The 72089-nt window shown below is 46.6% G+C and overlaps 3 protein-coding genes across 3 annotated transcripts in view; 2 read left to right on the top strand and 1 right to left on the bottom strand.

The window, feature by feature from the left end:
* The window catches only part of LOC104653652 (cystatin 9 like), a 3617-nt gene extending 3402 nt beyond the window's left edge, over positions 1–215 (top strand). Inside the window, exon 3 of the mRNA XM_010352699.2 lies at positions 126–215. Coding sequence (XP_010351001.2) covers positions 126–215 — 90 coding nt within the window. The remainder of the gene's footprint in view (positions 1–125) is intronic.
* Positions 216–22519: 22304 nt separating this feature from the next.
* LOC104672932 (putative cystatin-9-like protein CST9LP1) lies at positions 22520–25493 on the top strand. Its single transcript, XM_010376796.2, has 3 exons — positions 22520–22759; positions 24349–24462; positions 25404–25493. Exons 1-3 carry the CDS (start codon positions 22520–22522, stop codon positions 25491–25493), a joined length of 444 nt encoding a protein of 147 aa, XP_010375098.2.
* An 18703-nt stretch (positions 25494–44196) lies between these two features.
* Positions 44197–48547, bottom strand: CST5 (cystatin D). The gene is made up of 4 exons (XM_030915633.1): positions 48487–48547; positions 47899–48168; positions 45780–45893; positions 44197–44528 (listed from the first exon to the last, which is right to left on the bottom strand). The coding sequence occupies exons 2-4, from the start codon at positions 48130–48132 to the stop codon at positions 44445–44447; spliced, it is 432 nt and encodes a 143-aa protein (XP_030771493.1). The 5' UTR covers positions 48133–48168; positions 48487–48547; the 3' UTR covers positions 44197–44444.
* Between the last annotated feature and the right edge of the window lie 23542 nt (positions 48548–72089).

The following is a 72089-nucleotide window of genomic DNA, read 5'->3' as shown; positions in this document are numbered from 1 at the left end:
GCCCGTCTTCCCACTGCTTGACCTGGGAAAGGGCAATGTGGAGAGGAAGCCATTGTTCAGAGCTTGAGCCAGGAGCTTCCTGAGCCTCCCTGATCCATTGTCCCTTCCTGTGCTTGTTCTCTCAGACTTTCACCTGCTTCTTCACCATCAGCACCAGGCCATGGAGGACATACTTCAGCCTCCTGAACAAGACCTGCTTGGAGGGATTCCACTAAGTGAAACCTACTCACAGTTCTGGCCATGTGCTACTCCCACATGCCGTGGACATCAGCATTTCTCTCCTGACGACTCTTCAGTGGCTGAGCAGCTTTGTACTTGTTTGCTTTCCTATTTTGCACTTGCTTGAGATCTTAGACCAGCGTTTTAGAAAATCCACACATCTTGAGCCTAATCATGTAGTATAGATCATTAAACATCAGCATGCTAAGAAACTTTGTGTGCTATAGTTCTTGATAAAAGGGGCTGCATGTTTGATGGAGTTACTCTCAGCAGGGCAAACAAGTATGATCTGGGTAGATGGACTCCTGAGCCAGCTCCAGGTGGCACAAGTGATACATGTGAGCTGCTGTCTCAGGGCTCACAGCCAATAACCCATGTGGCCAGAGGTGCAATGACTCTCTCCTCTCAGGCACCTCATGTGCTTGGATGAGCTCAGACGTGGCCTTGGGCTCCCCTGGTCTTGTGGCCTCTGCTCTTGAAGTGTGGCTCACATGCCTTTCCTGATCCATGGCAGGTTGGTGGGTGGAAGAAAGACTTCCAGGCTCACCCTCGTAAAGTGGTCCTGATGTGTGAGGCAGCAGCAGCATCTTTGGAAAATCTCTTAGAAGTGTTGAACCTCAGGGCCTACCCGCCTTTGGAAAATAAGTCTGCATTCTCACAAATCCACAGGGGTTCATGAACCTAGATAATAACCTAAGAAACATGAAAGAGCAGCATCAAGTAGAATGGAAGATACATAAGACATAAAGGTATAGGATTTGTTCAAGAAAGAAATCAAGACCAAGCTACTTTCCCCCAGAGGGGAGGGATTTTCCAGTACGGGATGTGTAGATGCATGGGAGAGGTAGGAAGGGAGTGAGAGGACTTTGTACTTAGCAAAGGATTAACTAACTGCTTAACTTCTGAACCAGCCTAGGTAGACAGAAAACTTTCAGGAATACAGGAATTAAATTGCCTGCTTTTCAAGTTCAATTACTTGGGACATTTTCACAATGTTTATTATAACAAAAATCCATGGAGTGATGTCAACAAGATGGCAGAATAGAAATTTTCCACATTCATCCCTTCATGAATACCTCAATTTGAACCTACCTATAAATAAAATACCCTCACAGGAGCTCATCAAACCAAGCAATAGATCGTAACACTTGGATAGCACAGAAATAAGAATAAAATATTGAAGTGAGCAGTAAGGAGAGTTTTATACAACCCACATAACCCTTCTTCTTACTCCAGGCTATACACTGTGAACAGAAACATACTCTATGTGAAGGAAGCTGAGGGAGTATTGAACTTTGCCTCAGACTTCAACACTGCACCTACCACAGTAAAACCAGTGCTAGGAAGTCCCACAGGACCCCAATCTTCAGGTAGGCACCATGATCCAAGGCTACAGCCCCACCCCAACACCAAGACAGCTATTGTGGTCCCAGGTTTCAGGCCAATCCCAGCATTAGGCTAGCTCCTATGGATACAGGCTCCAGGCTGGCTCCTCAGAGTTAGTCTTCAGGTCTAACTCAGCACCTTTCCATTTACTAAAACCCTTGACTTCAGGTCAGCACCAGAAGACTGAGCATACAAGCCTTCATATACTCAAGACTATCCCCTGTGATCCTGTGCTCCAGTAAACCCAAAGATCAGGACTATCTCAAAAGTTGCCACTGCCAGTCCAACCTCTGCAAACCCAGGTTCTAGGATTTCCTTGCACACCCAGTTTCCAGGCCTGCCCACACAGCCCTAGGACCCAGGCCTGTACCCACACATTTAGCCTTCAGGATGACCCCAGATCCGAACCCGGTCCTGTGCCCCAGGCTCCAAGCCAGTCCTCACGAATCTAACCTCCAGGCCAGCATGCACACATCCAGCCTCCAGTCTGGCTTCTGTAGCCCTATGCTCCAGACCAGACCTTGCAGACCCAGGTTCTAGGACTCAAATGCATTACACTGCCCCAGGACCCAGGCTGGTTCCCAGAATGCCAGGCTCCAGTCCCAAGATCAAGACATGTTTCAGTGTACCTGGGTCCAGAACCACACCAGTAGACTCCTGCACAAGCTTTCCCTGTGGACCAAGGCTCAAGAACCACTCCTGTGCACTCAGTCTCCAGGACAGCCTCTGAAAACTGAGGACCCAGGCCTACAGCCATGGATGCTGGCTCTTGGATTTCTCCAGGGCTAGCTAGAATCTATACATTCAGGCTCCAGTTCCATCACAGACACCACGCCCATCCCAGTACCTGGCTGGACACTCCAGACACAGACTCAGGACTTCCTCTGTGCCAAGTCAGCCTCTGTGGACCCAGGATTCAGGCTTGCCCACTTAATTCAGGCTTCCTGCCCAACCACATGGAGAAAAGCTATAGAACCATCATTGTAGACCCAATCAACAGGTCAATCCTGGTGAACCCAGGCTGCAGGCCCAACCCTATAGAACCAAGCCCCAGGCAAGCCTGCCCGAGAACTCCAGCAACAAGCTTACCATGGACCATGCCAGATGCCTGTCCAGAATTCTGGACAAGATGATTGGTGACGGGTTTTTCCTGTCAAAGTCAGTCTATATTTATTGGAACAAGTGCCTACTTGAAATGCACAGTCACCAACACATGGCCATAGGGATTACAAACAATCAGGGAAACATGACACTACCATAAAAATAAAGCACCAGTAAGTTACCCTAAAAAACGGAGATTTACAAATGTCTGACAAAAAATTCAAAGTAATTATATTTCAATGTTCAGTGAGCTACAAGATAATATCAAAATACACATAAAAAATCAGTAAAAATGTACACAGACAAAATTATAAGATCAAAAAAGAGAGAAACCATAGAAAAGAACCACACAAATTCTGGAGCTAAAGACACAATTAACTAAACTGAAAAATTTCTTCAAATAACTTCAACAGTAGACTTGATTAACCAGAAGAAAGGATCAGTGATATTAAGACCAGGTTATTTGAAATTACCCTGTGAGAGAAAACCAAAAAGCACAAAAACAGTAAATAAATCCTACAGGAGTTATAGAAAACTATCAAGAAAACCAATGAATGCAATACAAGTGTCCCAGAGGAACACAGAAAAGGAAGAGGCAGGAATCATCTTTAAGTAAATAATGGCAGAAAATTTTTCAAATCCGGAGCTAGAAATTAACATAGAGATTCAGGAAGCCCAAATAACCCTAAATAAATTAAATACAAAGTGATTTTTAGCAATGCATTATAATACAATTTTCAATTGCCAAAGGCAAAGAGAATTTTGAAAGCATCAAGAAAAAATCAACTTGTCACATACAAGAGCATCTTCATAAAATTATCCTTTGATTTCTCAGCAGAGACCTTAAAAGTCAGGACAAAGCTGAGTTATACATTAAATAAACTGAAATAATTTTTTAATTGGCAACCAATAATACTATAACTAACAAATCTGTCCTTCAGAAATGAAGAACAAATAAGAATTTTCCCAGGCAAATTAAACTGTGGAAGTTCATCACCAACAGACCTACTTTAAAAGAAATGCTGGCCCGGTGTGGTGGCTCACACCTGTAATCCCAGCATTTTGGGAGAGCTAGGTGGGTGGATAATGAGGTCAGGAGCTTGAGACTGGCCTGGCCAAGATGGTACTGAAATACAAAAATTAGCCTGGCATGTTAGTGGGTGCCTGTAATCCCATCTACTCTGGAGGCTGAGGCAGGAGAATTGCTTGAACCCAGGAGGCAGAAGTGGAGGTTGCAGTGAGCCAGGATCGCTCAAGAGTAAGACTCCGTCCAAAAAAAAAAAAAAAAAAAGCTAAAGAACAGTCTTTTAGCTGAAAGAAAACAAAACAATACTCATTGGTAGCATATTAATATATGAAAATAAAAATCTCCCTAGTGAAACTAAGTACATACTGAAATTCAGAATACTCTAATACTATAATGGTAATTTGCAAATCTCTTATACCTTTAGTATGAAGATTTTAGGACAAAACTCTTTTAAATAATAGTAGCTACAATGATTTGTTAAGGCAGTGGTCCCCAAACTTTTTGGCACCAGGGACCAGTTTCATAGGAGACAATTCCTCCATGGACTGCGGGGGTAGGGAGCAGGGGATGGTTTTGGTATGAAATTGTTCCATTCCAGCTGGGCACGGTGGCTCAAGCCTGTAATCCCAGCACTTTGGGAGGCTGAGACAGGTGGATCACGAGGTCAGGAGATCGAGACCATCCTGGCTAACACTGTGAAACCCTGTCTCTACTAAAAATATACAAAAAACTAGGCGGGTGAGGTGGTGGGTGCCTGTAGTCCCAGCTACTCAGGAGGCTGAGGCAGGAGAATGGTGTAAACCCAGGAGGCGGAGCTTGCAGTGAGCTGAGATCCAGCCATTGTACTTCAGCCCGGGTGACAGAGTGAGACTCCGTCTCAAAAAAAAAAGAAATTGTTCCACTCCAGGTCACCAGGCATTAGTTAGATTCTCATAAGGAGCATACAACCTAGATCCCTCTTATGTGCAGTTCACACTCCTGTGAGAATCTAATGCCACTGCTGACCTGACAGAAGGCAAAGCTCAGGTGGTGATGCTTGCTCAGCCACTGCTCACCTCCTGCTGTGTAACCTGGTTCCTGAAAGGCCACAGACCGGTACCGGTCTGCAGCCCAGGGGTTGGGGACCCCTGTGTTAAGGTATATACACATTAAAGGTTGTAAACTGTGACATCAAAATCATAAAATGCTAGGAGAAGAGTGTAGAGTTTTTCAACATAATTGAAGTTAAGTTATTATTGGCTCAACATAGCCTGTTATAACTAAAATATATTTTGTGTAAGCCTCATGGTAACCAAAACCAAAAACCTATAGTAAATAAAGAAAATATTCATACAGCCAACAGACACATGAAAAAATGTTCATCATCACTCGCCATCAGAGAAATGCAAATCAAAACTACAATGAGATACCATCTCACACCAGTTAGAATGGCAATCATTAAAAAGTCAGGAAACAACAGGTGTTGGAGAGGATGTGGAGAAATAGGAACACTTTTACACTGTTGGTGGGATTGTAAACTAGTTCAACCATTATGGAAAACAGTATGGCAATTCCTCAAGGATCTAAAACTAGATGTACCATATGACCCAGCCATCCCACTACTGGGTATATACCCAAAGGATTATAAATCATGCTGCTATAAAGACACATGCACATGTATGTTTATTGCGGCACTATTCATAATAGCAAAGACTTGGAATCAACCCAAATGTCCATCTGTGACAGACTGGATTAAGAAAATGTGGCACATATACACCATGGAATACTATGCAGCCATAAAAACGGATGAGTTTGCGTCCTTTGTAGGGACATGGATGCAGCTGGAAACTATCATTCTTAGCAAAGTATCACAAGAACAGAAAACCAAACACCGCATGTTCTCACTCATAGGTGGGAACTGAACAATAACATCACTTGGACTCGGGAAGGGGAACATCACACATCGGTGCCTATCATGGGGAGGTGGGAGGGGGGAGGAATTGCATTGGGAGTTATACCTGATATAAATGATGAATTGATGGGTGCTGACGAGTTGATGGGTGCAGCACACCAACATGGCACAAGTATACATATGTAACAAACCTGCACATTATGCACATGTACCCTAGAGCTTAAAGTATAATAAAAAAAAAAGAAAATATCGGAAGTAAATATTCAGGCTGAGTGCGGTGGCTCACGCCTGTAATCCCAGCATTTTGGGAGGCCGAGGCAGGCGGATGATGAGGTCAGGAGATCGAGATCATCCTGGCTAACATGGTGAAACCCCATCTCTATTAAAAACACAAAAAATTAGCTGGGCATGGTGGTGTGCACCTGTAGTCCCAGCTACTTGGCAGGCTGAGGCAGGAGAATGGCATGAACCCAGGAGGCGGAGTTTGCAGTGAGCCGAGATCATACCACTGCACTCCAGCCTGGGCAACAGAGTGAGACTACATCTCAAAAAAAAAAAAAAAATCAAAGCATACTACTACATAAAATCATCTAATCATAAAGGAAGAAAACAAGAGAGGAAGAAAGAAAAAAATCTACATAACAGCCAGAAAACAATTATCAAAAAGGCAGTAGTAAGTCCTTACATATCAATAGTTACCTTGAATGTGAATAGTTTATAATCTTTAATCAAAAGACATGGAATGGCTGAATGGATAAACAAATAAGATCCATGCCTATGCTGCCTACAAGAGATCCATTTTACCTTAAATGTATGAATAGGTGGAAAGAGATGAAAAAAGATATTCTATGCAAACAAATCAAAAGAGAACAGAGATACCTATACTGATAGCAGTTCAAATAAACTTTAAGTCAAAAATACTTAAATAACACAAGAAGATACTTATAATAAATTAACTGATTCATTAAGAGTATATAAGAATTATAAATGCAATACACCAGGCATCTATCTGAGCACCTAAACATGTAATTCAATAGTTAATAGAATTAAAGGGAGATGTAGATTGCAACACAATAAGAGTAGGGAACTTCAATATTTCTACTTCCCACAATGAGTAGATTATCCAGACAGACAACGATAAGGAAACATTATAATTGAACTATTCCCTGGACCAAATGACCTCACAGGTATGTCCAGAACATTCCAGCCACCAGAAGTGGAATATGCATTACTTTCAAATGCACAAACAACAATCTCCAGATACATTTTACATTAGGCAAAAAAATTTTCAAATTTAAGAAGAGTGAAATCATTATCAAGTATCCTTTCTGAGCACAATGGTATGAATCTACAAATCATATGAGAAAGATTTTTTAAAATTTCCAAATAATGTGAAAATTTAAAGAAGTGCTTCTGAATAATCAATGGGTAAATTAATAAATTAAAAGAGAAATTTGAAATTATCTTGAGACAAACAAAAATAAAAACACAACATACCAAAACTTATAGAATGCAGCAAAAAGTGGTTCTAAGATGGAAATTTATAGCAACAAATGTCTATATCAAATAAGAAAAAAACCTCAAATAAACATCCTAATATTGCACCTCAAGATGCCAGAAAAAGAAAAACAAACTAAGCCCAGACTTAATAGCAGGAAGAAAATTATAAGATCAGAGAAGAAAGAAAAAAAATAGAGACTAGGAAAACAATGAAAAGTATCAACAAAGCAAAAATTGTTTTTTTAAAAAGATAAACAAAGTTGACAAACCTTTAGCTAGACTGGGAAAAAAAGAGAAGAGTCAAATAAATATAATCAGAAAGGAAAAGTAAGATAATACAACTGATACCACAGAAATACAAAGGATCTTGAATGACCTCTATGAACAATTATATGCCAGCAAATTGTGTACAGTAAAAAAAAAATGGAAAAATTTCTGGAAACATACAAGCTACCAAGCCTGATTCATGAAGAAATAAAAAATTGGAAGAGACCAAGAATGAGTAAAAGAACTGAATTAGTAATAAAACATCTCCTGTCATAAAAAGGCCAGAAATTGGTGGCTTCATTGCTGAATTCTATCAAACATTTAAAGAAGTAATACCAATTCCTCTCAAAGTATTTCCCAAAATTGAAGAGAACAGACTATTTACAACTTTATTTTATAAGGCTACCATTACTCTTCTATGAAAGCCAGAGAATGACAATATAAGAAAAGAGAATTACAGGCCAATAACCCCAATGAGCATAGATGCAAAATTCCCCAATAAAATATCATAATGTCAGTTCAGCAGCATGGTAAAAGGATGATTTACCATAATCAATTGGGATTTATCCCTGAAATTCAAGGATGGTTTAGCATATGAAAATCTATAAATGTGACACACCACATTAACAGAATGGAAAACAAAAAACAAATGATGGATTCTCATATCTCAATATGATTCAGTATATGCTCAATAGATTCAGTATATGCATTTCACAAAATTCAACATCCTTTCATGAATAAAAACCCTCAAAAATTAGGTATAAAAAACTCTCAATAGAACATATGTCCAAACCACAGCTAACATTATACTCAATGGTGAAATTTGATTTTTTTTTTCTCTAAGATCAAGCAAAAGACAAGAATGTTCACTCTTGCCACTTCTATTTAATATAGTACCTGGAAGTCACACCATAGCAATAAGGCAAGATAAAGAAAAGTCACCCATATCAGAAAGGAAGAAGTTTAATAGTATCTGTTTAGAGATGACATTATCTTTCATATGGAAAATCCTAAAGACTCCACACAAAAAAACTGTTACAACTAATAAAAGAATTCAGTAAAGCTTCAGGATATAAAATCAACATACACAAATCAATAGCTTTTCTATATGATAACAACAACCTATTTTACACAAAATGTCTACTACTTAGAAGTAAATTTAACCAATAAAATGAATGATCTGTAAACCAAAAACTATAAAACATTGATAAAAGAAACTGAAGAAAACACAAATAAATAAAAAGATATTCCATGTCCATGGATTGGGAGAATAAATATTGTTAAAATGACCATATTACCCAAGTGTTCTATGGATTCAATGCAATAGCTACTAAAATTCTAATGATGCTTTTTACGTAATCAGAAAAAGCCATCCTAAATTTGTATGAGAACCAGAAAAGATGCTGAATAACCAAATAAATCTTAAGAGAAAGAACAAAACTGGAAGCATCACTCTACCTGATTTCAAAATCTACTGCAAAGGTGGAGTAATCAAAACAACATGAAACTGGCATAAAAACAGACTCATAGGCTGAAGGAAATATTAGACAGCCCAGGCATAAATTTAAGCACCTACGGTCAATTGGTTTATGACAAAAATGCCAAGAACACACAGGCAGAAAAGGACAGTCCCTTCAGGAAATGATGTTGGGAAAACTGGCTATCCTTATGCAGAAAAATAAAAATAGACACTTATCTAACACTACCTACAAAAATCAATTCAAAATGATCTTATAGTTAAGTATAAGACTCAAAACTGCAAAATTATTACAAGAAAACACAGAGGAAAGGCTTTATAACATTTTTTCTGGGCAACAATTTTTAGGATTGGACCATAAAAGTACATGCAACAATAGGAAAAGTAGAATTACATCAAATGAAAAAGCTTGTGCACAGGCAAGGAAACAATTAACAGGGTGAAGAGACAACCTATGGAATGAAGGGAGAATGTTTACAAATGATTCGTCTTATAAGAAATGAATATTCAAAATACATAAGAAACTCAAAAAACTCAATAGCAAGAAAACAACCCAATTGAAGAATGGACAAAGAATATAAATACACGTTTATCAAAAGTGGACACAAAAATGACCAACAAATATATGAAGAAATGCTCAGCATCACTCACCATCAGGGAAATGTATTAATAAATCAAACCATGAGATGTCACTTCAAATATATTAGAATGAATATTATCAAAAAGATGAGAGATAAATGTTGGTAAAGGTTTGGAGAAAAAGGAATTGCTGCACATTGTTGCTGGAAATGCAAATTAATACAGCCATTTCAGATAAAAGTACAGCTATTACTCAAAAAATCAAATATAGAACTACTATATAATCCAGCAATCCCAATACTGGGTATATATCCAAAGGAAATAAAATCAGTCTGCCAAAGAGATATCTGCACTTCCATGTTCACTGCAGCATTATTCACAATAACCTACACATAGAATCAACCTAAGTGTCCATCAATGGATATATAGATAAAGAAAATGTGGTGCATATACAAGATAGAATATTATTGATCCTTTAAGAAAAAGACATTCTCTCATTTGTGAAAACATACATGAACCTGGAGGCCATTATTTTAAGTAAAATAACTAGGCACAGGGAGACAAAAGCCACATTATCTTACTTACATATGGACTCTTAAAAAGTAAGAATCACAGAAGCAGAGAGTAGAATGGTGGTTATCAGAGGCTGTAGGGAAGGGAGAAGCTGAGATTAGAGAGATGCTCATCAAAGAAAACAAAATTTCAGTTAGAATATATAAATTTGAGAAAACTATTCTAGAAAATGATAACTATAATTAATAGCAATTTATTTTACACTAAAAAATTGTTAATAGATTAGATTTATTCTCACCACACACAAAAAATGATGAGTATGTGAGGTAATGCATATGTTAGTTATCTTGGTATAGTCATTCCACAAGGCATATATATTTTAAAACATTACATTCTATATTATATTTATGTGTTTCTGTGTGTATATGTTCATGTGTATATACATATATATATATATATATACACAATTTTGATTGGACAATTAAAATAACTAATTAAATTTAAAAATAAAAATCAAGAAGTTAAGAAAATTGAGTAATTCAACTTCTGAGAACTCTGTCTCCAAGGAAGAAACAATCAGTCATACGTGCGAATACATATAAATGACATGTCAGCACAACAGTCTTCATAATAGCTAAAATCAGAAAACTTTAAACAGTCAATTCTGGGCATTGACTAAAATGTAAACGTGAGTCTCACAATTGTAGCTACTGGGAAGCCTCAGCTCTGAGGGGCCACTGTGGAGAGGGTCAGCTCACAGCTTTAAAGCAGACTCTTTCCTTTCCAGAGGTATCATCCTGGTGACTAACATCTGGGTCTAGAAATCCTTTATCTTTATCACCAGCCATGGTGTTCTGAACCCTTCCCTGATTCTATTTGTCTCCCCAAAGCCACTGGCACTCCCATCCTCCACCTCCATGTCCTTCAAGGTGAATTACTTGTCACTTCTAGTTTGGTCTGTATCCACATCTCAAAGAAGGATTTTGGAACTGGACTACCCAAAGTATAGTTTAGGGACCAGAAACATGTCCATCCTCTGGGTGCTGGTAGGAAATGAATATTCCTTGGCCTTGCCCAGACTTAGTGGGTCAGATTCCTAGGGGAATTGGAAGTGAAGGGGTAGATATTTGGTTTTTAACATGTCTTCAGAGAATTCCTATCCTCTCTGAAATATACATGTAGCTGCAGATAAATGCTGGAGGCATGTTTCACAGGGACAAAGCTTAAGTTTGTCTGGAAAGAGTACATTATTCAGTCTTTTCAGAGCCCCATTTATTACTAGATTTGGAGGCTGTGAAAATCTCCTTCTAGAACCCAGCATCTCCACACAGAAACTGTGGCCACTGAACTGCGAAGACTATGGCCACTAAAAGGCACTGATGACCACCTAATGGATGCAGCTTGGCTATCCTTGGGATCTCATTCTGTCTATGTCTCTCCATCTCATTTGCTATTTCTCCCTAACTCCACTCCCCTCCTCTACTGGCAAATTCCTACAAAAAGGAAACTCAAAAGCCCAGTGTGGCAAAGATCGTGGATGGACACTTCCCAAAAGAAGACATACAAACAGCCAACAAACATAAAAACAAGTTCAACATTACTAGTCATCAGAGTAATCAAAACCACAATGAAGAGAGGAGCCAAGATGGCTGACTAGATGCAGCCAGAAGGAACATCTTCCACCAAGAGATTGGGACATTGGGAAGACTGGCAATCTTTGAGCAGATCTTCAGAAGGAAGGTATTGACAGTAGATGGAGGGAGGATGCAGATGCTGGGCTGAATGTTAAGGAAACTGTGAATGCTGAAAAAGACTGCCAATCACCCAGACTCCTTCCTGGCCCCCAGTGACTCATAGGGAAGGGATGAGTTGAACAGGTAAGGAGTGGCCCACTCCCACCTTGGGAGACCAGAATCCTAGCAGTGGGAAACCCCAAGACCCCCACGGACACTTGAGATGGCAGGGACTTGGCAGAGAGAGTAGCTACTTAGACATGTGGCAGGGGCAGAAATCCAGCCTATGTGGATCTGAGAGAGCTTGGTATGGGAACATCTGTAGTGGAACACAGCCAGGGGTGCTCATCCTCCAAGGCTAGTCATTCTCCTCTAGCAGACATTAGTCTTAAGGTGACTGTTAGACCTGGACAGAGCTGGATGGTCTTGTCCATGAGATGGGGCCAGTCCGGCCATGCCTGCTTGCAGCTCGGATGCCCAACCAGAGTGCTTCCCTGGTGCTCTCATCATAGCTCCTTCACTGGTAGGCTGCACCTGACCATTGGAGAGCTTCAGTAGACTGGTCCCCACCCACCTGCAATCTCCTTCTGCTACAGCATTCCTCCATCACTTTGATGGCTTCTGCTCACTTTGATCTTTTCACTGCTTTGCCAACACTCATGGGCAGATTTTCCCTCCAATCTCCTGCCTATGCATTGATGTGCACACACCCTTCCACCCCACTGCTGCCATGTATATACACCCCAATGGCTCACCACTGCTGATTCATGGGTACCCTGTCAAACTGCCACCAATGGCACCAACAAGCACATGGATGTTGGCAGCCCTGCCCTTGCCATGCCGCTACCACCACTGGTGCAAGTGTGTGCACAGAAGCCAGCAATCCTACTTTCACCAGCTCCCTAGCCTTACCATGCCTCTGAAAGCATGCAGGAATCCTGCCACCCTGATCTCCCCCAGTGCTGTATTCCAGCTGATACACATGCTCCCTGCCACGCTGCCGCAGTTGCTGGCACACACAGGTGAGCATGGATCCTGTGTCATCCACCTCAACAAAGAGCTTTGGCCAGGGCAATTCACTGGACCATTTTGCCAACAGACTGGGAACACCTCAGCCCCTCCAGCACAGCAGTTTTCTAACCTCAAGGGGTTAGAAAGGTGTATGCAGCCCAGGAAAAGAAACCAGTGACTGAACTCACCTTATAACACAATCAAAACCCCAAGGGCATCAAAAAAGATAAGAGAAAAGCACCGCATCTAAAGGACAGCAACTTCAAAGACTGAAGGAACATCAGCCCACAGAGAAGATAAAGAACCAGTGCAAGAACTCTGGCCACTCAAAAGGCCAGAATGTCTTATTAATTCCAAAGGACTGTGCTTGTTCCCCAGTGATGGTTCTTAACCAGCCTGAAATGGCTGAAATGACACACTTGGAATTCAGAATATGGATAGGAATGAAAACCATCAAGATTCAGGAGAAAGTGGAAACCTAATCAAGCAATCTAAGGAATACAATAAAATGATCCAGAAGCTGAAAGGCCAAATGGCCAGTTTAAGAAAGAACAAAACTGATCTAATAGAGCTGAAAAACTCACTTCAAGAACTTCATAATACAATCACAGCTATTAACAGCAGAATAGACCAAACTGATGAAAGAATATTGGAACTTGAAGACTGATTCTCCAAATTAAATCAAGTACACAAAAATAAAGAAAGGAGAATAAAAAAGAATGAGTAAAACCTCTGAGGAATATGGGATTATATAGAGACCAAATTTAAGACTCATTGGCATCCACGAAAGAGAGGAAGAGAAAAGAAGCAAATTAAAACACATATTTCAGGATGTCATTCATGAAAAATTTTCCAACTTCACAAGAGAGACCAACATTCAAATCCAGGAAATGCAGAGAACCCTTGCAAGATACTAGACAAGATGACCATACCCAAGACACATAGTCATCAGATTCTCCAAGGTCAAAGTGAAAGAAAAAAGTGTTAAAAGCAACCCTTGGAGATACTATACAAGACAATTCAACAAGAAGACATAGCTATCCTAAAAATGTATGCACCCAACACAGGAGCACCCAAATTCATAAAACAAGAGAGAAGGGGCAGGTCACCTACAAAGAACACTTCATCAGGCTAACAGTGGACCATTCAGCAGAAACTCTACCAGCCAGAAGAGATGGGGGCCTACATTCAGCACTTTTAAAAAAAAGACTTCAACCAATAATTTCATATTCAGCCAAACAAAGCTTCATAAATGAAAGAGAAACAAGATCCTTTTTAGAAGAGCATATGCTAAGGGAATTCATTACCACTAGATGTGCCTTACAAGAGTTCCTTAAGATAGTGCTAAATATGGAAAGGAAAGACCATAACCAGACAGCACAAAAACACACCTAAGTACATAGGTCATTGACACTATAAAGCAAATACACAATCATGTCTGCATGATAAATAGCTAACAACATAATTACAGGATCACATCCACACATATAAATATTAACCTTGAATGTCAATGGGCTAAATGTCCCAATTAAAAGGTACAGAGTAGCAAATTGGATAAAAAAGCAATACCCAATGTCATGCTGTCTTCTAGAGACCTATCTCACATGTAACAACACCAATAGGCTGAAAGTGAAGTGTTGGAGAAAAATCTATCAAGCAAACAGAAATCAGAAGAAAGGAGGGGTTACTAGTCTAATTTCAGACAAAACAGACTTTAAAGCAGCAACATTCAGGAAAAAGAAGGGCATTACATAATGTTAAAGGGTTAAATTCAACAAGAGGACCTCACTGTCCTAAATATATATGCGCCCAACACAGGAGCACACAAATTTATAAGACAAGTTATTGGAGACATACAAAAAGACTTACATAACCACACAATGATAGTGGGAGACTTCAAAACCCATTTGACAGTATGATACAGATCATTAAGGCAGAAAACTAATAAAGATATTTGGGACCTGAACTCAACTGTCAACCAAATAGACCTAACAGGTATCTACAGAACTCTCCATCCCAAAAAACCAGAACATAAATTTTTCTCATCTGCACATGGATATACTCTAAAATTGGCCACACAATCAGTCATAAAACAATTCACAACATATTGAAAAAACCGAAACCATGCCAACAACACTCTCAGACCACAGTGCAGTAAAAATAGAAATCAGTACTAAGAACATCACTCAAAACCATACAATTAGACAAAAATTAAACAACCTAGTCCTGAATGACTTTTGGGTAAACAATGAAATTAAGGCAGAAATCAAGAAATTCTTTGAAACTAGTGAGAACAAAGATACAACATACTAGCATCTCTGGGACACAGTTAAAGCAGTGTTAAGAGGAAAGTTTATAGCACTAAATATCCCAGTCAAAAAGTTAGAAAAATTTCAAATTCACAAGTTAGCATCACCCCTAGAGGAACTAGAAAAACAAGAGCAAACCAGTCCCAAAGCTCGCAGAAAACAAAAAATAACCAAAATCAGAGCTAAACTGAATAAAATTGAGATGTGAATTACACAATCAGAAATGACAAAGAGGACATTACCTATAACTCCATAAGAATACAAAAAGCCCTCAGAGACTACTACAAGCACATCTATGTACACAAACTAGAAAACCTAGAGGAATTGAATAAATTTCTGGAAACCTACAACCTCCCAATATCAAACCAGGAAGAAATTGAATTCCTGAACAGATCAATAACAAGCTCCAAACTTGAGACAGTAATAAAAAGCCTACCAATGAGGAAAAGCCTAGTACCAAACAGATTCACTGCTGAATTCTACCAGATATATAAAGAACAGCTGGTACCATTTCCACTGAAACTATTCCAAAACATTGAAGAAGAGAGCCTCCTCCTTAACTCATTCTATGAGTCCAGCATCATTCTGATACTAAAACCTGGCAGAAACGCAACAACCAAAAAAGAAAACTTCAGGCCAATATCTTTGATGAAAATAGATGCAGAAATCCTCAACAAAATACTAGTAAACCAAATCTGGCAGTACATCAAAAAGCTTGTCCATCACAGTTAAGTAGACTTTATCCCTGAGATGCAAGTTTGATTCAACATACACAAATTGGTGAATGTAGTTCATCACATAAGCAGAACAAAAAATAAATAAACCCAAATGATTATCTCAATATATGCAAAAGAGGCTTTCAATAGAACTCCACATCCATTCATATTAAAAACTCTCAATAAAACAGGTGTTGAAGGAACATAACTTAAAATAATAAAAGCAATATATGACAAACCCACAGCCAACATCATACTAAATGGGCAAAAGCTGGAAGTATTCCCCTTGAAAACCAGTGTAAGACAAGGATGCTCTCTCCCTCACTCCTATTCAACATAGTATGGGAAGTTCTGACCAGAGCAATCAGGCAAGAGAAGAAATAAAGGGCATCCAAATAGGAAGAGAGGAAGGTAAACCATCTCTGTTTGCAGATGACATTCTTTTATATCTAGACAACCCCATAGTCCAAAAGCTCCTTCAGCTAATAAACAACTTTAGCAAAGTTTCAGGATATAAGATCAATGCACAAAAATCACTAGCATTTCTATACACCAACAAGAGCTAAGCCAAGAGTCAAATCAGGAACACAATCCCATTCACAATTGCCACAAAAAGAATAAAACACCTCAGAATACAGCAAAGATCTACACTGTAGATCTCTACAATGAGAACTACAAAAAAATTTTCAAAGAAATCAGAGATAACCCAAACAAATGAAAAAATATTCCATGCTCATGAATAGGAAGAATCAATATTAATAAAAAGGCTGTACTGCCCTAAGTAATGTACAGATTCAATGCTATTCCCAACAAACTACCAAAGACATACTTCTCAGAACTAGAAAAACTATTTTAATATTAATATGAAACCAAAAAAGAGCCTGAATAGCCAAGACAATTTTAAGCAAAAAGAACAAAGCTGGAGGCATCATGTTACCCAATGTCAAACCATGCTACAGGGCTACAATAACCAAAACAACATAGTACTGGTACAAGAACAGACACATAGTCCATTGGAACAGAATAGAGAGCCCAGAAATAGGGTCACACACCTCCAATCATCTGATCTTCAGCAAAGCTGAAAAAAACAAGTAATGGAAAAAGAACCCCCATTCAATAAAAGGTGTTGTGATAAGTAGTTAGCCATATGCAGAAGATTGAGGCTGGACCCCTTCCTTACACCATATACAAAAATCAACTCAAGATGGATTAAAGACTTACATGTAAAACTCAAAACTATAAAAACCCTGAAAGACAACCTCTGCAATACCATTCTGGACATAGGAACTGGCAAAGATTTCATGATGAAGACACCAAAAGCATAGGTAACAAAAGCAAAAATTGACAAATAGGATCCAATTAAACTGAAGAGCTTCTGCGCAGCAAAAGAAACTATCACCAGAGTAAACACACAGCCTACAGAATGCGAGAAAAATTTTGCAAACTATGCTTTGGACAAGGGTCTAATAGCCAGCATCTACAAGGAACTTAAACAAAAAAACACATAACCCCATTAAAAAGTGGGCAAAGGCCATGAACAGACACTTTTCTAAAGAAGATATACATGTAGCCAACAAGCATATGAAAAAATGCTCAACGTCACTAATCATTAGAGAAATGCAAATCAAAACTGCAATGAGATACCATCTCACACCAGTCAGAATGGCTATTACCAAAAAGTAAAAAAAAAAAAAAAAAAAAAAACAGATGCCGGTAAGGTTGTAGAAAAAAGAGAGCACTTATACACTGCTGGTAGGGATGCAAATTAGTTCAGCCATTGTGGAAAACAATTTGGTGAGTTCTCAAAGAACTCAAAGCAGAATTACCATTCAACCCAGAAACCTTATTATCGGGTATGTAGACAAAGGAATATAAATCACACTACCATAAAGACATATGCACGTGTATGTTCATCACAACACTATTCACAATAGCAAAGACAGGGAATCAACCTAAATATCCATGAGCAGCAGACTGGATAAAGATAATATGGTACATACACAGTAAATAATACTAACCAGTCATAAAGAAAGAATAAGATCATGTCCTTGGTAGCAACATGGATGGAGCTGGAGGCCATTATCCTAAGCGAACTAACACAGAACAGAAAACCAAATCCTACATGTTCTCGCCTATAAGTGAGAACTGAGTACACATCAACACAAAGAAAGGAATAAGGGCCTACTTGAGGGTGGATGGTGGAAGGCCAGGGGAGAGTGAGGATAAAAAATACCTGTCAGGTACTGTGCTTATTACTTGAGTGATGAAACAGTCTGTACACCAAACTCCTTAACAGGCAAATTACATAGAAAACAAATCTGTCCATGTACCTCTGAACCTAAAATGAAAGTTAAAAAAGAAAACAAAATGAGATACCATCTCACACCGGTCAGAGTGGCTTTGATTAATATTCAAAAGTCAAAAAACAACAGATGTTGGTGAGGCTGCAGAGAAAAGGGAACACTTACACACTGTTGGTGGGAATGTAAATTAGTTCAGCCACTGTGGAGAGCAATTGGCAATTTCTCAAAGAACTAAAAGTAGAATGACCATTTGACCCAGCAATCTCATTACTGGGTATATACCCAAAGGAAAATAAATCATTCTACCAAGAAGACACATACAGTCTTTGTTCATAGCAGCACTATTTACCATAGCAAAGACATGGAATCAACCAAATTGCCCATCAACAGTGTATTTGATAAAGAAAAAGTGGTACATATACACCATGGAATATTACACAGCCATAAAAAAGGACCAAAATTATATCCCTTGCAGGAACATGGATGAAGCTAGTGGCCATTATGCTAAGTGAATTAATACAGAAACAGAAATCCAAATATGGTATATTCTCACTTATAGGTGGAAGCTAAAGATAAATACTACAAATTAGTAGGATGGGGTGGGAGGGGGGCAAGGGTTGAAAAATTAACTATTGGGTACTATGCTCACTACCTGGGTGACAGGATCAATCATACTTCAAACCTCATCATCACACGGTATACCCATATAACAAACCTGCACATGTACCCTCCTGAATCTAAAATACAATATTAAATTACAAAAAAATGGTGGTGGGGCGGGGGAGGGCAATGTGTATTAGTAACCACTCATCTTTTTTTTTTCTTTTTTTTTCTTTTTTCAGACAGGGTCTCACTCTGTTGCCCAGGCTGGGGTGCACTGGTGTGATGATCATGGCTCACTGCAGCCTCCATCTCCATTTCTTGGGGTCTGGAGATCCTCCCACCTCAGCCTCCCAAATAGCTGGGACTACAGGCACACACCAGCATGCCAGCTAATTTTTGTCTATTTTGTAGAAATGGGTTTTTTGATGTTGTCCATACTGGTCTCGAGCTCCTGAGCTCAAGCGACCCTCCCTGGTCCTAAAGTGCTGGAATTACAGGCGTGAGCCACTGCATCCAACCACCACTCATCTTCCAAACACCTTTGTGGGGGTCATTTTCATAACCAGCTCAGACCCCAGGCCAGTAGATGGTGGCACATCTCTGGGCTGTGAGGCTGCCCTAAGGGAGGTACAGATTGCTTGGCTGAGGGCTCCTGGCTCCAGATTCCCTCAAGTGCCCATCCTGGCACTATCCTCCACAGAACTTGTTCTGTTCCAGAACTCCATGGGATGGGGCTGCCCTGCTAATGCTAGCCCTCTCACTGTCAGTGTTCAGCACAGAGACAGCACAGAGGCCCAGGATGAAGACTCAAAGCTCCTGCCATCAAAGAATCAGGTTTCTTGTGAAGAAAGAGCCTGGTGTCCCATGAGACCCAGGCAGTGGGACAGAGCTTCAGGGGATGTTGGGGTGAGAGCTTACACATTAGGGAGCAGCCAATTACATCATCCTCAGTAAGTGCAGTATGCATCCAGGGTTGTTTTGCCAATATCCCTGTAATACAATTACATTTTAATTTCATAATTATCAGATCATTCCTTTAAAAAGTTATATTCAATGCACAGCAATGTGAATATATTTAGACAATAGTGAACTGTATACTTAAAATTGTTAAGATTATAAATGTTATGTTTATTTTACCACAATTTAAACATACTTCACACTTTACATTAGGTAAAGAAATTTCCGGCCGGGCGCGGTGGCTCAAGCCTGTAATCCCAGCACTTTGGGAGGCTGAGGCGGGCGGATCACGAGGTCAGGAGATCGAGACCATCCTGGCTAACACGGTGAAACCCCGTCTCTACTAAAAAAATACAAAAAACTAGCCGGGCGAGGTGGCGGGCGCCTGTAGTCCCAGCTACTCGGGAGGCTGAGGCAGGAGAATGGCGTAAACCCGGGAGGCGGAGTTTGCAGTGAGCTGAGATCTGGCCACTGCACTCCAGCCTGGGTGACAGAGCGAGACTCCTTCTCAAAAAAAAAAAAAAAAATTTCCAGGCAACTATTGAAGCAGACTAGTTAACTGTATCTGTCAACCCTGCTGTATCCTTTATAACCCATAGGCTTCCGTAAGCCAGCTTCCGGGAGACATATGAAACCCTCCCAACATCATTGTGGAAATGCCATATTCCCTGTAACACTGTCATTTGTTCTGTTGTATACTCCAAGCCCACAGTGGTATTTGTATGCAGGTTCATCATTACCACGGCTTCTTGATGGATTTTTTTCTTTTATGATCATATAACCTGCATTTGCATTGCTGTGCATGCTCTCAGCCTGAGATAAAATCATGTACCAAGTCACTACTGCAATAAGAAGATTCTTTTCCTTGCTCTTTGACTAGTGATATATGTGAGAGAATTGGACAAAGTCCTTTAAATGTGAACTACAGATTCCTATACTTGGCCATGATACTCTTGTTGGGGAGCGGGGGTAAGTTTGTTCACTGTTCCCACAATGGGGAGAAATCTGACTTGGACAAATGATGATTCTGTGACTCAGAAAGAAAAATAGACTCAATATGAAGATCAAGGAGATTCAGAGTACATGGTGCAGATGGGTAGGGTGCTCCAGGTGGGTGAGGAGAGTGCAAGGGAGGACCCAGGTGAGGCTCTGGAGAGAGCATGGGAAGGAAGTCAGACTGTGCCTGTCTCCAGGGCCCCTGCCTGCCCTCCCTCTGAGCCCCTTTCTGCAGGAATTTCCTGTTCCTTGGCCTCCTTCATCTGTGCTCCCCTCTGGAGAGATACGCAGGTGCATTGAGTCATCACAGTGGTGAGAATATCTCCCAGAGTCTGCACTTTGCTGTCAGCCTCGGTGGCAGTGCTGAGCCCTGCCTTCATTCCTTCCCCAAGCTGTGATCCAGGCCTGCACACTGGGGAGAAATGTCAAATGTGCAAGGTCCAGATGTACCCTCAGCAGAGATAAGGAAAGGGACTGCCAGTGCAGAACAATTGCCAATCTAAGCATACAGCTTTGCAATTATCACAGCACTTTGACTCCATGAGGACAATTTGTCCAGTAAGTAATAAGCCTCTGGCAGCTGGATGGATGATGCTATACCCATCTGAGGAGTGGACAAGTGAGGCCCAGAAAGCTCAGGGAAGGGTGAAGGTGCAGAATCAGCTCCTGGTACAGCTGGACTGGGTCTCAGGTCTCCAAGTCTAGGACCACCCCTCCACCCCTACCCCCAACTCCCTGCATCTCTCGAAGAACCTAGGTGAATTCATTAAGTTCTGCCAGCTGCTGAAAGGGACAACAAGGATCTCAGGGGGTGGAAGCGTGAAATGTCATTTGTCACCCATGACTCAGGTCTGAGAGGGTCAGCCAGAGGGTGAGGACTGTGTTGCAGGCAACTCTGCTGAGACCCACTCCTGTGAGTACCATCCATAGACTCTGAGTCCCACCTGGATGCTCCCTCCATCCTGCAGGCCTGGGAAGGAAGGGTATGCACCAACTCCTGGGAGTATCCTCGGCTTGGGCACGTCATCCTTCACGGCCACGACATCCAAGGTCAGAGCTCAGCACAGGTCATATCTATGTCCAGCTATGCTCAGGAGAAAGTGACCTGGTACTGAATGCATGGCATTGTTTCTGTCCCCAGCCCCCTCCTCTATTGCTGACTTCCAGCAGTGTGGGGTTCCTGGGACCATCCCCCAACTTTGCCAAACTTGTATCTCCAGTGGCTGAATCCAACTGTAAGTACCTGTACTAACTGTTTCCAAGTTCTTTGTCAGCAGGTTGCTCTGCCAGTGCAGCAGGTCCTAAGTTTTAAAGCAGCCATGAAGGATGCCCAAGAGTAGTCTTCACTGTCAGCTCCAGAGTCCTAGAGCATCAGGTTGCTGATACTCAGGCAGGTGCTGGGGAGCCTTCCTTTGAGTCCCCGTGAAGCCGTGCCTTCTGTTCACTCAGCGCTTTTGCTTCCGGCAGCTCCTCCTTTTAGTCCTTGACGCATCTGGTTTTGCTTCCCCACCCCACTGGCATGTCTAGGGATCACCTTCCACTCATACCGCTTGCCCTTCTGTTCTTATTTCAGGGTCTGACCCTGGGACACCCAAGGAAGTGGGTGCTCTCCTCTAGCCCACTGAGGCACTAGGGTGCAGTGGTGGCTGGACCTCATGCCCTGATCTTGCTCCCTGGGGTCCCTGATCTTTCTAACCCACCCCCGCGGTTGCTGTTACTTCTCCCTGGACAAGAAATGATTGAAACAGCTTCATCTGGAGGAGGTGAAGCCACATTTGGGAGGGACAGATTGTAATGCCGGAGATGAGGCCTGGAGGGAGGAGTTTCTGCCTGAGCTCAAGAGTTTAAGGGCCAGAACTGGGTGCAGTAGGTTCCTGCGGGAGTCCAGGCTGGGAAGACTGGAGGCAGGGGTGCTTGCTGTGCCCTGCGCCATGTCGAGTCTGCTGCAGAGCAGGGCTTTGTCCTGGGCACCACTGCTGCTTCTCTTCAGCTTCCAGCTCCTGGTTACCTATGCTTGGCATTTCCAAGAGGAAGAGGAGTGGAATGACCAAAAAGAAATTGCTGTGTATCTCCCTCCCATCCTGGAGTTTGCCGTGTACACATTCAACCAGCAGAGCAAGGACTGGTATGCCTACAAGCTGGTGCGTGTCCTGGATTCCTGGAAGGAGCAGGTTGGTGACCACATCGTCTTCTTCCCTAGTGTCCAGCACAGGCTGCTGAGTGATGGGCAGGGGTGGGAGCGTGTGGGGCAGGGCTTAACCAGGACTCTTGGTTCACCATTTGTAGTCTAAACTTGTGTAAAATACAACCTCAGAAATTTGCTTTTTGTATTTATGAAAGATATACATTATAACTTTTTGAGTCCAGATCTACTCAATACTAGATATATTATTCATCCTCCATGATTTTTATGGCATCACTTAACTGAAGAATGACCTCAAAATAAGGAAAACTGAGCAAATGATGCATCAGGTGAGGAAATGGGTCACACAAAAAAATGTCCATAGACAGAAACTGAGAAACATTTCAAAGAAATTTAAAAAGAGATAGTTAGGAAAAGAGATAATCAGAATAAAACAAAGGGAAGAGAGAGACAGAGACAGATAGGCAGAAAGAAACAGAAAGAGAGACAGAGAGACAAAGACAGCTGATAATTCAGAAGTAAAAAAGAAGCACCATCAGCCCCGGAAGGCCAGGGTGAGGTCAGTTCTCTGATTTCCACCTGCTCTGGGCTCCTTGCTACGTCCACAGTTAATGAGTTGAATGTTGTGTTACACTCTTCCTCAGTCCATGGTCCTTAATCCTAAAATGTTCTCCTTTTAATGGAATCACTAAATGATTCAGGAATGTGTAGTTCATCCGGGCTGCAGGCATGAGCAAATAAAATGCCCTCCTAGTGGAGAACTTCTGGTTTAGAGGGAGAAAGAGCATTGCTCTTCCTTTGTCAGCACCAAGGGCCTGAAAGAAGGGCAGAGGGACTCCAGTGCTGCACAGAGCTTAAGCTCTGGAAAGAATCTGTGCAAGGTCCTGGCTGGTTCTCTGCCCCTGGCCCTCTGGTGTGGAGCCTTCCATGTGGCTTACCAGATGTGGCAATCCCAGAGTCAGTTTAGGGGCTGAGAGGAATGCATGCATGGGGAGGGAGTCTATGAAGTGAAATGAAATGGAGTGGGAAGGAGAGCGAGGAGAACTTCAGAGTGCACTTTGCAATAGGGCAGATGGTGTTTCTGAAAGCCATTGTCCCAAGGGTGTGTGCCTGTGTGTAGTGGGAGTGCTGGGTGGCATTCTTGCATTCCTCTTGCTGGAGGTCAGGTGGAAGGTTGGACAACACACTCTAGATGAGGCTCCCTTGGCCTCAGGGCTGAGGTTACCCTGAAAACTCATGGAGAGCTAACACCTTCCGGAGCATGCAGCACGTGTCCTCTGAAAATGCAGCTGCAGGCTCACATGCCTGCTGAGAGTGAAGCCGGGTCTCATCATGGGAGACAAGGAGGTGAAGCTGGACATAGAGGATGCATTAATAGGGTTTGACAGCCTGTGTCTGTCCCAGGACCCCCCACACATATTTGCTCTTTGCTCTTAACTCCTCAGTCTAGAGAAGGTCTCCGGGGTTTTACCTCCAGTGAGCTGATGCCAGGCCCATGCGTGAGCTCCCTAATGGAGGGGAGTGTTGTGGCCTCTTCCTACAAGGTCACATCTTCACAAGGAGTTACCTATGAGCAACTCAAATTGTCTGTCCACTTTAATCTTTTTTATTCAACAGGGTTACGATAAGATGACATTCTCCATGAATCTGCAACTGGGCCGAACCATGTGCGGGAAATTTGAAGACGACATTGACAACTGCCCTTTTCAAGAGAGCCCAGAGCTGAATGATGTAAGACAAGACACCAGTTTCCCTCCTGGACACAGCTGTGGATACCGCATGGGGTGTGGTGTGGGCACAGGCGCAACTGACAAAAGGAGGTGTGAGCCCGCAGCAGCCTCTACCAGGCTGCTCTGCTTGTGTCTTAGCAGGGAGCACAGAGGGGCAGGCAGCCAGGGCTCCACTTGCAGGCTCCTGGCCAATTGGAGTTTCCTGACTCTTCCCTGTCACGCCACTGCAGCTGCCTGCACCCAGGGCACATGGCCTTCAGACTGCTCTTGTCCCCTGAGGTCCTAATCTCCTAGTCCTGAGTAGAGACTGTCCCCTCTATGGTCTTCCTCCCCAGCCTTCCTCTGCTTTTTGAAGAAAGAGCCTGGTGGGGATCCAACGTCACCTCTCTCTGAGTGTGCGGTTCTCAGGGTCCCCCTCCCCTGACCCAGAGTCTGAGGCAGGTGGAGGCTGAGGAGGGGCCCCACTGCCCTCCTTCCCTGGTCCTGTCCTGGCTCCTGCTGAGCTGCAGTGCCTGCCCTGGGTACAAGGACACAATGAACCCTGACACTGTGCATGACACATCTAGCATTACTCCATCCCCTTATCAGAGGATTAGGTAATAGATTAAGCAATTGTTTAAATCTGAGAGCAGCTCCCTCTGGAACGGAGTGTGCCATTTTGTTTTTGGAGGATGAAAGACACTGGACTGCCTGGGTTTCCCTGGAGGCTGCTGGCTGGGGAGGAGGGTGCTAATATAGGTGTTCCTTGGTCAGGAGGGAGCCACAGATCACCCTGAAAGTCTGGAGCAGCCCAGAACTCAGGCTGGAGGGCCATACTTGGGGGCCAGAGCCCAGCCCTGGGAATGGGCAAGATTGAGATGGAACCTGTGTTGATAGCAGAAGCCACAAGCTTCTGCATCCCAAGCCCCCACCCACTGTCCCTTCCTGTGCTTGCTCCCTCAGACCCGCACCTGCTTCTTCACCATTGGAATAGAGCCCTGGAGGACACGGTTTGACCTCTGGAACAAGACATGCTCAGGCAGGCATTCCTGAGTGGGTCCTAGCCACGGGCCTGGCCACATGCTGTCCTCTCCTTTCCAGCACGTCGGCAGTTCCTCGGCATGGCCCTTCAGTGCCCGAGCAGCTCTGTGCTTGTGCGTTCTTACTTTCCACGTGTTAGGAGTTCATGCTGAGGTATTTTAGAAATTTTTCATTGTCTAAGTTTATCATGTAGTATACATCTTAACAATTAGCATTTTAAGAAGCTTTGTGTACCGTGATTCTGGAGGGAGGGGCCTGGGCAGTTGATGGAGTTATTCTCAGCAGGGCAGCCTCCTGGGCTCTCAGGGGTAAGTTTTTCTCCCCTGTTGGGCCTCCTGAGCCACTTCCAGAGGTACAGCTAAGGTGCGTCTGAGCTGCCGTCTCAGGGCCCCTTGCAGGCTGCAGAGGTGCAGTGAGGGTGGCCTCCCGGGGCACCGGATGTGCACATGGAGCAGGACAGGGACTCGGGATCCCACACAGCACATGTGACATCAGCACTAATGCTCAGCGTCCATGTATACCTAGTGTGTTAGCTGAGAATAGCCAGCAGCTATGGACACCCTGTCCACATCTCCCAGACCAGGCTTCAGCATGTATTTTCTGCAAAGATTTAAGGAGTAACTATTTTGGTCTTTGTAGGCTTATAGTCATTTTCTCAGCCACCCAGCACTGCCTTTGTATGTTGAAAGCAGCCATAGGCAACGAATAAACAAATAAGAGCAGTCCTGTCCCAACAAGACTTTGTTTACAGATGGAGGCAAGCAGACTGGGCTGCTTTTGGTCTTCAGGCCATGGCTGCCAACCCCTAAGGTCAAGTCTGAGAGTCACACTCCTTCAGGAGGGAGGCAGGTGAATGTCCCAGTCTCCCAGCCTCCTGGCACCTGATTCAGAGGTGCATGTCACATGGTTCTCAGAGCTCCCCAGCAGGATGAACGCCCCCGGCCCCAGGGTAACCCACTGAGAACAGACACCTTGTGTTTCCCTTCTCCATCTCCCTTTCTCACTTGTGCCTCCTGGGATCACCTCCAGATAAACCACCCACACCAACCAGTCTGCATTTCAGGGTCCACCTGGGGGACCCAACACAAGACCTGTGGTGCATTTGGACCATCATCTTGGCACGTGGCCTCCATAGAGATGCTGGGAGGGTGGCCCCTAGACTGTGGTGTTCAGGCAAAGCAGAGGGGAGAGCCAGGCCCAGAGACCTCCCTGCGACCTGTCAGCACTGAGGTGGGCACAGCTGCTGCACTTTGTCCCATCTGGTGGGTGGGTCTCTAGAACCCACACAGCCCTGCCCTGCCTTGCTCTAGACTTGAACAGATTTTCCTTTGAGACCCTCCCACCACCTCTCCTGTCTGCTCCCACCCTTGGTCCTTCTCTTGACCCTGACTCCATCAGCAGAAGGAAGCTCAGAGGAGGCGCTTTATCCGCCGTAATTCCAACAAGTGTCCTCCAAACAATCCACCCCACTCATTCCATTCGTGAACCATTTCTGAGGCAGCTCCCAGGACAGGGTCTCATGGGGAGTGAGCCCCCTGAGGTGATGGGGGTCCTGGCTCAGGACCCTCTGGCAACACAGCCGTCCCTCATGGAGCAAGGGGAGTGGAGCCCACTCCAAGGCACTGGCCCCTGGGAGGATGCACTGATTCCTGCCTGACTCAGACTACATGTGTGTGTCTTTAACAGTTTTCTGCATCCCCAAGAAATGGACATCCACAATTTCTGGGACATGTGTTGATTTTTATTGGTTTTCCAGACTCTACATCATGCACGACATGACTCAGGTGCACAGGCCTAATTAGAGGACAGGTCTCGCATTGCAGGCCCTGTTCCTTTGGAAAGAACTCTCCTAGTTTGCCTTGCCTGTCTGCATTTGCTCCTGGAGATAGCTATACTTCTCCTCCTTCAGGAATCTGTGCAGTGAAGAATCAGGAAATTGGGTTCATAGATGTTGAGTGTAGCCATGAGGTGGGCCCCTGAGCAAATTTTGTGCCAGAGGCTAAGACCAGAGACATGCTGGGAACATCTGGTCAGTAGCATCCCTGGACCCCAACCCCAGGAAGGAAAAGGGGCACAGATTGTAGTGTAGGGTCACTAGCTTCCTCCTTCCCCAGAAATGTGAGTTCTCATTTAACCTTGTACCCCTCAGCTCCTAATCGCTCATCTGCTGTCCCTGAGTCATTATATAAAGATGGCAACCTCTGCTTGGCTGTCCTCAAATGGTTACAGCTGAAAAGCTGAAATCACAAGCGGCAGTAGAATAAAACACTAAGTATAAATTAGTTCCAAAATGTGCTACATATACACTACTTTATTCTACATTGTGGCCACTTTCCTATCTGCTGGGGGAAATCTGGACACTTTTCATTTTTCCCAGGGGGTCAGGGCTGGGACACAGCCCTGGGGAGATTGACCATAATAATGAACACAAAGTGACAAGGAAAATGTGAGGAGGTTTTTGCAGACTTCCCAAAACTCTCTCCTTGAGACAGAGGAAGGGAAGATGGGGTGGAGCCTGGGGAGGGCAGGGAACTGCCAGGATATACACACAAGGAAACATCCTGGCTGTCAGTCCTGGCCCTGTATGTAGTCTCAGGACAACTCCCACTCACTCCAAATCTCCACTTCAGGTCCCAAGACCCAGAGTCCCTCATGTCCATATACCTCCTGTGAGTTGGAGTTCTGGTTCTTCCCTGGCCCCTGCTGAGCCCAGGAAAGGAACTGTCCTCTTCTGTTTGTGCTGCTATTACAGAATAACACAGGCTGGGTAATTTACAGGAAACAGAAACATATTTTACATAGCTCTAGAGGCTGGGAAGCCCAGGACCAAGGTGCCAGCATCTTGTGAGGTCCTCCCTGCTGTGTCCTCATGTGGCAGAAAGTGGAAGGGTAAGCTACACTGCATCAAGCCCTTTTATACATGTCTGTGTCCATCCTGGTGTGCCCAAGGCTAACATAGCCTTGGTAGAGAAGGAGACAATTGAGAGTTGTCTCAGGAGCCCCTGTGTCCACACACTCCACTTCTTTTCATGCTCACACAAAAATGTTGCTGTTAGTCAATAAACTCAAACATTCTGCGAGTCAGTGGAACTGTCTTCATCTTAATTCTTCATCCTGACTCTGACTCAATGGGTCAACAGAGGCCGGATGGTTTTGAAGAGCTAAACCTGAACCCATGCACGGATCACACTAACAAAACTGACCTTAGATGTGGGCAGTAGGGTTTGGTTGGCCCCAAGACAACAGATGTTATGAGTCTGATGGAAACAAGCAACCCAGGACATGTGAAGACCTAGGTCCCTCCAATGTTCAATCACACTGTCAGGGCTCAGCGAAGAACACCTTCCTCCATGGGCTGCTCAGGCGACCACGTAGGGCTGGCCAGCTCAGGCCAAGAAGCAAGGGAGACCAAGTGCCCCAGAAGGACAGGTTGCATACCCACAGAGCCTGGGGATGAAGGCGGCGGTAGATGAGAGAGATGTGTTCTCAGGTGCTGGAGCTAGCAGCATAGGGATCCCCTTCCTGAGGCGGGGAAAGAATGGAACAAGAACTGCTCTCACAATGTCCCCACAAACTTGCCAACACACAGAAAGAAAGGGGCCCAAGGTTGGGTGGGGCCATGAAGAACGCCACTTCACCTGCCCCCCATGCAAGAGCTCAGCTGCTGGCAGATGTTAGAGAGTGCAGGTTGAGGACTGAACACAGTCTTCAACCTTTTATCTTTCTGGACCTTTTTTCTTTCTTTCTGAAATTCCTGTTTAAGGACCTGAGGAATCATGCCTTACAAACCATAAAATTTCATCAAAAAGGTCCTTTCCTACCCAGTACATTGTGACTTGCTTTCCAACCTGACTCTGTCATGGCATCACCTGACAGATAGTAGACCCCCTTAGCATTCCTTTCTACTGACTCCATGTTTCAGACAAAACTTAACTTTTTCTACCAATTTCCAACTAAAGAATCCCTAAACCCACATAACACTTGTAAGCCCATGCCTTGAGATGTCCCACCTTTTGGGGCTTAACCAATATATACCTTCCATGTATTGATTTATAATTTTACCTGCAACTCCTGGGTCTATGACATGTTTCTTTATATATATATATACTTTAAGTTCTAGGGTACATGTGCACAACATGCGGGTTTGTTATATATGTATACACGTGCCATGTTGGTGTGCTGCACCCGTTAGCTCGTTATTTACATTAGGCATATCTCCTAATGCTATCCCTCCCCACTATCCCCACCCCATGACAAGTCCCGGTGTGTGATGTTCCCCACCCTGTGTTCAAGTGTTCTCATTGTTCAATTCCCACCTATGAGTGAGAACATGCGGTGTTTGGTTTTGTGTCCTTGCAATAGTTTGCTTAGAATGATGGTTTCCAGCTTCACCCATGTCCCTACAAAGGACATGAATTCATCCTTTTTTTATGGCTGCATAGTATTCCATGGTGTATATGGGCCACATTTTCTTAATCCAGTCTATCACTGATGGACATTTGGGTTGGTTCTAAGTCTTTGCTATTGTGAATAGTGCTGCAATAAACATACGTGTGCATGTGTCTTTATAGTAGCATGATTTTTAATCCTTTGGGTATACACCCAGTAATGGGATGGCTAGGTCAAATGGTATTTCTAGTTCTAGATCCTTGAGGAATCGTCACACTGTCTTCCACATGATTGAACTAATTTACACTTCCACCAACAGTGTGAAAGCATTCCCATTTCTCCACATCCTCTTTAGCACCTGTTGTTTCCTGACTTTTTAATGATCGCCATTCTAACTGGTGTGAGATGGTATCTCATTGTGGTTTTGATCTGCATTTCTCTGATGGCGAGTGATCATGAGCATTTTTTCATGTGTCTGTTGGCTGCATAAATGTCTTCTTTTGAGAAGTGCTTGTTCATATCCTTTGCCCACTTTTTGATGGGATTGTTTGATTTTTTCTTGTAAATTTGTTAAGTTCTTTGTAGACTCTGGATATTAGCCCTTTGTCAGATGGGTAGATTGCAAGAATTTTCTCCCATTCTGTAGGTTGCCTGTTCACTCTGGTGGTGGTTTCTTTTCCTGTGCAGAAGCTTTTTAGTTTAATTAGATCCCGTTTGTCTATTTTGGCTTTTGTTGCCATTGCTTTTGGTGTTTTAGTCATGAAGTTCTTGCCCATGCCTGTGTCCTGAATGATATTGCCTAGGTTTTCTTCTAGGGTTTTTGTGGTTTTAGGTGTAACATTTAGGTCTTTAATCCATCTTGAGTTATTTTTTGTATAAGATGTAATGAAGGGATCCAGTTTCAGCTTTCTACATATGGCTAGCCAGTTTTCTCAGCACCATTTATTAAATAGAGAATTCTTTCCCCATTTCTTGTTTTTGTCAGGTTTGTCAAAGATCAGGTGGTTGTAGATGTGTGGTATTATTTCCAAGGGCTCTATTCTGTTCCATCTGACAAAGGGCTAATATCCAGAATCTGCAAAGAACTTAAGCAAGTTTACAAGAAAAAGTCAAACAACCCCATCAAAAAGTGAGCAAAGGATTTGAACAGACACTTCTCAAAAGAAGACATTTATGCAGTCAACAGACACATGAAAAAATGATCATCATCACTGGTCATCAGATAAATGAAAATCAAAACCACAATGAGATACCAGTTCACACCAGTCAGAATGGCGATCATTAAAATGTCAGGAAACAACAGGTGCTGGGAAGGATGTGGAGAAACAGGAATGCTTTTACACTGTTGGTGGAAGTGTAAACTAGTTCAATCATTGTGGAAGTCAGTGTGGCAATTCCTCAGGAATCTAGAACTAGAAATACCATTTGACCCAGTGATCCCATTATTGGATGTATACCCAAAGGATTATAAATCATGCTACTATAAAGACACATGCACATGTATGTTTATTGTGACACTATTCACGATAGAAAAGACTTGGAACCAACCCAAATGTCCATCAGTGATAGACTGGATTAAAAAAATGTGACACATACACACTGTGGAATACTATGCAGCCATAAAAAAGATGAGTTCATGTCCTTTGTAGTGACATGGATGAAGATAGAAACCATCATTCTCAGCAAACTATCACAAGGACAGAAAACTGAACACCACATGTTCTCACTCATAGGTGGGAACTGAACAATGAGATCACTTGGACACAGGGTGAGGAACATCACACACCTGGGCCTATTGTGGGGTGGGGATAGCATTAGGAGAAATACCTAGTGTAAATGATGAGTTAATGGGTGCAGCAAACCAACATGGTGTGTGTATACATATGTAACAAACCTGCACATTGTGCATATGTACCCTAGAACTTAAAGTATAACAATAATAATAATAATAATAAAAAGAAAGTTCTAAATATCTGGGAAATAATCAAACAGAAATAGGGCAGCCAACCTGGGAGTCTCCACTCCTGCATGTGTTGTTTCTCTTGTGCATCAGATTACAAAAGCTAAAAGTGGACTCCAGCCTCTGTGATTATTCTGTTTTGCTTTCTAAAGGAACAGCCATTCAGTGGTCATTTGCATTATCCATTGTGTCTCTTTAGCATGTCACTTTAGGGTTAGGGTGCTGTTTTACAGGGTGAACTGGGATCTTCCCCTTTTCTCACTGAGGTGCTGTTAACTTACAGTTGGGAGCCAGGACCTGGGCAGTGCAGAGGACCAGCATACTGTGCCCCCACAGACCTCCTGGATTGCTTATTCGTACCTGGGAAGCGTTAAGTGCTGTCCTGGATCTCTGATATATGGGCTGCTTTGAGGATTTGTCAAAAGGAAACTTTTAAAGCTTCTGTTTCTTTACAACCACCAGCTTAATTACTTATGGGATGTAGACGGTCATGGGGGCAGTAAAGAGTTCATTCAGGAAAAGAGTGGAGAAGGCGTACAGCAGCAAATGGAATAAATCATGTATGAGCCAGTTGCTGTTCCCTAGGAAAAGCCCTTAACATCTTAGAGACTGAAAGCAAGAAACTGTTCCTGTCATGCTCTGGAGCCTGCAGGCTTGCTGGGGCTTAGCAGACCTGGTCTGGCTTGCCTTGTGTCTTCATCCTGGGGCCCATGCAGATGGGGCTGTGCCTGCTTGGGTCAGTTTTTCTTCATGAAGGTGTGGTGGGGAGCAGGAGGACCCACCTCTCATATCTGCAGGGTTAAGGTCTCTGCCCTTGTCACATCTGTTAACATCCTGTAGGCCCAAGCAAGACCCATGACCATGTACACAGACAATTGGGGTTTATGCTGCATTTTCTGGAGAGAGGTGCTACTAGCCAGGTGGCAGAGAGCATGCATGTATAGTTTTGTTCCAGTAGGGGAGACAGCTGTCCATCAATCCTGAATCTAGGAAAACCCCTCTTCTCTGTGCTGTGACATGGCACACGCTTTCAGGAAGCCTATGGCTTTCTTGCTGGCAGTGGCTGTATAAACTTTTGCTAACAAGGCTGACTTTTTTCAGTCTCCTCAGTTCCACCTGGGGTGTCTGGAAAGTGCTGGCTCCCTAGAAGGAATCCTCCATATGAGGAAAACTCCTTTCCGAAGGCCCGTGTTTATTTTCTATAAAAACAGACTGATCAAAGGGTATGGCCTGGTAGAGCCTTTTTGGGAATACATTTTTAATATATTAACTCCTGAGTTCTTCCTAATAGAGAATTCACTTCTACTCCCATCCAATGTGGTTCACGTGGCATTGGAATCATAGTCAAATAATTGTGAAGGTGTGCATGTGCAGGATGGGGTTTTATGATGAAAACTCAAGAGGAAATAGAAGAAGGGGGCTTGGAAATGGCAGTGATCCCCCTGCACTGCAAAGGGAGGTGCAGGTAGGATGAGGTGGAGAACATGGCCATCTCTTGTGAGGTGACACCATCTGGGGGAAGTGGAGGGTGTTTCTTCCTCAGCCTCTGTCCCTGCATCATTTCCAGTGCCACAGTCCCTTCTGCCTCACACCCTGTCTCTGCTCTAAGGAACAATACAGAGTGTGGGTGCTAGTGAAACGTGTTCTTAGTAACCAGTCAGCCTGAAGCTTCATCACGCAATGGCTTGGTCATTTCCCCGAAGCATGTATGCTAGGCTGAGAAGTTAGGAGGTGTTTCCATGACTTCCCAAATAGCGGACAACACAGGCCTGTGCGTGTCAGGTGATCCTTACTCAGAACTTTGCTGCATTTTGAATTTTTATTTTTTGTACCTTTTATTTCATAGTGATTTCAAACTTACAAAAAGTGGGAAGAGTGATATAAAGAGCTCCTGTATACACTCAAATTCTCCCACTCTTAACATTTTGTCTCGTGCTATTTCCCTCTCTTTCTATATGTGTACAAACTTTTATAGGTTTTTCTGAGTCATTTGAGTGCAAATTGCAGAGATGACTTCTTTTATCCTCAGATACTTTCATGTGTGTATCCTAAGGACATGGACATTCTCTAACACAACCTCAGTGCAATGAGCAAAATCATGATGCCACTGTGGATACATCCTTTTGTCTAGTCTGTTGTTCAGACAGTTTATTAATGGTGTTTATTTGCCAAGCTTCCTTAGTCTCCTTTAATCTGGAAAAGTTCTTTGTTCTTTCTTGTCTTTGTTATCTTGCCATTTTTGAAGATAACTGGCTATTCTGTAGAATGTTTTCTGTTGGGGTCATCAATGGATTCGATTCAGGTTATGCATTTTTTTCAGATGAAAATTATAGAAGTGATACTGTGTCTCTCAGTTCAGCATTCCAGGAGGCCACAATACCATCGTCCAATTGCTGATAGATGTTAACATTAATCTCTAGATTTAGATAGCATCTTCCAGGTTTCTCCACTCTAAAGTTACTTTTTTGTTTGTGTAATTAATAAGTATTTCACAGAGCAATACTTAGAAAATAGGTTTATGTTTTACTTCTTGTTAAACTTTTACTTTCTACCATTAGCATATGATGATAATTCTTTCCTGAATAGATTATTATGATTATTGTGACTATCTTTTTTTCTAACTTCATCATTTCTTCTGTATTTATTAATGGTGTTCATTCCACTGTAAGGAAAACTATTTTTTCTCATCTGTCTATTTATCTATATACCTACCTACCTAGCTTCTCTCTCTCCATAGATGGAACTCATGGTTTCTTATTTTATTCAGTAAGTTATAATCTGTTACCACTATTATTCCAATGTGTAGATTATCTCACACTTGGCTACCAAGAGCTCCTTTAAGCAGCTTCCTCTGTTCTCTTGACATGTTTCCATTATTATTAGAGCCTATCCTTACCTTCTCATGTATTAATAACAAGAAGTTCTAGATCTATTTTATACTTTCCTTCATCCAGCTCTAGAATCACTGACTGAAATCTGTGGTGACTTCAGAAAGCAATCTCGAGTGGTGCCCGTGCTCATTCATTGCTACAGGGATGCCAAGGTGCCTCTGTCAGTAGTTATTAACCTGGGGCAATTTTGCTTCCCAGGGCACATTAGTAATGTCTAGGACATTTTTGGTTGTTGCTACTTGGGAGGCTGTGCTACTGGCCTTCAGGGGGCAGAGGTCAGGGATTCTGATAAACATTGTGCACTCTTTCCCATAATGGCAGATTAGAAGCTTTCAATGTGCCTCAAGCACTTGGAAATAGCAAAATAGTACATAGTGATCAGCTCTGTGAGTTTTATTCAAGAAGGAGAGTGGGAATCCACTGGAATCCTGAAGGACATCTCAGACGCTGGGGAGGAGAATGCAGGCAAATAGTCCCTATGACAATGTGTTCCTGATAGAAGTGAGTGATGTCCCAGAATGTGAGGGGGTGGAGCCTCCATCTGTGATGTACCTTTCCACTGGGGATTCCACGGAACCAGGCCAAGGGAGAGCACTTAGTTTCTCCCAGGCCCTGGAGCTAACTTGGGGAGATGCTTGGGCACTCTGAGAGGGAAAGACACTGGAAAAAGCTGCTGGCATTTTCCCAGACCTAGGACAAAGAGCAGTATGCCATTTTTAATCTGGGCTCATACAGTCAGTCATTCTTAGGTGACCCAGCAGCGTGCCCACAAGCTCATTTTAGTCTTGGACCAGATTAGAGTGCTTGTGCTAGAATGGGGTAGGGGCCTCCATAATTAGAATTGTGCAGTGACTGTGAAAAATGCCCTAGTAGTAGGTGTTGGAATTGTGCTCACCCTTGTTGCAAGTCTGGAGCAAGAGGAGGGCTGCTGCAGCCATGGTTTCTCCTGAGTGATAAGACTTACAGCCAAGGTCATCTTGGTGCCTGGAACTGGTCTCCGTGTATCAGTGCGGGATGCACCAGACTTCTTCCCTGAGATCATGGAGCAGCTGGATCCTCTCCGCCCCACACTCTGGCTGATCTCTAGGCATTCAGAGCACCTGCTCACTCAGATCAGCAGCCTGGGTAGCCCCACCCTTCCTATGTATAGACTGTGGTGCAGCAGGGCCTTCTGCACTCCATACCCAGGTAGATCTCCAGGCATTCAGAGCACCTGTGTGCCTAAATCAGCAGCCTTTGGTGTGCTACCCTTCCTGTGCAGAGACAGTGGTGAAGCAGGACCCTCTCTGCTCCATGCCCAGGCAGACCTCCAGACATTTAGAGCACTTGCTCACCTGCAATAACAGCCTGAGCTGGCCCAACCTTCCTATGCAGAGATTGTGGTGTAACAGCACCTGCTGCACTCCATGCCCAGGCAGATACCCAGGCATCTGGAGCACCCACTCCCCTGGATTAGGAATTTAGGTGTTCTACCTCCTGCAGAGAACTGGAGTCCAAGGAGGTTTCTCACATTCATGCCTAGGCACATCTCTGGGTGCTCAATTGATGCCCCTGGAACTCCCACTCAGTGCTGGTTCTTGTACCTGCTATTGGAGCACCTGTAGTTATGCCTGCCCATCTTGGTCCCCTCATCCAGAGATGGGCAGGGAGCTCACACCATGGTGCACTTCAGGATCAGCCCAATGCCAGAGGCAGCAGAAAGCTTCTCCCAGTAAACAAGAATCAAGTATATACCCATCTGCATTAGCCACAGCCAACTCTTACAGACAAGCACCATCTATTGGCCTGTAGACAAACCGCACAGCCCAATATAAAGCATGCTGACAAAAGTGCATAGGGTTATAGAAGCAAAGCCAAAAGCCCTATAGTCACACCCCCTAGAAAGGGGTAGAAATGGAAAGAAAAACAATGATATAGAGAAAGATAGAAAAAAAATTCTGTTTGCATGAAAATAATTACAAAAATTAGAAGTGCCAATGTGTCCAAATGAGAAAAAAACAGCACAAGAATCCTGGCACCATGAAAAATCTGAATGCTGTGACACCATCAAAGGATCACATTATCTCTCCAGCAATGGTTCCTAATCAGACAGATGAAGAATTCAAAGCATACATTGCAAGGAAGCTCAATGAGATCCAAGACAAGGTTGAAAAAAAACAAAAACAAATTACTGAAGCAATCCAGGAGATGAAGAAAGAGATGCACATTTTAAAAAGAAACCGATCAGAGCTTGTGGAATTGATAAACTCCAATGAAGAAATTTCAAAATACAATTGAAAGCTTTATTATTAGACTACACAAAACAAAACAAATCATTTCAGAGCTTAAAGATTGGTACTTTGAACTAACCCAGTCAGACAAAAAAAGTGAACAGTCTTTGAGAAATACGAGGTTATATAAAATGACCAAACCTCTGAATTGTTAGCATTCCTGAGAGAGAAGGAGAAAATGTAAACAACATGGAAAACATATTTGAGGTAATCCTAGAAAATTTCCCTAATCTTGTGAGTTTCATAGACATCCAGACACAAAAAGTATAGAGAACACCTGTGAGATACTGTACAAAATGGACATCAAGGCCTATAGTCACCAGGCTTTTCCAGGTCAATTAAATAAAAAAATCTTAAAAGCATCTAGAGACAAATGTCAGATAATGTACAAAGGAAACCCCATCAGGCTAATTGCAAAGTTCTCAGTGGAAACTGTACAAATCAGAAGTGATGGGACCCTATTTTCAGTATTTTTAAAGACAAGAAAATTCAACTAAGAATTTCATATCCTGTCAAACTAAGCTTTATAAGCAAAGAGAAATAAAATCTTTTTCAGACAAACCATCACTAAGGAAATTTGTTACCACTAGACCAGCCTTACATGAGATTCTTAAGGAAGGACTACACATGGAAACAAAAGAAAGATCTCTGCTACCATAAAAACAAACTTAAGTACATAGTCCACAGACCTTATAAAGCAACTATGCAATAGAAACTACAAAGCAACCAGCTAATAACTTCATGAGAGGATCGAAATTTCATTTATTTCTTAAATGACCATACGTAGTCGTAGTTATAATTCTTCCCATTGTACAGATGGGTTAACTGAGTCTCCTAGAGATGACATCCCTAGCTCTCTCAGTAGGGGCTCCATCCACCAGTTTCCCCTTTACCAGTGAGACTTCATTCTCTCAGCTACTGGGAGTGTGGCCACTGATGGCTCACAGCTGAGTCCCTCTGTGGGCATTGATCTGAGTCAAAGGAAGCTGCTTTGTCCAAGTTCATGCCCCTCTCAGAATTGCCTATTTTAAATAATAGGTCTATATGGGGGTACAAAATGTTGACTCTTGCCCAAATACCCTACCACTCTGAGACCATCCCCATTGCAGAGCTCTCCACGGGCCTGGCTGTGGCCTCTGCTGAGCTGCACCCCTGCCTGACTTCTCTCTCTGCCCCGCCCCATGGCCCTGCCTCCCCAGCACAGGCCTCAGTGAGCCTCTTGCCCAGGAATCTCCATCTGAGTCTGTTTCCAGGAAACCTAACCAAGAGATGGTGGAGTCAGGACCCACATCGCAAACATCCTGCCTTTTAAACTACCGGGGGTGTTAAGTTGGTGAAAGTTTGGGACATTTTTGTCTAGGAGATTGGATATCTCCCTTCAACAGATGATCCAAATATTCTCACACCTGAGACCTGCTGAAGAAAACCAATGCTTCATCTGGAAAGTTACTTGTTCCCAAAAATCTCTTGCTCAGCTGGGTCTTTTTTCCCCTCTTCATCCCTAGTGAAATGCAAACCAAAGTGTCCATCTGTATTGGACTTGGTGAAATATTTTCACTCATATAATTTTCTTTGATCCACCTGATGAGGAAGGTTGGGCAGGTACCAGAAACCCCTTGTACTCTTAAGTAAATAAGTAGGAGGTAGGTTGAGGATAAGGTGTCAGGTCATGTAATTTTCAGCTTAATTATGTTCTTGTCACACAGTAAGCTTCATTTGTCACCCTGACTCTGGGACTGACAGTAATGTGTCAGCTCCATCGCTCCTAGGAGCGTCCTGGCTGCAGGTAGCAGGAGTCCTGAGAAACACTGGCCATCTCTCCCATGACCATGACGACACTGGTTATTTACCAAAGGTCGTGGGGGTGGTGTTCACAGAGTTGGACACCATAGCCCTAGGCATCCTGTCCCACACTACAGCCTGAAAGATGAGGAGTAGGAGCAGGAGGAGGTCACAGGTCATGAGAGGAGGGTGGGGGAGGGGGGAGAGAGAAAGAGAGAGAGAGAGAAAAAGAGAGAGAGAGAGAGAGAACTCTCCTCAGTGGCCTTTCTGTTTATCCAGCAGATACTCTCTTAGTAGTAACCTGGCCGAGTGCTTAGCAGTTGTTGGCTGGACTTGAGCTCTATTTCCCCAGGGGTGAGGAAGGCTTGGAAGTTCATTGGTCCATTGCCTGATACTTTCAGTCTTTGCACTCAGGGACAGGCGAGAGGAAGGGAATTGACAATGGCTGGTGAGGTTTCCAGACCAAAGTCCCTTAATATGAGAGTTCATCGAAAGCTTGTAGAAACTCCGTTATACTCTGAAGTTTATGAATGTCTTTATGCCGAAATGTGCACACACACAGCATTTCTACAATTTTCATCAGATTCCTAATGAGGTCACTGACTGTGCACCATTTCAATGTGTAAGTATGGGTGCTGAGATGTGAATGGAATGCTCTAAACTTGTGCTGAAATTAAATGCAGACCAACCTCTTCAAACTTGGATGTTTCTTACTTTCAACGTAACTGAGCAGCAGGCTACCTCCTCCTTACACTCAATGGGAGTAGAATACAGGAGAATGAAATAGATCAAGCACTCTAAATCCAAACTGGAGTCCACCTGCTAATTGCAATCATTGTGTCCACAGGAATGGTGAGCTCTTTGCTAGTAAACGCTCCTTAGGGAATGTGAACGAAGATACTCTGTTTTCCCCAGGAGCTCACAGTGTAGCGGAGAGAGAATCTATCCAGAAATAGTCAGTGTCATGAAAAACAAGGAAAATGTATTGAATACTGAATGACTTTTGCAACTCAGGGGCAGGGGAAGCCCCTGATGCTGAAAATCAACTCCTGAATCACTCGTAATTAATGTGCTATTAAGCATATGCAGGGATGTCAACCACAGCAATAGACACTTAGTCATAGCGTTTGTTAGTTTTTAAAATGCAGACATAGGGAGGTACAATGAAAAACAACCTATATCATCACCAAGACACCCATGGATGACATTTAAAATAATTAGAACATATGCACATTGTAATAACATTCAAATGAAACAGAAAAATGCAAATTTCTTCTCCTCTTTCTTTTTCTTCTCCTCTCTTCTCATCCTCTCCCCCTTTCTCTCTCTCTCTTTCCCTCGGATGTGTTTGTGTGTATAGATATATGTATATGTCTGTGTACATGTCTATGTACACACTTACATGTGTGTTTAGTTTCGTTTTGGAAAGAGCTTTGTATTAACATACCATATAGATCTTGTTTTCTATAAAATAATATATTCAAAGTGTATTACACTTTTTTCATTTTAACACATTTATTGCTATCTAATTCTTCTTAATGATAGCTCCATCATATGTGTGCATAATTTATTTATTCCCTCTCCAGTCATGTCATCGTTTTGATCATGCTGAAGTTTGTGCTATTACCAGGATGCTACCATCCTACCCACAGGTTTCACTGAGCGCTGGTGATGCAATGGATGATGTGAATTCCTAACAGGGATTGGTGTAGGGGGTGGGCATGTGACCCAGCCCTAGCCAATGAGACTGCAGGGGTGGTGAGCCAGGGAGGAGCCTCCTCACATTTAGGAAGTAGGTGTGGAACAGAGGCTCTTCCCAAGGCTCTTTCTGCCTCTGGATGTTGGTGTTGATGATGTGATGTCTGGAGCTGTTGCAACCACCTTGCTACTGCCTCACCCAGGGGCTTCTTATCATGAGGGTACAGCATTCTCTTTGCATTCAAGACATTTTTAATTAGGGACTTAGTTTACATGTGGCTGAAAGCCTCTCAGCAGGTCCCAAGGCCTCTGCAGTTTCTTCTGCATGGTTTCTCCTTCCCTCACCTCTTCTTCACGTCTCCTTCTACTTTTGTGGCTGGTGGATTTGTCCCCTCCCTCACGTCCCCCTTTGCCCACACACTATGCAAGAATACTGGAGTCTGCCCATATGTGTGTGAGTGGCACAGACAGGAGGGGCGGGGCTGACGTCCCTCCCCTCTTATCCTGATGACCCTCCCAGCTGCAGGCAACAGGGATGTAAAACCATGACCAATAGGTGAGATGACTTGAAGAGATACTTCTTCCAGGACAAACTCCTGCACGTTTAATGAGCTAATCAACATAGCACATCATGATACATTTGCACAATTTTGAAGCTCACCACACAACAGTGACCATTTAAAAATGCTGTGTTAGTGAGCATTGTTAATACAAAGAGTCTTTAAGATCATCAATCTTATGTCTAGAAAATTTAGACAGCACTAAAATCTTAGAGCTCACATATGAAAGGAAACTGCAAGAGGCTTTTCCGAATTTGACAACAATCAGGAAATATTGCCTGATATTACCAATATGAGTTTTGAAGCAGAAAAAGGATATTATGAACCATTAAGTTCACAAATCATCAAGCTGTTAGTGGAAAGACTGGTTTATCTTTCTGCTGTATTTGTAAAAGTTCTGTTACAAATTCAATGTCTTATGATGAGGCAAATAGTGATTCATTAGCTGAATACGGAAACATAGGGAGAAAATATTACAGAGTTGTGCCAACCAGTTAATTAAATAAAAACATTATATGAGACAGTAGAAATCATGTGGATTAAGGAAGGGCAAATCTGCCCTTTCTTCTGCAGGGTGGATGGATGGACTGATGGGGTCAAAGCCAGTGGCATCATGAACAGGAAACAATGTTTCTCTCAAGCTGCAGCTTTGAAATGTCAAGCAGCCTCTGCCTTGGCTGACGGCTGCCTTCTGACTCAATGGAAGACCTTGTTCTCTAGCATCAGGACTGTCAGAAACTTTGCTTATGACTGAGAAGAACATCCCACTGCCTGGAGGATCTAGGTCCACCTTTACACAGAAGCACAGAGCTACAGAGAGGGGGTTTCTGGATGGAACGTTTCACATCTGCCTGAACCTTATGGGTTCTGAGGATGTAGGAGGAGCTGGGTGCACTTTGCAGTCCACACCTGACCCTGGCTCCTTTACACAGAAGCCTGCCATGCTCCGAGTGCATCAATCCAGCCTCAAAATCCCTTCCTCCAATCCTGTGATAACCATTTTTACTTTGTTGAGTCATCTGAGGATCCTTGTTGTGACTTTATTCCCTTATTGCAGCAACCCAATACTGAGTGTGTTGACTACAGTACTGATTTTGGTGGCTGATTGCACTAGGATGTCTGTTACGTTCTGGATTTTGTGGGTGTTTGCAGTATATCTCAGTGTTTTAAAAAGTGAGTATTTTTGCCATAGTTTATTTTCTTTTCCTAAATAGACTTTAACTTTTGTGCTTTCTTTTGTATTGCTAATATTGCTCTATTTTTCATACAGAAATCCCCCATATTGTATGCAGCACCTGCTCTGCCTGTGGTCATGTAGAGCGTCCACCTGCCCAAGGAAAGACTGTGCTGCCTTGTGCTTCCCAGGCCTCCGATCCACTCACCCCTCCTTCCAGAGTGATTTCTCTATGCTGGATGAGGGGTTTCCAGCCTCTGCAGTTTCCATCTTTTACCTATGATCTGGTGCATGCTTTTTTCTGAAGGAACTCTTAGAAGACACTTAACATGACCTGATCAGGAACCGTCTTTACCCTCTTCCAAGGACACACTCAGTGCCCAGCAGATGGACCTGTTCACTCTCAGCTTCCCCACATCCTGCTCTGCTCCTAGGGAGCAGACACTCAGGGAAAAGGTGGGGGGAGTCCTGTGCAGAGCTCCAACATCACACCATCTTCCCCAAGGTAGAGAGAATTGTGTCAGAAAGGGACTGTTTTTCAAAAAATCAGCTGTTCATTGTGTGCCTGGATGGTGGTTCCTTTGGTTAAAAATGCTTCATCCACATGGAAAATTATGAGCGCCTTCCTGCAGGGAAGACTTTGCCCCCAGCCATAACATCTGTGCACCTGCTGCTCTGCCCTCAGCCCCTCTCTCCCAGTAGAAGCCTGAATCACTAAGTGCACTCTCCGCTGAGAGCATGAGGCCCAGATTTGACTCCCCCTCTCATGGCTGCCTGGGCACTGCTTCACTTCCCACATCACACACTCGGTTAAATCCCATGGGGGTGGAGAGCAAATGGAAGCAGATGCTGCCCGTGCTCCCTGCCAGACCATTCTCCTCCTGGCTTCCTCAGTGTGGCACAGTGGGTGTTGGCCTCAGGGCTGTTTCAACAGCTTCCCCTTTGTCATTTCCCCCTCAGTGTTCATGGCAGCCACCCTTGGTCAATGCAGCTCTGAGTGGGGAAGGCATTTCAGAGCCTTGGACCAGAGGTACCTCCTGTCCTGAGGGCTGCACCCCCTTCTCTCTGAACTAAAATAGCAAAGAGAAGGACCATGTGGGCTTGGGGCCATGTGACTTAAGACTGTAGCCTCCTGCTAGAGGCACAAATATCTACCATTCTATGAATGATGCTGACACTAAGATTGTTTTTATTAATTAAAACATCCTCCTTGGAAAACACAGTCCACTTCATGCCAGTCCCATTTGTGTTTTAACTTCTCTAACCCTAATATTAAGTTTGACATGAGGACTTTTTAAAACGTCAAGTCCAGAGAATGGGCTGGTAGGTGTGAACTGACAAAACCACCCAGACTGGGGCACACCCTCCCAGGATGATGACAGCAGGCGCTGCTTTCTCTGGGTGATCTTGCTTGTCTTTGGTCTGGCTGGCATTACTCCCAGTCAGTTACACACACATACACACACTTTTGGACTTTGTTTCCGTATAGGGGCCTAAAGTCTCTTGTGGAAAGAAGCAGACATCGATCGCTATCTAGTTAGTGTCTAGGGGATTTGATGAGAGCAGCTCAGTCCCTGGAGTCTGCTCAACTCTGCAAGCACAGATGGAATCTATGGCCTGGTGAGCTCCACCGAGGCCTGGCCCCTGCGTGTGGACACAGCCAGCCCCCTCCTCCTGGTCTGACCAGGAGCTCAGCCCAAACCAGCAGCCTAGCTTCTGGGGCCAGTAGCCTGGGCACCCTGCTCTCCCTGACCCCCTCACCAGGGGCTGCTGCAGCTGAAGGTCTGGGTTCCCAGCACCTGGCTGCTATCTTCCTGCTCTGAGACTCAGGTCTCCTATAGCACCTGCTCCCCTGACAGCCTTACTGTGGCCACGTCAATTCCTAGATACTCCTCTGATCTCCACACCAGCAGGACAAGGAGGTTTCATAGGGAACGTCAGAAACCCTGCCTGTGAGCATGTCCCCAGACAGCCAAGAACTGAGGGAGGTGATGCTACTGTTTAATTGCAGGAGTTGCAAGAGTGTGCACTGCACACTGGGGCTATGAGAAGCAAGAAGGAAGGAGCAAGGGCAGAGCTCCCCGCTGAGCAACAAAGGCCTCCTGTCGCCTTCTCTCTCTGTCTCCTGGTGCAGGCGCATGAGAAGACCTCCACCAGGGCTCGGCCCACCAGTCCAGGGGTGGGAGCACTACAGGGGTGGGGGTAGGAGGTGGTCAGTGTGGCTGGCCTTGCACAGACCCTAGACTTTCCGGCACTTGTAGTTCAGAATGGAAATTTTATTCTCCTGGGGAACTTCATTGATTTGGAAAGAGCAGAACTCTTCCTGTGAAAGGAAAGAGAGGGAGAAAATGAGTGTGCGTTACAGTTAAAGCCAAAGATGTCCAGGAATGGGACATCAGAATGGGGGTGAGAATGGATGGAGATGAGACATTGCCCCCTGACCCCGACCCACCCCTGCCGAGTTCCAGGCACTGAACCCAACTGGGCAGTGACTATTCCATCGCCCCTCCCAAGGCTCCAAGTCACCAGGTGGCATTGGGTCCCCACCCCAGCCTGCAGGATTCCTGTCCCAGCACAGCCCTGTGAGGAGCAGTCTGTGCAAGGCCTCGGAAGCCCCAGGGGTGCAGGGCAGGAGGAGGCGGCTCACTTCCCCCAGCTCCTTCCACCCCCAGCGCCCAGGCCAGCACTAAGAGGGGCCAGAGGGAAGAACCCAGGGAACTGGAAATTGCAACTCAAAGTGCCCGAGCTGGTGAGGAGATGACAAGGAGAGTGTGGCTCTGCCCTGAGCCAAGACCTCAGAAGAAATCCTGTGTTCTTGGAGAGGCTGTTGTCGGCTGAACTGGGGCAGGTCCTGGGCTTCTCAGCCAACAGGCATTTAATTCCCTCTAATCTGCTCAGAGTGGCTGTGGCTACAGGCAGGTGCCTGAGGCTGGGTTTAGACAGATCCCCTTCTTTCTGACCAGAACCCAGCCCAGCACCTGCTTCCTCTAGTCCAATAAGCAATACCCCAAAGCACGCAGAGTTGACTTCCCAGTAACCATTACCAAGCTAAAGTCTTCCTAGCAAATCAAATTCATCACCCCTCTCTACACCACTCCATCTGCACACACAAAGGCATCTATATAAACTCACACCAACTCTCACCTACACGAATCTATGCATGAACCCACATACTCCTTCACACATCCACACACACGTGCACACACACTCCTGTGCACCTTCCTCATGTATGCACATATATGCACCTTTCCACATGCATACCCACGTGTGTATACCATCCCACACATACATGCATGCACACACAAAACTCCATATGCACACACACACATTCATTCACTTCACAATACACGTCTGCACATGTATGCCAAGCACACATGCGTCTTCCCATACACATGAACACATCCTTGCATACATGGCTTTACAAGTGTCTGCACACATGCACACATGCCTTCCAAAGCATGTACAGGAGTACAGGCACATGCACACACACACACACACACACACACACACACACACACATATGCACACACTGCTCTGCAGTTCCTGATGCCGCTGACCCACATCAGGCACATACCTCTTTCAGTTCTGGCTGGTCATTGAAGGGGCAGTTGTCCAAGCTGGACTGGGACTTGGTGCATGTGGTTCGACCGAACTTCACATTGAAGTAGTAGTTCACCCCGCCCACAACCTACACGCGTGGAAGAGCAGGAAGCAGGGACAGCATGCTGTCAGTTTCATGCGCACACAGGCACTTCCGTGTGACTGAGTCACTGGGCTTGTCTAGGGCTTGATGCTGCCCGCACTGTTATCTAAAAGGCACACAAGCCACCTTCTACTGACTGGCTGGCAGGGGTACTGTGTTTATATAGATGCCTATGTATGTGCAGATGGAATGGTGTGGAGAGGGGTGAGGGCCCAAGAACCAAGGAACTGGAAATTGCAACTCAAAGTGCCCGAGCTGGTGAGGAGATGACAAGGAGAGTGTGGCTCTGCCCTGAGCCAAGACCTCAGAAGAAATCCTGTGTTCTTGGAGAGGCTGTTGTCAGGTGAGCTGGGGCAGGTCCTGGGCTTCTCAGCCAACAGGCATTTAATTCCCTCTAATCTGCTCAGAGTGGTTGTGGCAAGCAAGCTGTCTCATGCAGCCCAGTAGGAGAAGCAGGGGCAGGGCAGGTGGAAGCCAGGGCCTAAAACCCCCTTTGTTGGACTCAGGAACAGAAGGCACAGCTGTGGGGAGCCAACCAGGTGGGACAAAGAAACAGTCCTGGTGCCAGGCTTGCAGGACAGGGACTAAACACCAGGTGAATGCTCCTTCCCACAGCAAATAATTAACTGAATTCTGCTGCCTGATGATGAAATTTCAGCTAACTTCCAGCTCCTGGCATTCAGTCCACAGAGCATCTTATTCCCATCATTTAACCCAGAGGCATTTTTCCTCCTTTATCAGTAGGAAACGAGATACTCACATACATCGATGTTTTAGGCCAATAAACATTGCTTCCCACATGCCTCCATTCCAGGTGTGATTTTGGAGGCAATAGTTCTCAAATGAGTCACACACCTGCATGTCTTATGGTTGCAACTTCAGAAGAGAACTGAATGCTTTCCCTGCACAGTGCCACCCCCAGACATGACTTATCAGACAGTGGAGAAGCATGGGATGAGGGACCCTGGGATGAGGGTGCTAGACCTCGCCATGTGGAACCACACACAAGTCCTGCAGAAAAACGTGCAAGTCCTGTGATCCCTCCGGTGTCAGTCGGCTCCTCCGTAAAACAGGCTCCAGGGCCCAACAATTTACATCATTCTGTGCTTCACTCCAAGTGAGTGTCACACTTGAGAGGGAGGTGCAGGCCAGCAGGGACCATGGCACCAGGGAGTGCCCCTCATGTGCAGGGAGACGGCTGCAGGAGGAGAAATAGGGCTGGTCTGGACTCCTCTGACTTTCCAAGAGAAGATGGAGGAGCTCTAAGGGCTGGCGGGCCATACAGCCCTGTGGTCGCTGTGTCACTGTTTGCTGCTCTGTCATGGGACGCAGGTCAAGCTGGGCTCGGTCGCCCTGCTGAAGCTCTCTCCCTCCAGACTCAATCACTTCCTCCGCTCTGCTGAGTGACTGCTGTCTGTTTTCATCTGGCTGAGGTCTAACTCTGCGTCAGCTAGCAGAGACAGGGTCAGGCGTGCTCCACTCCAGCAGGAACCCAGTGATCCTGGGCTGTAGGGGGTGGTCAGCTGGCCTGAGGGCGGGGGCCGCTAACCCTAAGGGGCTGTGCCCAGGGGCGTGACTTGGGAGGGAAGCAGGGCTCTGCAGGACAAGGAGCCAGGCTCTGGTGTGGCCTCTGTGGAGAGGACTCAGGGAGGAGGATGAGCCTCATGGCCTGGGTCTCATCCTGAGTAGCGCCAAGCCCACCCAGAGTCAGCACAGTCTCCACCCACACCTGCTGGACCCTGGGAAATGGCACAGTCACGGCACAGACACAGTGGCTCCTGCAGGTTAAAAGAGGCAGAGGGGATGGGACAGGGCTGAACTGCACTCATGGCCCAGGAATGTCCTAGGGCATGAAGGCCATCAGCAGACAGTCAGGGAAAGCTGAATGAGCCTGAGGTTTAGATAATGTTGATTTGCTGAGAATGATCCCAGGGGTGGGGCAACAAACCCAGCTGGGACTCAGGATCCCCAGGGTGGTGGCAGCACCCACCTGCTGGTAGGCAGCCATCACCTGCAGGAGACGGCTGTAGTACTCATCCTTACTGATGTCCTTATTGTACTCGCTGATGATGAAGTTCAGGACGCGCTGCACACTCTTGTCACTGAGGTCTGCAGCATGGATGCCGCCTGACGAGGTCAACCTAGATTGGGCCGAGGCACTCTTGGCCAGGACCACCATCAAGGCAGTCAGCAGCAGCAGTGGGGCACGCATAGGCCAGGCCATGGTCTACTGGGACACAGAGCAAGGAGCTGGATCTCCCTGAGAACAAAGAAGCACGAGGTTGAGGCAGGAAGCCCAGGTCAGAAGGCAGCTGTGCATTTATCCTACTTGGGTACCCCCAACCCGACCTGCTCCCTGATCCCACCCCTGGCTCCTCCTCCTCTTTCTACCCCTCCTCTCTGTCTCCATCTCCCTTTCCACCCCCAACCACCTCTCTCCCTCCCTAAGTTCCCTTTGCTCCTCCCACTCCTCCTTCTCCTCCTCCTCCTCCTCCTCCTCCTGCTCCCCACTCCTGTCCTGACTGCAACCTCCCCCCAGCCCTACCCCTTTTCCCCAGTGCTGGAAATCTTGGCTCACCCTGGATTCCAGAGAGGTGACACCGCTGCCTGGACTGTGAAATGTTGTGACCGCCTATTTCCTCATGAAGTGAGAAATACAGGGCTTGGCCTCCTAAAGTCTTCAGATGTCAGGGGCACCCAGGAGCACGTGGTCACGGTCTAGGAATTCTTGGAGCAGGGAGCTGTTTCAGAAGCTCCGGGGTGACCTTGTCCATGCCCTGTTCTGGGGAACTTCTTAGCCAAAGTAATTAACCTTTGGGAAAAGGTCACTGGGTTCTCTTTTCATAACTCCTCATTATTCAATAAATAAACCTGTCGCCAGCTTCCCCCTGCACCAGGCAGTCTGGGCAATGGAGCCATGGACATGACCTTGCAGAGCTGCCATCCAACAGAGATGTGACAGAAACCCAGGAGAAATTTAAAACTTTCTAGGAGACACATTTGAAAAAGTTAAAAGATACAGCTGAAAGTAATTTTGGTATTTCTACTTTAACTTAATACATCCAAAATACTTTCAACACATCAGAACTATTCTTAAGGAGTTGGTTTACATTCTTTGGTGTGTGTGTAATGTCTTGAAGTTGCCTGTGTATTTTTTACAGTTAGACCAAGTGTTATTTTGGATTGGCCCCTTTTCAAGTGCCCTGTGGCACGAGTGGCTGCTTGTGGCTGTGGTACTGTATAGCCCAGCCCCTTAGGGTGTGTGGGAGGATGGGGGAGTGGTGATCAATAATTTAGATCAGGGAATTATAGTCGCTCAGTTAGAGAGAGATGAGTGCCACTAGACCCTGGTCAGGGAAGTCTCTATGAGACTGGAAAAGTTGAGAAGCCCCAGGCAGCAGGGAACAGTCAGTGCAAAGGCCCTGAGGCAGGGCTGGGCATGCCTGCTCCAGGAAAAGGAAGCTCTTGGAGGACATGTGAGCAGGCAAGGGAATGATCTGGAGTGTCACAGTAACTGTGGGTGGGGCCGGGTGGAAGGTGTAGGGAGACTCCTGGCAGCCAGTGGGGGTGTGAGGAGAGAGGGAGCAGCAGCTGTGGGATGAAAGTGGGAGCCCAAGAGCCTCTCTTGCTCCTCCCCTCTGGGAGACATGGTGCCAGTGCTGGTCCTCCGTGCCCAGAAAACTCATGTAATATTTTAAAAATCACTTTGAATGAGGTAGAACTTACATACAACGAAATGCCTAATTGCATGTGCCCCATCTGGGGGATTTCATCAATGCATACACCTGTGTTACCACTTTGTCCAGACCTGTGACATCTGCCTTGCCCCGGATGGTGTCCTCCTGCCTCTGCAGCTCACCCTCATGCCCACCCGGCAGCCCTTATCCAGCCCCGTAGACTCCTTTGTCACCAGTCCTTGAGCTTCCCAGCAATGGAGTCCTGCAGAGCGAGTCCAGGTGTGTCTTCAACCTTTGCTCAGCATGGCTTTCCAGCAGCCCCCATTGCTTCATTGCCAGGATTGTGAGTGCTGCTTCTCCCCAGACTGAGAGGACCTGATCAACTGGGTGCCCTGTTGGCTGACAAAGCCCCCAGCTTAGGATGCTGCGGATCTGGGCTGGAGTGTGACTCTAGGAGTGGGGAGGGTGGAAGGAGGCTCTGAACAGACAACTTCTCCCTTTTTTCTGTCAACCCCATTCTCCATGCTTGAAGGTGACCCTGTGGCAAATGCCCTTATGGCGAGGTGGCAGCTTGGCCAGAAACACCAGGAAACCCTGGCCATTGCAGGGTACCCAGAGGACTCTCCTGGGAGTGGTGGAGGTGAGAGTAAGCCAGGGTCAGCCCAGACCTGCTGTAATCCTGGGGTTTGGCCATGGCTGGGGCTGGATTAGCAGGAACCCGGCAGTGGGAAAAATATTACTCATAGGTACTCATGTTCAGTATTAGGACAGGGGACCTTGTTAGCCAAGGCCCAGTGACCATCTCATCCCACTGTGAATCCAGCACCCCTAGAAAAACCATGCAGCCCAGCAGATACAGCAGGTGGCCCAGGGATAGTGTTTACTGCTGGGTGAGGGAGGGAAGGTCTTCAAACAGGGCTGCACATATGCCTCCTAGTTAGACAGGACATGGGGAGAGATTCCCAGAGAGGGAAAGAGAGGGCAGCCCCTGGCCAGGTGCTTGTGAGCAGAATGGTCATCTCCCGAGTGTGGGAGTTGGGTCTCCTCTGTGGCTCCCACCTTCCCTGACCACTGGGGCTCCAGTCTCAGGAGGATGTGTTGTACAGAGGGTAAGCTGAAATACACACAAATATCTCCCATCTTTTGTCATTAGGAAGGAGGTGCAGGTCATCCACATAACAGGCATATGGTGGTGGGTGGAGTGTGGGGTGGGAGCTGGAGTGCTGGCCTATTTCCTGCATGTGATGCCACCGCCAGTGGTGATCAGCTCTCAGGACTCGAGCTATAGGTGGGGTCAACAGGCCTGATACAGTGACCACTCTAATCTTTGTAGATCAGACCCCCGCGTAGGGCACTCTCAGGAGCTACAAGAGATGCATCCAGTATGGGTGATGGTAAGTGGAAGGCTGGCATAGATGGACAGCTGCTCCAGCTGCTGGGTGACTTTGGGAAAATCTTTTGCCTTCTCCATGTGTCATGCATATGGAAAAGTGAGTTGCTTTGTAAATGGGAGTGTCCTGGTGGTTCAAAACCAGCAAGATAAGTTTGATTCTGCAGTGACGTTTAAGTGTGGCCAAAATTTATAGTAGTCCAGTGGTATGGCAGGCCTGTACAGCTACTCTTGAGGCTGAGGCAGGAAGATCTCTTGAGCGCAGGTGTTCCAGACCACACTGCAACACAGTGAGATCCCATCTCGAAAGAAAGAAAGAAAGAAAGAAAGAAAGAAAGAAAGAAAGAAAGAAAGAAAGAAAGAAAGAAAGAAAGAAAGAAAGAAAGAAAGAAAGAAAGACGGAGCCTTAGTTCCTATAGTTTACAGCTCCAAGGACGGGCTGGCAGGGACCCAGAGAGAAACAATGGACTCAGGACCAAGCCTGGAGCCTCCAGCACCCTTGTAATCTGGGGAAGTCCAGCTGCCCAGGAGGGGGCATGTTTCCCTTCTGCCAGGGGATGAAAGAGAAAGCTGTGTTCTCCCAGGCTGCGTGTGTAACTTGATCCCATGATTGAATTAGTGGAGTGAGAAATTAGGTGAGTGACAGAAGTCCTCTATAATAAATAAGCAATAAAGGGGAACACTAAACAATATTATAACCAATAAATACCTAAGGACATAAACATAACCTAAAGTGCAAGTGGTTAAATCAAGTTGGCCAAGAGTTGAGATTCTGCACATCTGAGTTTTGAGCAATTAACAGTCAGTGTCTACGGTAGGAGTTGAGACTGAGTAGCCATGGGATTTGGTGGCTTCTCAAAGGGGAAGCCCAGAATCCTTCTTTATGGAGTGCTGGGAGTTCTCTGGGGTCGAGCTTGTCCCTTACACACACCTTTCCTCCTTACCCTTCCCAGCTTTGGGGGACCTGAGATGCTCCTGGACCAGTGGCCGCCATTGGTAAGCATCTGGGCTCCGATGGGGATGAGGCCACGTTATTATGAACTGTGGTGCTCGCCGGGAAGCACGTCCAAAGCCCTGCAGGAAAAGGGAGTGCAGAGCCCAGGATCTGAGGTCTGATAGTTTGGCCCTTTATGGGGGGAAAGAGAATCCTTGGGAAGTTTCCGCTCAGGGATCAATGTGTAAACAGCGCTTAGGATTTTAGATTACAAGGTTACTATTTATTTTCTCAAGGAGTACATTCTTCTGAGCAGAGCCAGTGGCTAGAGAACCACAGCCGAGTGGAGAGGACAGGGAGAGGGCCCTGGGAACTCAGGCTGCTTGTTGGTGCAGGCGGGGACTTCCCCCAACACCCTGGTCACAGCCTGCAGGGCCCTGGCCCAGAAGAAACCAGATGGGTCTGAGGGGAGAGCAATCCCCTTGGCATCTCTGGGTGGTCAGAGTTTCCTTTCTAATCCCCATTGAGATCACCGCTGAGACTTCCCTGTCACTGTTTGTGTAACCTTTAGCAGAGTGCAGTGGCTGTGGAGAGTGGTTCCTATTCCTGCCTGGAATCCTGTGAAACTCAATCAGTGGGTGCTGGAGCTGGAGCCACAGGCCATCAGGGCAGCCCTGTGGCTGCCTGCCCTCTCCGCCTGTCACAGAGGGGCTGGATCCAGTGACAAGACTCTCTAATGAACCTTTAAGGCTCCTCTGAGCCTTCTTCTCCACTAGGCCTCAACCTTGGTCTCCAGCTCCTACCTGCCAGCTCTGCATTGCCCAGTTTTAGGAAAGAATCCTGCTACATCATTTTAGGGAGAATCCTGCTGTCCTTGGGACCTGATCACCCTTGACATCTGATCAGGTTCCTCATGCCTCACCTTTGATGTCTAAGGCTGTGTCCTGCCTTTAGCAAGAATCCTGTCTGGTCAGTTTATCCAGAAACCCCTACCTTTGATGTCTCTGCTTAGTAATTTTTTCTTCACCAGCTTCCACACCCTGCTCCTTGGTTATAAATCCACACATGCTCTTTTTATATTTGGACTTGAGCTCACTCTGTCTTATTGTGAGAATGTTGACCCCATTACAATTGTCTTGAGTCATCTCAACCAAGGCCAGGCTTCCAGCAGTGAAGCTCCTCATCCCCCTGTCCGTGATGTCATCACTGGACTGCCTGCAGGCACCACCAGTTCAGCATGTCTGTTGCTACAGTCATCATTTTGCCCACAGACCTGCCCCTAATGGAGAGCATGAAATGTAGGTTGGATTCGGAAGGAAAGGGCTGTGCTCCACGTGTCACATGGCAGTTGTAGACACCAGCAGAAACCACACAGTTGATGGTGGAGGAGATTTGCCCTCTCTGGACACCACATGGGGTGGACTGTGGGTCTCTGCCGGGAGGGGTGTTCAGAGCATCCTGTATGCATCACTTACCTGCTGCTGCATCAGAAGCCACCCCGAATCTTCCTGGCTGAAAGCAACATGATGTGTGGATTCTCATGACTCTGGAGCTGTCCGCGGCTCTTCCGCTGGTCTTGCTGGGTTCACTTGGGGGCTGCATTCAGCTGGGGTAGGCTGGGAATGTGCTCAGCGGGGATGGTGGGCATCTCTTTCCAGGCGGTCTTTCATCCTCAAGAAGGTAAGAGGATACTTTTACAGGAAGTCGCTGCCCATGATCGCATTTCAGGAGCCCAGCTCCCAGGAGCGGCCTGGCCCCCGCGAATTGCAGCATGTCTATGCCAGTCCACTATAAAGTTGCTATTTTTCACCTTATCATTAACAAATATTGCACAAAACAACACTGTGAAATGTAATTATATCCTACTTCTTACCAAATGTTCACTTTCTAGCTTTAGCATATGATGATAATTGTTGCTTGAATCGATTGTTATTATGACTGGTGTGAAAGGGCTGTTTCTAAGGTCATCATTTCTCCTACATTTCTCAGTGGCATTCATTCTACTGTAAAGAAAAGCTCTCTTTTCTCCTATCTGCCTAGCTATCTACCTGCCGACCTATTTGCCATGTATCCCTCCATAGATCTATCTGACTCATGCTTTCTTATTTTATCCAATGAGTTACGCTGTTATCGCTAATTATTGCAATGTGTAAATTCTCTCAGAACTGGCTACTGGGGGCCCCATCGAGCTGCTTCCTGCATTCTTGTGACACGTTTTAATCACTATTTGAGTCTATTTTTACTTTGTGATGTAACAAGAAGTTCCAGATGTATCTTTCACTTTTCTGATCCAACCTTAGAATCAGTGGCTAGAACCTGCTGTGAGTTTAGAAAGCAACGCCCAAGTGCAGCCTGTGCTCATTGCTCCTGGATTGCCATGGGGCCTCGGTCCGTGCTTCTCAACCTGGGGCAGAGGCACCAAATGTGCTTCCCAGAGCACGCGTCGGAATGTCTGGGACATTGTTGGTTGTCACTCCTTGGGAGGAGGTGATGCTGTCATTTTGGGGATAGAGGGCTTGGATGCTGATAAACATCAGGCAATGTGCAGCACAGCGCCCAGAGGCAGAGTGATTAGGCCCAAAATGTCCAGAGTGGGGAGGGTGAGGGGCCTTGTTCCAGGCCTCCTCTGTGGGACAGAGCTATGAAATCCACACATGAACATACCCATGTGTTGATATTTATTTTTACATTATCTGTCTCTATGTTATAAACCATGAGTTAATACTGACCTCACTTCCAATACTGTGAGATTCATTCTGGTTCTTCCCTTTCCAAAGTTGTGGCTGCTTTGTTTGACAGTTAAAAACCTGGATCCCATCCATTATCATTAACATGCAGTCAGCCTCTGTATCCTTGGGTTCCACCTTTTTGAATTCAACCAAGTTCAGATAAAACACATTTTTTAACAAATGCATGTGTACTGAACATGGACAGACTTTTATCTTGCCATTTTTCCCTAAGTTATACAGCATAACAAGTATACACGTAGCATTTACATTGTCTGAGGTAGTATAAGTAACCTAGAGATGATTTACAGCGTACGGGAAGATGTGCATGGGTTATATGCATATGTTACACCGTTTTATATGAGGGACTTGAGTATCCATGGATTTTGGCATAGCAGGGAGGTCCTAGAACCAATCCCTCATGGATGCCAATGGATGACTGTATTTACTTAACTTCCTCAATACTAGAATTTACAGAAAGCGAAACAATATTCCAGATGAATGTTTCTTAATTTATTTCCACAGGACACCTTTTCCGAAGGTAGCTGATAAATGTTAGCCATTCCCCTCAAAAATCAAAGTGTAGGAATTTCAGAATAATTGATTAAAGTTTGAAGATAAAAAGTCAGGTGGCTTACTGCAGGCATTTTATGAGTTTTAATGAATATTATAATGTGCATTGATAGTTCCAAAAGGAGGCTTTGGTATACAAAATAATTTCAATGTTTGTTCAAGGAATTAAAAAAATATAATTAGGAGCACACATTAACTCATACAGCGGCATTTGTGCTGCATGCAACAGTCTGCAAAATGCAATTTTAGATCTGTTTTAGTCTGCAAATAGTTCTTCCAGATTTTGCCATGAACATAGTTTTATGCTTTTGAGGAAATTCAATGCAGGAAAATACCTATTCAGCAGGTTTCCTTCATAATAATCCACCTTTGTACGAGACCATGTGTGTGAGACTGTGTGTGTGTGATTGTATCTGTGTGACTCTGTGTGTGTGACTGCGTGTATGTGTGTGATTGGGTGTGTGATTCTATGTGTGTGTGAGAGAGACTGTGTGTATGTCTGTGTGACTGTGTGTGTGTGCATGTACTTGGACAAGTGGCCGGGCATCAATACCTCCTCTGGAGTCTGAAAGCTGTCCAGCTGCCCACTACTGGTCCCCTAATGAGCCTGGCTTATCCCCATTCAGCATCTCCTGCATTCCCCTAGAGCACCCCATTGCCCTTCTCTAGGATCTCTGAGTTCGCACTGCAGTATTTGTTATCATCTTCAGGAGCTCAGCAACACTGTGGATTCTTCCCAAGGTAGCAACGCTCTGGAGATGCCCCCACTTTACCTCCTCTGCTGTCTACCTTTGGGCACACCCTACTCCTCTATTCATGACACTCGCAGGGCAAGAAGGAAAGTAAAATATTTTTATCAATCATCTCTGTGCGTGCTTCCTGTGTTCTAGGCAGGGGCACACTGTCTACTTGCTCAGTGCTGTGGTCCCAGCCCTGGCACAGGGTTCAGTAAGGAATTAGTTGAGTGAATTAATGGATCCTCCAACAATCTCTATGAAATGTGTTTCCATATTTTGCAGATGAGAAGCTTGCAACAAAAAGTGTCAGGGCAGAGTCTGATGCAAGCACACAGGACCCCACACTGTGATGTCATCAGAGCTGAGCCCTGCCTGGGATTCTGGAGCTCTCCAGCGATGTCTTCTCTGTAAGGGTGGACATTGGATACATGTGTGCATTCAGTCAAAAGAGAGGTATGGTGTGCCTGCTGTATGTCAAGAATTATTTTCTCATCAGCAAGAGTACACCTCTCTATTTGGAGATATGTGAAGAGCAAAATGACAATGTGTACGAGATCCTTACCGAGCTGCTCGGCACAGAGAAGCCCTGGAGAAAGGGTGATGGTGTTGCTGGTGGGGGCTCTGCTGGCTGGGTTCCAGGACACTGTCTCTGGGACACCCTGTGCCTCCTGCCACCCTCCCTAGGGTGATTTCTTATCCTTCCCCAGTTGCATTTTGATATTTTATCCCAAGCTTTTGTCATTTTTCAAAAGATCCAAAGGTCATCTTAACTCTTGCCATAAGAAATGACAGTTGTAACAAATAGTTGTAGAGTTATCACAACCTCACGGGTGCTACCGGCAAGGTGTTCACATGACATTATCTCATTCCCACTGAGAAAGTCTCTGATACACCCATAAAGGCATTTCATCCAATGTGTATATTCAGTGTCCTCTATGGTCCAGGAATTGTTCATAAGCACTTTACAGATAATGGGATGAATACAGTATTGCCTTTACCCAGCTTGTAGTCAGATACTATCCTTCCTAGAAAGAGTGACCTGGAAAGACCACTCTGAGGATGTGACATGGGAGTTGCACTCCGCAGGAGGAGAAGCAGCCAGCTGCAGAAACCCAAGGGAGGGGATTCTCTGGCCAAAAAAACAGCATGAACTAACCCTGAGGAGGAAATGATCTTAACCTGTGGAAGCTCCTGAATTGATCATCAAGGACCAGCAGGCAGGAAAGATACAGAGACTGGGTTTGGTGATGAGCAGATGTCAGTTTCTTATGCATCATGCTGAAGAATTTATATTTTATTCCAAGTCTAATGAGAAGCCTTTGAAAGGTTTTACCAGGAAATGACATGACACCTTGTAAGTTATTCGAAGGCTGGCATGGCCACAGGGAAGGAACAGGCTTCTAGTTGGTGAGAATGGGAGGGTGGAGAACAGCCAGGAGGACATTGCAGTCACCCAGGAAAGGGAGGACAGTGACCTGGGCCTGTGCAGTGGCCCAGAGGTGGTGGAGCTCAGAAGACTCAGGATGCCTGTGAGAGGCAGTGAGGCAGGACTTGCTGAGGGCTGGGGTGAGGGCATAGTGGGAGGAAAGAAGAGAACTCCAGCCCTGGTGTGGGCACGTGGCATGACAATTACTGAACTAGAGGAGACATGAGGATAAGCAGACGGTCAGGACCTGGGTCTCAGGAAGGAACCGAGAGCTGTCCTCAGGAGATTCTTGGGACATCATGCATATAAGACTGTGGATCTAAAATATGAACCCCTGTGTCCAGCCTAGAGGGGCCAGATTTCATTAGAGTGCAGAGGAGGGTCTTCTTCCTTTTGCTGATGGACTTCATTATGAATGATACCGCAATGGCTTTTGATTATAAAATGTTTTAAGTACCTTCTTTGCCAGTCATATTTGGAAAAAGAAAACATTAGTCATTCCTTTTCCTTTTTTTTTTTTTTTTTTTTTTTTTTTTGAAATGGAGTCTCACTCTATTGCCAGGTTTCAGTGCAGTGGCGCGATCTTGGCTCACTGCAGCCTCCGCCTCCCGGGTTCAAGCGATTCTGTCTCAGGCTCCCGAGTAGCTGGGACTACAGGCGCTTGCCACCACGCCCAGCTAAGTGTGTCACTCATGGCATTGAAGGCATCTGAGAAGGATGCCTGAGTTGTATCAGATTTGGCAGGAATGGTGGGCTTTGGGGCCCTGAGAGATGGAGGGTGTCTGAGGGGAACTAAGTGGGAAGAGGCTTGCAGAGTGGTCAACCTCCTCACCGCATGATAAAAGAGGGGACGATATGCTGAAACATCACACGTGAAGATGAACACATCACAAAGAGAATGCTCAAATGCAGCAGATAAACCACAAAGCTACAGGGCAATTCCTGTGCCCGCGGCCACCTGCCCTGTAAATTCTGCTCAGTTCATGAGTTTGCAGAGAACCTCTGGGTTCTGCATGCGCCACTTCACCACAGTGACCACCAGAGGGCAGCATTCACCCACGGATGACCAGCCCTTCCGGCGCCTCTACTCCAGCCTCACCCTGGGGAGCAGGTTCTGAAGGTAAACCTGGGGCTGTCGTAGCATCTGCCCTTGAGAAAGGGGTTTTGCAAACTAAGCACTCCCTGAGTGCCATGTGGATTCTGCAGAGGCCTGTCTGCTTGGCTGTGTCCTCGCTGTCCTGGGCTACCTGGGCATAAGGGGTTTTATTGATCAGAGCAATGGCCACTAGATGGCAAATTTTCCTGTTCCTGCACCTCTCCCTAGGGCCCCCGCTGGATCTTTCCAGAAAGGAGAGAGAGGCCCAGAAGTGACTCTCTCGGAAGACAGGGACCTTCTCAAGGTGGGCAACAATGAACGTGTGCACACTCTTGTGGACAAGTCTGATTTCTATCCTGTCTTCCACTCTCTGCCTTCTCACCCCTTTCCTGGTGCTCTCTCTCTTGCTCCCTGCCCCTTTCTCAAACTACCCATCTCCTTCTTTTGCATGGTCATCTTAGTCAGTCAGAGGCGTGAATACCAGGGAAAAACTATGTTTGCTGCTGTGGTTAAAATGAACACATGATCCACTACTGAAAAACACTTTCCCATCCAAGGTGAGGTTCCTGTGGACAAGACTGACCTGAGTCCAGATCTGATGAGCCTGCAAACAGGGGAAAACTCTTAATGATACCTGCTCGGGCCTGGTGCTTATACTCTGCTCCAAAGAGCTTTATTTTTTCCCGTCAAACATCATATCACCACCATCACCATTATATCATCAATATCACCATGATCTTCACAACTACTGCCACTTCCATAACCACCATCACTATCACCAGCACCACCACCACCATCCCCACAATCATCACTACCACCATCATCATTATCTTTACCACTCTTACCATTGCTACCACTCCCATGATCACCATCACCATCACCACCACCATGATCACCATCACCACCATCATCACCATCACCATCATCACCATCATCATCATCACCATCCCCATCACCACCATCATCACCATCACCACCATGATCACCTTCACCTCCATCATCACCATCACCACCATAATCACCATCACCACCATCATCATCACCACCATAATCACCATCACCATCACCACCATGATCACCATCACAGCCATGATCACCATCACCACCATCATCACCATCACCACCATCATCACCATCACCATCATCACCATCATCATCATCACCATCCCCATCACCACCATCATCACCATCACCACCATCATCACCATCACCACCATGATCACCTTCACCTCCATCATCACCATCACCACAATAATCACCATCACCACCATCATCATCACCACCATAATCACCATCACCATCACCACCATGATCACCATCACAGCCATGATCACCATGATCACCATCACAGCCATGATCACCATCACCACCATCATCACCATCACCATCATCACCATCACCATCACAACCATCATCACCATCGCAACCATCATCACCATCACCACCATGATCACCATCACCACCATGATCACCATCACCATCATCACCATCACCACCATGATTACCATCACCATCACCACCATCATCACCATCACCATCACCACCATGATCACCTTCACCATAATCTCAACATCATGATCATTAGCATTACCATCACCATAATCATCACTACCATCACCATCACTATTATCATCACACTTCACCTGGCCTGTGCCTGTGTGTCCTTGGAGTTCCTGCCTGAATGCTCGTGGGAGACCTTTCCCGGGTGCACCACATCTGAAGTCATCCTCCTGGTCATTCTCTACTTCAGCTCCTTGCTAGTTTCTATCCAACCAAGCAATTACTTAATTCATGGACTTTGAGGGTGGTTTCTCCCACTAGACACACACTCTGTTGGGGAGACGGCATCCTCTCTGCACACTGCAGCAGACAAGAGGTGAATAAACAAGCAAAGGGAGGGATGCACACCCTCCCCACCCTACCACACACCGGAGGGATACATAGCAAGAAAGTCACTTCGCTGACCCTCCAGACTGCAGGGGAGCAGAGCTGGCCAGAGGCACCCGAGGCAGGCAGGAGTCCGTGTCCTCTATGGTCAGAGCACCTGGCCGAGGGTCCAGCCAGCATCTCAGCTGGGGGCCCTGCCTCTTCTGCTGTCCTCCATCTGCCCCTCTATCTTTATCTTACTCATCTTCCTTCTTCCTGCTCCCCTTGCTTCCTTTCTTCCTGCTTGCCTGGCCTGAGCCCCTCAGGGAGGGGTGGGAATGGCCTGGCCAGGCGCTCTGTTCAGTTTCACAAACTTCAAGGCAGAGGGTGCATAGTGGGAAGTGAGCCGTCTCCACCAGCCCATCTGCAAAATGTGCATTAGTATGGACAACAGAAATCAACGCATGGATCAGTTGTGCGTCTGTTGGACATGTAGGATTTGGGTCTTTTCCCACTGAATTACATAGCGGCAAAGCTGCTCTGTTCCTAACAAAAAACACCTTTTTGACAGATTCCGGCTTTATCAGCAGGGATATTTTGTAGAAGCTGAATCAGTTTTATAACTCGTGCATCTGTGAGGAAAACTCAGCTTCAGGTGACTTCCGGTCTTCCCCCTTTCCTCCCATCTGCTCACTTCCTTGTCCCAAATGCACACATACGCACACACTCAGACACACTTGTGCATAAACACACACACAGATAAACACATGGACACACCATCCTCCCCTGTGGTCAGACACACTCCCCCACACCCCTACACTCACTCTCTAACCCCCTCCATCTCTGAGTCACCACGTGGACATCTTCTGATGAAGATTTGCACAAGTGAGAGCTTCACTTTAAGGGCTGACATCCACTGGGATGTGGGAGTTGTTGGTTTTTGCAGCTTAGCTGGTGTTTTCCTGCATGATGCCCACCCACACTCCCTGCATCTTTGACCTGGCATGCTTGTGTCTGCCTTGCACACCCAGGACTGTGGGAGATCCCACAACTGGTAGCAAGGAGCACCGGGTAAGAGGATGATTTATGAGACACTCGTGTGAAGGAACCACTGTCTGTGAAGATGTCCTTTATTAAAAACAGAGAGAGAGAGAGAGAGCGCTCAAGAGTGTGCCAACTGGAAACAGCCAAGCATAGCTCTGTCTTGAACTGTGAGTAGCCTTCAGGGGCTGCAGTGTCTGGACTAACGGGCATGGTCAAGAGGCCACTCCTGACCCCTTGTTTGTGAGCTTGGAGTGATGCTCCCGACGATGACCAGACATTGCTTCAGCTGAGACTAATGTGAGCCGTGCTGGTCATCTGTCTTAAACTTTGGTGTGTACCTAGTCACACCCTCAACCCATCTTTCTGATTACCATCGTCCATCTTTGCCAGCCTGTAGCCCACAGAAACGTCTTCAGTGTGTCCCTTCACTTTGTTTCCTGTCTTTGGCATGTTTCTCATCCAGCAAAAATTCCTCTCACTCCTGAGGCCTCAATGTTGAGCCGCTTTATCTTTTCCTTTAATCACCAGGGATGGAAAGTGCCCAGTGGATCATTATTCCAATTGACATCTGAGTTTTCCCTGCCCTGTAGGGCTGGGTGATCCTCACAGGACAGCAGTGAGGGACCTGGCGATGCCCCCACCCGGACCCCTCAAGGAAGGACCTGTTCCTGGTTGTGGGTAGATGGGAGTCCCCCCGCTCCCCATGCGTGGTGTGCAGGTCTCTGCCTACTTTGGCCCAAAATGGGATGACTCCGGTGGCCGTGGCCCTGTCAGCCCCAGAGCTCCAGGGGTGACTGGCTGCTGTTGGGGTTTGGGGCGCAGCTTCTCTCCTCCCTCTGCTGACTGCATTCTTCCCTCCCTTCCCGGGAGCTTCCTCACAAACGTCCCGGCACCTGACCCCACCACAGCGTCCGCTTCCCAGAGAACCTGACCTGCAGCCAGGGATGACCGTTGAGGCAGTGGTGGGCGTGCGTGCCTGTTGGACACCTGTGGGGTCCAGGCGCTCTGCAGGGCACTTGGAACACGTCACCGGCTTAGTGCTTCATCCCAGTAATCACACTAACCTTAGGAACTATTTCCACCCCTGTGTTTTAATGAGAAGTGAAAGTTTAGGAACAGGTGAGGCCGCATGGTGGGGCCAGGGCCATGGGGAGCAAGGTTGGCTCCCCGGCTCCAAGGCCCTGCTGTTAGGGAATGGGCCAGCAACCGCTCCTTTCTGTTGATGCATCCTCTGCCTCTCCACGGGTGCTGCTGCCCCATCTCCCCCTGCCCCATGGGCTCTCTGACATCCTGGCCCCTTCTCGTGGGCGACTCTCAGGCCTGTAACATCAGTGGACGCCCCTCCCTGGCTCATTCCTGGCCTGCTGCTGCCCGGACCCCTCCTGGTGCTCCTGGGCTCTGCTCACTTCTCTCCCACGTGCTCACTCATCTTGGCCACCCCATCCCATCTCGGAATTAGGGGGCACCTCCTGTGGATGCCTGGGGCTCTTCATCCCCGTTCTTTCTAAAATTAAAAATAAATTATAAAATACATCAAACAGGAAGAGAGTGTGAAAATGTGCAGGTTCACTTCAAGAAAAATAATAAAATGAAGGCCGATGTAGCCATCGCTCATCCTGAGGAAGAGAACACCCTGGGAAGCCTGGGCCCCTGCCCCACGGCAGCTCCCTCCCTCTCTTCTCACCCCCGAGGAAACGCTACCTAGAGTTTCCTGATGATTCTTCCTTGTTTCTCTGTAGTTTGTTGCATCTCCGTGTTTCTTTAAAGAATGAATGGTTCTGCTTTGTTTGCTGCTGGCCGCGTGTGTGTGTGTGTGTCTGTGTGTGTGTGTGTGTGTGTCTGCCCCCGAGTTTCTGCGTTTGCTGACGCTGGATTCTGAGATTCATCCCTGGTGAGGGCATTGCCAGGCTCCCCTGGCCCCATGCAGGATTGTGCCATTTCACTTGGGTGGTGGTGAGGGGGCTGCCTCCAGCCTGTGGCTACGGTGGCCATTTGCCTGATGTCCACGTGCACAATTGCCTCAGCACCATGGGGCGGCGAATGGTGTCGCTCCACCTGCCTCTGGGCAACAAGCTTAATTGGAGAGGGGTCGCACCTACCCACTTCACATTGTCAACTGCTAGGCGTGGCAGAGACCACATGGACTCAAAAGCATAAATGATGACCTGGCCCTGTAGAGAAGTTGCTGACCCAGCTCCTGCTGACGTGACTTCGCAGGGAAACGCAGGGCCCAGCACTTGTGCGTGCTCCGCGTAGGGGAAGGGGCCTGCACCTTGCAAATAGGGCACCGGCAGTGACGCTGAGCCCCCGTCTGTGCCTAGGATTTGCTGACCTTTACACTTTGCCAGCCTGATGCTGTGGAACAATTTCTCACTTTGTTTTCAACGTTCTATCTCCTGATCACACAAGAGCCCAGGCAGCTTTTTACAGGCATGTTGGCTGTTCTTGTCCCCTCTTGGTGAAACGACTCTTTGAGTCTTTGCCATTTTCACATTGTGTCATTTGTCTTTTTCTTACTGGTTTGTGCCTTCCTTAAGTATTCAGAATACTGACTAACTGTTCACTGGTTTTACAAGTTCCTGCTTTACATCTTTGTAATCACATCCAGAGCTCAGATCCTGTGACTTCAGGTCCGGATGTGGCATTTATGTGCCTGTGAGTGTCTGCTCAGTGTTTGTGTGTAGGTTTGTAGGTAGCCATACTCTACTCATTTCCAAAATATCTGAAGTCTCTTAGTATAATGCACAGAAGTAGAAAAGCATAATGACAAATAAAAATAAAGTGGCACAGAGAAACTATTTTCATCCTGAAGAAAGTAAGAGTGCAGATGCAGGATGCAGAGGGCTTTTGAGATTGAGAACATGTGCTTCCTAGGGACCCACATGAAAAGGGCAACGTGATCAGCTACATGATCTAATCTGTCCATAAAGAAACAGCAAAGCTCATTTTACACCATTTGTTTGAAGGGAGTAGTGGGTGTGCGTGAAGTGGGGGTGAAGGTTGACGTGGCATCTGGGGAGCAAACACAGCGGGAACTTCAGATTTCTTCCACTGATTTATCTTGAAAACTGAAAATGTGTCAGTAAAGACCCTCTCCATGGGCCAATCCCAGGAGCAGGACAACACCTGCCTGTCTCTGATCTTGCGTCCTGAGCCGCTGCCATCCATGTCACGTTCTCTGAGGTGGCTTTGCCATCTCACCTGGCCTGGGGCGGAGGTGGGATTCCTCTGAAGAAGGAGACAGGGGTTAACTTTGGGCAATCCGTGCTTTCTTCATAATTTTCTGGTTTGAGGCTGCTTTATTTTAAAAGTTACAATCTTGCTGCTACTTGAGATGACTCTTCCATTTCCAAATACAAGCCAGAGCGTACAGGGCAGGAGGACGTGCGCTGTACATCACTGAAATGAACAGGAGCAGATTCTGCGACAGGGACTGCATGCAAGCACGTTTTTCAGGAGCCAGTTCCAGGAAACAGCAGTGGGGGAGTGGAGGGGGGAAGTGGGCTGGGGAGAATGCAGTCAACCAAAGGCTCAGGACCTAGCGGGTTCCCAGTGCTGGCCACTGGGGCTCCATCCTCCTGGGGGATTCTGAGACTGGGCAGAACACGCCTCTCAAAGGCCTCCCCATCCTGAGGAGGTGGGGGCTGGGGACGTTACCCACTACTCCCATCACCAAGGGTGGACGGCCACGCCTGGCACTTTCCGGCTGCCATATGCATGGGCAGAGCAGGCTCTGCTGCCAGAGACAGTCCTTGGCAGAGGCGCTCAGGGCTGCCTGAGAGGTGGAGCCCGCAGGCCTCCAGGTGGCTCCCACTAAGCAGCCTGGGAAGTGCTGGTGGTGTCTATGGAGGGCACAGTCTCAGGGAGATCGGGACAATGACGTTGCTTTTTCAAATTATTTGGAGATTTACCTCCAGGCAATTGTTTCATCCGAGCCTTTAATAAATTAAATGTATTACTTATATGAGTCTTAATGAAGCTGGGAATGATTATTATATGGGTCTTGATTAAGTTGGAAGTAATTATTCATAATTAAGATTCTGATAACCTCCACTATGTAGAAAATACATTTCAAAATAAAACCAAACAAACAAATGTAAAGGCGTGACAATTATCGCATGACGGTAGGGTTCCCACATGGATGGTGGGGTTCCCACATGGACGGTAGGGTTCCCACACGGACGGTGGGGTTCCCACATGGACGGTGGGGTTCCCACATGGATGGCGGGGTTCCCACATGGATGGTGAGGTTCTCACATGATTGTTTATGCTGCTTCAGGGTCTATGTTAATGGCAAGACCACCCTCCCATGCCACCTCGGCTGTGCCCCCTGACCTCCCCTTCCACCCACAAGGGCAAGGTCCCAGTCATCAGCAGGATGTCTCTGACGGTTGGCTGATGGTCACCTCTGCAGGTGGCAGTGTTGAATCTGCTGGGCACGTCTGTCCTGATATGCTTGGCCATTCATTTCTTCTGGGAAATTCATGTCCAGTCTTGAGTTACAGCCCAAATTCCCCTGGATCCCTGTAAGAACCCATAGAGGGCCACTGGTGCAGGGCGTGGGTTGGGGGGGCAGCCCCTCAGACCTCATCTCCCCCACCTGCCAGCCCACCCTAGCCCCCAGATCACTCCTCTGTGGCCCAGCATCATTCTGAGATCCTGAGATGCCAAGAGCCAGGCTCCTGGAGCATCGGTCCCAGCAGCCAATGATTCTGTCACTATTTTTAGATACTTTGCAATTAAAATGCTGTCAACAATTTCCCAATGCCCTAGTGACAGAACCCAGATCCATCTTTTTTTTTTTTTAGATGGAGTCTCGCTGTGTCGCCCAGGCTGGAGTGCAGTGGCACGATGTCGGCTCACTGCAAGCTCCGCCTCGTGGGTTCACAACATTCTCCTGCGTCAGCCTCCGAGTAGCTGGGACTACAGGCGCCCGGCACCACGCCTGGTTAATTTTTTGTATTTTTAGTAGAGACAGGGTTTCACCCTGTTAGCCAGGATGGTCTCGATCTCCTGACCTTGTGATCTGTCTGCCTCGGCCTCCCAACCATCTTATTTTAATATAAAACCCACCTTTGGGCATTTTGCAACTTCTAGCTCACCTTTCTAAACAGACAGAAGACAAGCAGTACCGCGAGGAGAATGCAAGGCCACCCCATCCTCAGAATCAGGAGGGATGTCGGCTCTGAGGTGTCAGGAGGCCCCGGGTACTCATCAGACAAGGCGCGCCTGCCCAAGAGCTGCTGGCCACGGTCCCTGAAGCACAGCTGTGCTCTGAGCCCATCCTGCATATCTCTGGTTGGTCACTCTGCCTGGTCACTCTGCAGGCGCAGGCAGGGCGTATGATGAACTTGGCAAGCGGACAGCGATCTACAGGGCTGGGGGGAGCTGAACCTTGGGGATCCCAGAGGCGGTCTGGGCCACACATCCTTGCTGAAAATCCTCCCCCTTGAGCTTTCTCACAGTCCTAGAATCCCACGGGTGCCCCGACTGGGCTGGGAGGTGGTGTCTCCCAGCCACCCACTCTGCTGGTGTGCAGCCTTCCCATACGTGCCCTCCATCCTGGAAGGACCCCTGAGTCCCTGCTGGTCTCAGAGTGGCCTCTGCCTCAGACACCAGGAGCTGGAGTGGCTTCTCCACCATGCTGGACCCGTCTGGATGGTCCCCAAACCTTGCCACATGCAGCTGTACCCAGGAGGCTTTGCTGAGGATCCGATGGACAGGGTGGGAGGAAGGCCCTGGGCCAGGGGGTTCCTCTGGATCTTTGGAGCCAGCAGCTCACCTCTGAGGTTGATGCTATCGTGGGGTTCAGTAGCAAGGGCGCCAGAAGGCAGGCTGAGGGCCCGTGGGGCCAGAGTCCTCCTGCAGTCGTGTGACCGGCCAGCTCTTCCAGTTGCTTCAGTCCAGTGGGTCTGGGTTGGCTGAGTGCACCACTCTCCCCAGGGGAGATGGGGGATCCAGTGCTTGGCTGCCATCAGCAGGGGATATCTGGGAGAGTTCTGCATGCTCCTGAGAGCCCTGAGGAATGGGCCCCTCGGCACACAGCAGCCATTGCACAGCACAGCCTCACACTATGCTCCCTCTGCCCCTGAAAACTCACCAGCCCCTCACTCCTACTTTCTGCATCACCTCCCTAGAAGCCACCTACACCCCAGTCCCTGCTGAAAGTGTGCATTGGGGGATTCAACTGAAACAGACCCCAGCAGCAGCAGCAACAGGGTCTCAGAGCCATGTGGGGAGGCCTTGCTCAGGCCAAATTTTGCCCAACATGGGTGAAATTCAAGGGCCTCTTTACTCAGGACATTCTGAGCACACAGGTGGGGCCCGGGTGTGACACTGACCGAGTGGTTTATTCTCAGTGAACGCAGCTCCCTGTGGTCCTGTGACCCAGGACGACACACACCTGTGCAGGCATGTACAGCTTACAGCCACACCACCCATGCCACTGCTGTGCTGTCTGCCTCCCAGGGCCTTTGCCATCACCCTCCACCGTCCCCTTCCCTGAAACTCATAGTGGTCTGAGCCCGCTGTGGTTTTGGGGACTGCCACTCCTCCATCATCCTCCTTCTCCTCCTGCCTGTCTTGTCTTTCTCTGAGGGGGACAGGAAGCCAGGCCCTGGTGCCAGCAAGCCTGGGTGCTGAGTGAGGATTTGCAGTCTCTGCAGGTGCTGCCCCTGAAAAGCTGTGGCTCCCTCCTGTGCAGTGCAGACACACCACACCTGTCAGGAAATGACGCCATGGTTCTCCTCCTCATCTGAGGGCGCCTATTGAAAATTCGTTTGATGTGCAGATTCCTTGGAAAACAGAGAAAATCTAGCTAGTTGGTGCTTTCTAGGTGAAAGCAAAGGCAAATATGAAACGCTGTCCCAAACCAGACTGTGAGCTCTTTGATGGTGGAGGCGTCTGTCTTTTACTGAGTGCCTGGAAGGTCTGTTGCCCACGCCCAGCAAGATGTTGCTTAATTATAAAATGTGCTTGGCCATGGGGAAGACGGCATTTGTTGAATAAGCAGGTGCTTTAACCAATGCTTCCAAGCATATTCTGTGCCAGGAACTCTTGCTGGGAACCAGCAAGGCACAAGGCAGAGGGTAGCTCCCCTCAGAGGGCACATCTTCCAGTGGCTGTTGGTGAGGGTGCGACCATAAATACATGTTGGGGAGGGGGACGAAGAAAACGCAGAGGGAAGGGAAGTGAAGGTTGACATGAGCTGGTTGCACTGATAGATCATTTGAAACGGGGAGGAAAAACACATTTTGTCATGGGAGCAAATCTTTTCAACCTGGCTTGGTTTTCAGAGACTGGTGGTGCTTCCTGGATCTCCTGGGCACTGGGGGTGAATGACAGATGGAGGCTCCCCAGATCTCCTGGGCACTGGGAATGAATGGTGGATGGAGGTCCTCTGGATCTCCTGGGCATTGGGGGTGAATGGCAGATGGAAGCTCCCCGGGTCTCCTGAGCCCTGAGAATACTGGGAATGAGTGGCAGATGGAGGCTCCCCAGGCCTCCTGGGCACTGGGAATGATTGGTGGATGGAGGCTCTCTGGATCTCCTGGGCACTGGGGGTGAATTGTGGATGGAGGCTCCCCTGATCTCCTGAGCCCTGAGAATACTGGGAATGAATGGCAGATGGAGGCTCCCTGGATCTCCTGGGCACTGGAATGAATGGAGGATGAAGGCTCCCCTGATCTCCTGGGCCCTGGGAATGCTGGGAATGAATGGTGGATGAAGCCTCCCCCGATCTCCTGGGCACTGGAATGAATGAAGGATGGAGTCTCCCTGTCATAGTCTGAATTATGTACCCTCAGAAAGACGTGTCCAAGTCCTAAACCCCAGGATCTGTGACCTTTTATGGAAACCCTGCAGGGTGTGTCAGATGGAATTAGCTAAGACGAGGTCACGCTGGATCAGGGTGGCCCTAGTCCAGTGCTGGTAGACTTAGAATAGCTCCTTTTAAAGAGACGGCGATTTGGAGACACAGAGGCACAGATAGAGGGAGGATGGCCACAGGAAGACAGCATGGAGACTGGAGAGACACAGCTGGGAAGTTAAGGGGGTGGTGACTGCTGGGAGCTGCCAGGATGTGGAGGAGGCAGGGAAGTGCTCCTCTGGAATTTCTGGTTGGAGTGCAGCTCTGCTGATGCCGCAATTTCAGACTTCTGGCCTCCAGAACTGGGAGAGTGTAAAAGTCTGTTGTTTCAGATCCCTTAGTCTGTGGTTATTTGGCAACCCCAGGACGGGATGTGAATAGACTCCCCGGCCCTTTGCTCTCTAAGGCTGGGCACAGATCTCGGGCAATGCCCAGGGAAGAGCCACTGGCTGCAGGCAGGTGAGGCTGGTGTGGAAGCGCCATTGGCTGCAGACAGGTGAGGCTGATGTGGAAGGTCCCTTGGGTGCAGGCAGGTGAAGCTGGTTTGGATGATCCATTGGCTGCAGGCAGGTGAGGCTGATGTGGAAGGGCCATTGGGTGCAGGCAGGTGAAGCTGGTTTGGAAGCTCCATTGGCTGCAGACAGGTGAGGCTGATGTGGAAGGTCCATTGGGTGCAGGCAGGTGAAGCTGGTTTGGAAGATCCATTGGCTGCAGACAGGTGAGCCTGGTGTGGAAGAGCCATTGGCTGCAGGCAGGTGAGTCTGGTGTGGAAGGTCCATTCGGTGGAGGCAGCTGAGTCTGGTGTGGAAGGTCCATTGGCTGCAGCCAGCTGAGTCTGATGTGGAAGGTCCATTCGGTGGAGGCAGGTGAGTCTGGTGTGGAAGAGCCATTGACTGCAGGCAGGTGAGTCTGGTGTGGAAGGTCCATTTTCTGCAGGCAGGTGAGTCTGGTGTGGAGAGTCTGTTGGCTGCAGGTAGGAGAGTCTGGTGTGGCACATGTGGTTATTTGTCTCCTCTTTCTTCCTGGCTGAACCTCAAGTGTGTCGAGGCATCAAAATGCTCATTAAAATACCCCCTTTTCCAGACACTTCTGCAGCTGGAGTTGGCCAGCCCGGAGCTGGCCTGAGACAGATCCGTGGTCTCATCTTTTCCTCCTCTCCCTTATCCATGTCTGGAAACTGGGCCTGATGCCTCCACCACCTCCCAGCCAACAGACTGATGTTGCGTGCTATGCATTAGGATTTGTGTTCTCCATTTCACTGGTGGAGAAACTGAGGCCTGGAGAGCTCTGTTCATCTGTGTCAGCTCACACAGGGTGGATGGCATGGCTGTGTCCTCTGCCTGCTGCACTGGCTTTCTCTTGCCCACATGGGTTTGCCAGGCCACTCTGGGCAAGAGGACAGCACCCTGCTCTTGATTTCCAAGACAGTTTTGGAGACCAGGCTGCTGAAGCTGCACACTTCTGTGGCTACAGTGTGTCATACGCCCTGCATTTTCCAAGACACCTCAGGAGAGCAGAAATCAATGCCGGATGGTTGCTCTAAACGTCTGTCTCTCGCTCAGAAGCACTTTGTCTGGACACCTTCCCCTTTGCTGTCAACGCAATTTGTCGTCGACATTGTGGGCTGTGAGTCATTTTGAAAACATAAAGGGCAGCTGCAGGCCCTGAGGCCCCGGCTTCTCGTGTCCCCTGTCTGTGCTATTTCGGCAAGGTTGGCAGGTCTCTGAAGGCCCAGCCCACGTGTCAGAGGTGGCCGAGCAGAACCTTGACGGTGGAGTCACAGCCCGAGAGCACGGAAGGCTGCGCTGACTGCCTAACATACCAGCATCCACAGCAAGACCAATTCATCCAAAGCATCAGGCTTAGGTCAGCAAGCAACACACTCCTTGGCCTGTGGACAAATTGCCCTTCAAAGGAAAAGAGCTAAAAACTGTATTTTCCATCACTTTCCAACTCTGCGCAGTGTCTCTGTGGGCAGGAGGGTGAGCTTAGACTTCCCTTTGGTCTCACGTGGTGGTTTTCACAAAGCATTTTGCCTCTGGCACCAGTTTTGAAGTTCTGCTGTTACTTTAAGGTAGAAAAGGTGGGGGTGGGGGTACATCAGGATTAACAACAACCAGCTCCACCTGTGGGGCAGAGAGGCCCCAGAGTGGGGGCTCAGGGACAACCCTGGTGTCAGGCCTACAATCCCCAATGGCCGCCTCGCCCGTCAGCGCTCACTGCAACTGGGGGTGCAGAGACATCTTGCGGAGTGGGGGCAGCTCCAGGGGGTGTCCGGTTCCTTGGTGGGGACAGGTGCTGGGGGAGGGATCCTGCGGTTTGTGGGTTTCCTGGGAGAAGGTCGCAAAAAGGATTTGTGTCATGGCGGTGTTGCTTCCTGCGCGGGTCAGTGGTGTGGTCATCGCAGGGCACTCGTGGGGTGTGGGGTCCCCATCTGGGAGATGGGGTAGGGTCCCTGTTGTGCAGGGCAGGTGTGAGGACTGCCTGGCCTGTGTATTGCTCAGGAACTGCTGGGGATGTGTGGACTGCGTGTGTCTCCTGCACACTAAGCTCCAGTCAGTGCCCAATGAAAGAAAGGATGGGTGAGGGAAAGAGGGGGTGCGGGATCCGTGCTCCTGTCACCCCCACTCCTCTTGCCCTGGCAGGGTGCCCTCAGCCCAGCACACACCCGGTCGGTCATACGTCATAGCCCTGTGGCCATCAGTATGTTCCCACTCATGCAGAGCAACTTCTGCTGTATGAGAAAACTAAATTAGGGTGGATGTGAAGGTGAATATCACATTAAAAGGCCATATGAGACCCTGAAGCCAATGACATTCTTCACTAAGGCCTATTTTGTTTATTT

The sequence above is a fragment of the Rhinopithecus roxellana genome, chromosome 13 (genome assembly GCF_007565055.1).
Source record: "Rhinopithecus roxellana isolate Shanxi Qingling chromosome 13, ASM756505v1, whole genome shotgun sequence".
Lineage (NCBI taxonomy): Eukaryota > Metazoa > Chordata > Mammalia > Primates > Cercopithecidae > Rhinopithecus > Rhinopithecus roxellana.
This window is presented reverse-complemented; position numbering and strand designations above follow the sequence as displayed.

Coding starts and splice junctions, on each gene's coding strand:
- LOC104672932 (XM_010376796.2), top strand. CDS start 22,520: ATGTCGAGTCTGCTGCAGAGCAGGGCTTTGTCCTGGGCACCACTGCTG. Junction 22,760..24,348: donor TGGATTCCTGGAAGGAGCAG/GTTGGTGACCAC, acceptor TTTATTCAACAG/GGTTACGATAAGATGACATT. Junction 24,463..25,403: donor AGAGCCCAGAGCTGAATGAT/GTAAGACAAGAC, acceptor TTGCTCCCTCAG/ACCCGCACCTGCTTCTTCAC.
- CST5 (XM_030915633.1), bottom strand. CDS start 48,132: ATGGCCTGGCCTATGCGTGCCCCACTGCTGCTGCTGACTGCCTTGATG. Junction 45,894..47,898: donor TGATGGCTGCCTACCAGCAG/GTGGGTGCTGCC, acceptor CCACGCGTGTAG/GTTGTGGGCGGGGTGAACTA. Junction 44,529..45,779: donor ACCAGCCAGAACTGAAAGAG/GTATGTGCCTGA, acceptor TTCCTTTCACAG/GAAGAGTTCTGCTCTTTCCA.